The sequence below is a fragment of the Rhinolophus sinicus genome, linkage group LG04 (assembly GCF_036562045.2).
Source record: "Rhinolophus sinicus isolate RSC01 linkage group LG04, ASM3656204v1, whole genome shotgun sequence".
NCBI lineage: Eukaryota > Metazoa > Chordata > Mammalia > Chiroptera > Rhinolophidae > Rhinolophus > Rhinolophus sinicus.
Window position 1 is genome coordinate 53,518,689 of NC_133754.1, and position 72,089 is coordinate 53,590,777.

General features: G+C 39.7%; 1 protein-coding gene across 2 annotated transcripts; it reads right to left on the bottom strand.

Moving 5' to 3' along the window:
- Positions 1-6,642: 6,642 nt before the first annotated feature.
- ANKRD10 (ankyrin repeat domain 10) lies at positions 6,643-39,539 on the bottom strand. 2 transcript variants are annotated; one of them, XM_074329522.1, is made up of 7 exons: positions 39,082-39,539; positions 35,137-35,289; positions 30,579-30,670; positions 29,298-29,333; positions 19,456-19,691; positions 11,489-11,584; positions 6,643-8,275 (listed from the first exon to the last, which is right to left on the bottom strand). In XM_074329522.1, the coding sequence occupies exons 1-7, from the start codon at positions 39,289-39,291 to the stop codon at positions 7,800-7,802; spliced, it is 1,299 nt and encodes a 432-aa protein (XP_074185623.1). In that variant the 5' UTR covers positions 39,292-39,539; the 3' UTR covers positions 6,643-7,799. The 2 variants fall into 2 exon arrangements, with proteins under 2 accessions (XP_074185623.1, XP_074185624.1); XM_074329523.1 differs by lacking the exon at positions 29,298-29,333 and having other exon boundaries at positions 39,082-39,534.
- Positions 39,540-72,089: the final 32,550 nt, after the last annotated feature.

The following is a 72,089-nucleotide window of genomic DNA, read 5'->3' on the forward strand; positions in this document are numbered from 1 at the left end:
AACTGCATCAGAATCTGAAAGTTGAGGGAGGTGCCAGAGGAGCAGAGTTCTAGAAAGCTGGCAGGGATTTAGATAAGCCAAGCAGAGTTGTTCTAATCCGATCTTTCTTATTTTGTCCTTAAAGTGTTTTTATTTAAATGTATTTGTTCCGTATCTTCCTTAAAAAAAAATAACATGAAAAATTCAATGTCTCCTTTGTCTCCTTACCCCACCCACTGCCCTCCCTCCCTGAGGTAACCTGCCCTGAAGGTGGACGTCTATGGGGAGAAGGATTTTTTTTTTTTTTTAAAGATTTTATTGGGGAAGGTGAACAGGACTTTTATTGGGGGAACTGTGTGTTCTTCCAGGACTTTTTTTTCCAAGTCAATTGTTGTCCTTTCAATCTTAGTTGTGGAGGGCGCAGCTCAGCTCCAGGCTCAGTTGCCGTTGCTAGTTGCAGGGGGCACAGCCCACCATCCCTTGAGGAGTCGAATCGGCAACCTCGTGGTTGAGAGGACGCGCTCCAACCACCTGAGCCTTCTGGGAGCTCAGCGGCAGCTCAACTCAAGGTGCCGTGTTCAATCTTAGTTGCAGGGGGCGGGGCCCACCATCCCTTGCGGGACTTGAGGAATTGAACCAGCAACCTTGTGGTTGAGAGCCCACTGGCCCATGTGGGAATCGAACCAGCAACCTTCAGAGTTAGGAGCCTGAGCTACCCGGCCGGCCTAAGAAGGAATTTTTTCCTTTTTCCCTTCCATGTTCTTCAGCTGGCCTAATAATTAAATTGACATAAGACAGATTAACAGGAGAAAAACAAATTTAATTTCATACATATGGAACTCAAAGGAATATGAAACTCAAAGAGGTGACCAAAGCAGGCAGCTTTTATACCTTTTAAAAAAAGAAACAATTATTTGTGAAAAATTGACAAAGGGGTTTGGGCTTGCGGTAGCAAATCAGTGAAGAAGTAACAAAATTTGTTTATACAGACTTTTTGGTCCTGAATTCCCTATCTCTGGTGACAAAGCTGCTTTTTACCCTCCAGGTGCAGGAAGACGACGCTTCCCATGGGGAATTTCCTGCTTTCAGGGAGACAGAGGAAGGTCAGTGTCCTTCTTGTACTTGGCTGTTTCTAAAGTAACTTTAATTCAAAATAATCAATATGCCAAAGTGGCTGGAAAAATTTGGGGTGGCCTGTCTTGAACCCCATCACATCACTCCCATCTATATGGTTCTATACTTTTACGACATCTGCATATGTATCCACAAACCATATAGAGTATTGTTAATTTTTTTGAAAATTTGCATACACAGACTAGACCTGTGCTGTAATACCATTCTGCAGTTTGTTTCTTTTAACTCAACATCCTGTTTAGACCATCATCCCTGATCATTTGTGAAAACCTAGTTCCTGTCTATGGCCTAATATTAATCTGACAATTAAGTTCATGAACTCGTCCTAGAAAAAGTGCTACATGCCTCATTGCTGAATATCACTACAGTCACGTTCAAAGTACTCCCCTCGGGAAGCTGTGCACCAACACCAGTGCCTAGTCCACCCTTCAGAGCAATTTTGGAACTCTTTTTCTGGAATGGCCATCAGAGCTGTCATCGTATTACCCTTGATGTCCTGAATGTCATCCAAATGTCTTCCTTTCAATATTTCCTTTATCTTCGGGTAAAGAAAGAAGTCATTGGGGGTCAGATCAGGTGAGTAGGGAGGGTGTTTCAATACAGTTATTTGTTTACTGGCTAAAAACTCCCTCACAGACAGTACTGTGTGAGCTGGTGCATTGTCGTGATACAAGAGTCATGAATTGTTGGTTGAATTGAGTCATGAATTGAAAAGTTCAGGTTGTCTAACTTTTTCCACGCAGCCTTTTCAGAATTCCAAATAGTAAACTTGGTTAACTATTTGTCCAGTTGGTACAAATTCATAATGAATAATCCCTCTAATATCAAAAAAGGTTAGCAACATCGTGGAAACCAGTTTGCGAACTTAATTGTCAGACCTCTTTTTAACTGCTGTCTAGTATTACATTTATGATCACACGATAATTTATGAATCCAGCCCTACTGGTTGGACATCTATGCTGTGTCTGATTCTTTGCTCTTACGATGAACACCCTTGTATGTGCCTGTGGGAGGCAGTCTCTGAGGTGGCCCAATGAACCAACGCCCACGTTCACACTCTTACGTAACCCCTCCCACTTCAGTATGGATGTATTGACTCACTTCTAGTGAAAAACAGGCAGCAGGGGTGAGGAGATGTCACTTCTGAGACTAGGTTATGAAAACTGTGGCTTCAGACATGGGAGTCCCCTCTCACTTTCTCCTTTGCCCATTTAGAGGGAAGCCTGAGTCAAATTCATTTGTGAATTTGAGGGGAAGCAGTTTGTCACCCCAAAAATGCCTTTTTGGTGATTATTTGAAGCTGGGTGTTTTTAAGACACAAAAGACACAGGAGGAAACTTTGACCTCTCCCCTAAATGCCTAAGAGAATTTAGAGAATATGCTACAGGAAGGGAGCCACCGTTATAGACAGCCACACTTTAACATGAACTGGGCGTGATAGACGAGGAAGCGAGCAAGGCCTGTTGGATCGAAGTCCTGTGTCCCATGTTAAGATGGCCCAGCAAACATTTACCAAACATTTGCTTTCATAGGAATTGCCTTCCTCCCCTTTGAAGTCCCAAACCACAACACCCATCCCTCCCCTTCTCTTTAGCTTAAGATGGCATATAAGCCTTAACTGGGTTTGTCCTGGGGTCTCATATTCTTAGGGAACCCCTGTATGCACATAAGTAATAAACTTGGTTATTTTCTCCTGTTAATCTGGCTCATGTCGATTTGATTATTAGGCCAGACAGCAGAATTCAGAAGGGTGGAAAGAAAATTATTTTTCCTCCTTTACAGATTATTTTGTTGCTTAATAGACTGGTCATTTTGGTGCATCGTCAAGAGGAAGTCTGGCAAACACGCATCTTTAAGATTTAAACATTTTTTTCCAGTTCTTCCCAATGATCTACCTTCCCCTTCGATTCCAATTCCAATCCCACTCACCTCTCCAAGACCCTGCCTGCCCTCATCTCCACTGGGCCCCCTGCAATGCTGACCAGACAGTAGCAAAACCCCATCTGCTCTAGTCTCATCAAGCGTCGTCCTTCCTCTCCTGGAGGCCGCTTTCCCCAGGGTGGGAGCTCTCTCAAGCCGCCAGAGGTGCCTAGGTTCTCTCACACCAGCCCAGAGAAGGCAGCAGTGCCCTCTTGGTCCCTATATTGCTTCTAGACTAGTCTCAGTCCCTTGCCTCCCTGGGTCCCTCTGCTCCCCTTGAGGGTTTTTGCGCCTGGCTCACTCTTGCTCTATATGTCACCCAGGTCCTAACTTGGGGCTTTCTCACTGCTCACAAAGTGACTCAGTTCCTTGGCCCCTCCACTCTAATGTCTTGTCCTCTCATTCCCTTGGCTGCGTTGCCTTGACTAGCCACACACTCATGAGCCTCACTATAAACATGTACCAGCCCTCGGCCCCCACTTTGCAGCCACAAACTCTCCCATCAACATTCAATATCCAGAACCACAAGAACCACTGTCTGCGGAACCCACCAGCCTTCTGTTCCCTCCAAACCACTTGGACTCCCCTCCTCAGCCAGCTTTAATCTGTGCCCTATCCTAGTCACCCTAACAACCCTCTGTACTTGGTTGTCTTTGCTTCGCTGAACCACAATTCAGATTAAGTTCATGTCAACTACCAATGCTTCCCTCTAGTATCCCTTTTATGCCATTACTAACATTAAGTGATGCTAGTATCTCCCGGAAACCACACGACGTGTCCAGTCCATTTATTCTCACTGTCCAAGACCACCTTCCCAGAGTCCCTCACACACCAATTCCTTGTCCCATCTGCCCCCTAAGCTGGTGACCTCCAGTTCCCCTGGGGAAATAGAAGTGATCTGGAGAGGACTTTCACATGCTCCCTCTCCACCAGCACTCCACCCCTCATGGCAGGGGACCACCCTTCTCCTCTCCTGATGACATGTCCGCTTTCTTCTTATTGCATATTTCTGGCTCCCCCTTTCAGGAAAACTCTTCAAAAAGTTTTCTGTTTCTGTCTCCAATTAATTTTCTATTTGTTGTTGTCATTAAAAAAAAAATCAATCTAGAGAAAAGCTGAAAGAGTAATTCAATGAACCCTCTAGAGTTCCAAAATTTATCAGTTAGTCACTGAGATATTATTGCTTCAAACACTAAAGTTATTCAAATAGTTCTCAACTGTGATCTGCAGACCCTGGGGAACTCAGGGCCATTTCAGGGGACCCCAAGTCACAACTGGATTTACCAAGATGTGATCGACACTTGCACTGATGGTTAAAAGCAGTGGTAAAAGCCTTAGCAACAATTGTCCTGGTTACCATTATATTCCTCAATGCTGTGCACTCAATTTAAAAAAAAAAAAAAAAAGCCAATCTCACTTAAGAATGTCCTTGATGCAGTGAAAATAATTTTATTAAATCTCAACCACTGAGTACATATTCTGTGTGATGAAGTGGAAAGATGCATAAAGGACTTCTGTTGCATACCGAAGTGCAATAGTTGTCTCCAGGAAAAGCACTTGTCTGGCTGGCTGCTTGCCTTACAACGTAGTTTGTTTTTTCTTTTTTCTGGAAACATTTTTATTTGAAAGAATGATTGACAAACTATGGTTAAGACAAACTATGGTTAAGACTGCTTGGCAGTCATGATTTAAAAAAAATTAAACAAGTGAGCCTGTCATTTCAGGGAAAACAACTAGCAGTATTTGTGGCCACTGATAAAATGTGAGCTTTCAAGCAAAAATTAGAATGCTGCAAAACTTGTATCCACTACCATGTGCTTGACCGCTTCCGATTTTTATGAGGTTGTTAGCGATATGTAATTTTTAAATATTAAATAATGAAATGTTTCAACATTTGGAAGATCTGCAGAACTTAAAGAATATTTTCCAACTACGTAATGTGTGGTATAAATCATGCATGGGTTAGAGGTCCATTCGCAGTGCAAGATAAACGGATTTAATGTAACTGAGGAAAAGAAATTTATGGATACATGTTTCTGATTCAACATTGCAATTAACCTTTGAGAAACTGCCACTGTAGTTTTGGTGTTATATATCAAATACCAACAATTAACTTCAAAGGCTATTCAAAATATCCCTCCCTTTCTCAACTACTTATCTGTATGAGGCACATTTTCTTTATGTACCTCAACCAAAACATTTATTTAGGCCTTCTTTCGCTCAGCAATGTTTTCCAGTTTTCGGTAGTGGTCTTGGACACCTTTTAAGATACAGTCCTACATATTTTATGGTTTGGGTATTACTGTAAATGGACTTATTTTATTTTCCAATTGTTTGCCACTAGTATTTAAGAATACAAGCACCTAAAAGGGTCTTCAGACCAAAAAACAATCAGTGAACTATTAATAGCTTAGTATGAACTTAATTTTGGTGAGTTAAGCAGAGCAAAATACAAACCTATTCTTAATGTTAACATGATGTCCACACTATTTGAAAGTATAGAACATTTTTTCTTCTTCAAGTCCTAATTTTTCCTCCCAAAATACAAAGTAGACAGAATATGAACCTTCACGTATCTACGTCAGCTCACGCCCAATGTTGTCTGAGCTTTGTCCCCTCGCTTTCCTTTATTATTCTGAAGCAAATTCCAGGCATGATACAATGCCATCGTACCAAGTTCCTTATGGATCTCTAAATAAGAACTTGATGTATTAGTGTAATGATTCTGAACTGCAGTGTGACAAGCTTTGTTATCAGTCCCCCACCGAAGTGTGGATGTTGCTTTACTACAGATTCTATGCACTATTTTCACCCCCAAGCAGCAGTCATATTCTGTCCAATTCCCAAGACTGACCACATATTCTGATCTTTAGTGTATCTTAAGAAATTTACTTAATGCTTTTTCAGTAAATATTAACTCCCCAAGAAGTCTCTGAAAGACCTGGAAAAAACAGTCCTAGCAGGGACTAGACGGCATTAGGCTTTATCTCTCTTGCAAACTCAGAACAGTTTGGGGGGGTTTGCAGATCAGTCTGTTAAAAAGGTTTCCAAGGCCACCTGTGTGTGGAGCTTGATTACTGATACCTGTCATGAGCATAGGATAAGGTGGCGGTGACACAAGCAAGCAGGTTCTTCTGTCCTCACAAGTCATTTCTGTGACACTTCCACAGCCTAATGCTCCCTCATTTTGGTCTATTAAGTTTTACAATCTGCATAAAGTAATGAGTGTTTTAAATAACATACATAAGCATGCCAGGATGGCCATTTACTAACTATAATTTATATTTTGAAAAGGTTTATATTCATTAATATGTGCTGGCCCAAATTAGTTCTGTAAATTATGGTTGATGTCACTTATGAAAATAAGCATGCAGGGATAGCGTTAGCTGATAGTAATTTATTACCCACCCCTACCCAGATCCAGCAAGGCAAAGTGTCCATAAAACTAGAGTATATGAACAAATCAAGTGATAAAAAGTAGTACACAGGGAGAATCAGAAGAGTCACGCAAAATGAAAGGCAATACTAAATGGTACCTTCCCTTCCCATTTCTTCCACCGACACCCCCAATCCTCATGGCCCAGAAAGAAACCACACCCTAGGAACAAATCGTGTGTAAGCGTTTTTTATTTAATTTGTAAAGGACAGTTTAAAAACAAAATGTTAGTAACACTCTTAGAACATTGGTTTGTTCATTTGACATTTTCTCTGTATTCACCAATTTTTATTACAAAAATCAGAAAAGTAAAAATTTATTACAATATTTGCACAGTGTAACCACTAGTCAGTCACCTAAACAAAAGCTAATTTCTATAAAACCATAAACTTAATGCAGTTTTATTAAGAGAGATTCAAAATTCTCTCAGTTAACTGGATATACATAGTGGTATATATTTTAAAGCAGAAAACCCCCCAAAAACAAAAACAAAGAAAAAAGAAAATATAAGTCAGAATAGTCAGTTAGTATTTTGACCTGACAGTTCCTACAAATAGTAACTTCTGCTACTGCTACATATAAAGAAAACCGTTACCTGTGGTAAAAATTCTAGAGACAAAGTAAGAAATGTGTAATAAAACCAATCAGAATTCAGTCCTAGGCTGCACATGTTTTCAATGAAATCCAGGGGGTGAGTCACATCATTAAAGAAGAGACCACTTATGCCCCAAGCCACTGTGTGTCTACAAGTAAAACCTTCACCACACGGCAAGTTGCAAAGTTTCAATGAAAAGACTTTGAAAAAGATAAATGTTCTTTTCTTCATAAATATCACTGCAAGTCATCTTTATAAGGCTGGACCTTGCATAGGGAGATAGCTGTCTGTCAAAAACTCTACAGGAATGAGTAAAAGCAAGCTTTTCAGAATGATGTCCATGTGCAGAGTTAAATTAGCAGGTACCTCACTTACTGCCTCTAATTTATCTTCATCAGATATAATTTGACAAAAGGAAAAATGGCAACTTATGGTGTGACAGGATTCAAAACATTGAGACTGGCAGCAGAAAAATTAAGTTCCAAAAGTGCATCGTGTAAGAGGCCCACTATCCTGTGCAAGAAACACCTATGCACTAAGTAAGCCCTACTCGAGCATTCACTAGGACTCACGAGGAACTTGTCAAATACAAGTTCATTTTTTTCAGAAAGCTAAAGTATATATAAAAAAATAATAGGACAAGTTGTGGCATTCCTTTAAGTTGATGTTACATTAGCATTCTGAGTTGGTTACCAGGAAGGATTAATGCGTCGACAGAGCCCGGCCACTTATCTTTTAAGAGCCGTGGTAAAGGTGCATGGTGCCCAGGATGGCACTGTCATATCTTTCTTCCACCTTCACAGAATTGGAATGCTCTATTACACTATTAAGCTCAGGGATGCTTTCAGCAGTGTCCCCAAACCCGTGGTAATGTCCATAGTGCAAATTTCCCCCAATATCTTCCACCCAGGAAGGTCTGTTAGCTATGCAGCTACTTGGACTTCCATTCAGGTGCAGAGAACCGCACATCTCAGGGTTAACACTCATCGTCTTTTCTGGCTCCTCAGTTCCATTAACACACAGAGAACCCTGGCTACTCGGAAATGGTGGTCCTGGAACTAATCCATTGCTAATTCCATTAGATCCTGTTAAGTACTGGTCATTCCTGCTTTCCATCCCATTGAGCTGTGTCGTGGAAGGGAAGTCCAAATGTCCATTGATGACACATCCATTTGTCAATGTATTCGATACGGAGCTACTGTTTTTCATATCTGCATTAAGAAATACACCTGTCACCAAAATTCAGAACCAGAGGGGAGGAGAAACTATACAATGCTTCATGGCTGCTACAATTTAAAGAATTCACTTAGTTTCTTTTCTTTTGTGCTTTTCTTTTAAACAAACCAGTTCCTTTTCCAAAGTAAAAACTGTGCATAGGAGGATTTAAAGATAAAATACAACAGTAGCATCTGACTAGTAAAATAGGAAACATTTATAAATTTCAGTAGTGCTGGGGAACCAAATTTAAAAACTTTAGCTGACAAATATACTGCATGAAAAAGACAAATAGTACCGAAAAGCCGTCAAAAAAACAACAAAAAAACTTCTCATTTTAAGACTACTCTCAGAGCGGTTTTAAAATCACCCCTGAAAAAGTCCAGCAGAACTGAATGTAAGGATTCTCACATAAGGGTTAAAATAGAACACAAACTTCTCCAGCTCTTAACACCAAAAGGAAAATGGTTGATGAAGCAGGTGAATTAAGGCAGCCCCTCGGACTAGGCGAGGCAGTGAGTGTCACATTCCACAAGTCAGGGAAGCATACTCAGGACTATGAACAGGAACCGTTTTTTCTTACACTCATGTCTACCCAGTACTTCTGCAAAATGCCACAGAGCAGCACTGCAGAGAGCAGAGTGCAGTGACTCCAGGAAGGAACTAGGGCTACTAATGGTTCTGAGGCACACGGTCCTGGGCCACCGGCAGTTCTGAAGAGTTTCTTCTGAGTCCAGCAATTAAGGTGAGTATGATATCCAAGGCTCCACTTTATTAGGCTATTTTCAGAAACCACTTACATTGGAAAAATGTTGATAGCTTAAATATGCATATACAGACATCCATGAAGAGGAGATGTCTTACAAAAAAAAATGTCAATCACAAAACATTTGGGCACATGGGACTAGGCAATTACAAGATTATTTTTCGGTATAATGAAACTAGAGTTAATAGTCATGTTCACAGGAGTTCACAGAACAGTATAGAGAATGATCTAATATTGTGTCTTGTTTGATAATACTAAACTTTATCCCAAGCTGCTGTGCTATTAAAAGCAAGGTGTGATGTTAAACACAGAAGCACTGAGTTCTGTTTTGTACATCGCGCATCCTAACATGTCTCCCACCGCGTGACGAGCCCCAGAAAGGGCTCACTTTCCGGTTCAGCATCTGACTTGCACACGGGCACAGGCTTCTGTGTGTCCTCCACATGTCCCTGCCATCAGCTTGTTTAGTGAACAAGAACATCGTCTAAACATTCCTGTAATCATCAGTTTTCTGGCAATTTAAGTGACAATTGTAGTTTAATAACTGCTATAAATTCTTCAGAGGATTATGAATTTTTTAAAAATTAAATGACAGTTTTCTAGTTAGTTAAAACTCAGGCCGAGAGAACAAATGTTTCAAGAACTAAACATGACGTAAAATAAAAAGAAATAGAACGAGTTGTTCCCAGGGAAATGTTTATATTAATGCTTTTTCTCAAAAATAAAGTATAAACAACAATTTCTAGGTGATAAAACTCATGGATATGATGGCAACCTTGATAGTTATTAAGACAAATAACTGATATATTACTAACAAATATTAAAATTATATTTCCAGGTGATTGGGTCTGCAAAAGTAAATAAACTCTGCCTCAGAAATCTGAGTTAACAAGACTCACTTTTTCATCTCAAAACCAAGGTTAATTGATAACTTCACATCGTTATGGAAAATCTGACAAAACCGAGCAGGAAGATAGCAGGCATGTTAGAGACTAAGACATATCCCAGCATGGCTGGGACACGCATCCCACTGGCCATGTCCAATATGCTCTTTACTCTATTCCAAACCGCCTTTTGGGACTCACACTTCCCTCTCACCCCTTTGCCTATCTACTGCAAGAAATCCCTAGCGATCTGAAACTGTTTATTCAGTCAGATAGTGTTATAAATGAAATGACGGAACGTATGGGGAATGCTTACTGGGCATGTTATATGGGATGAGCTGAGCTTGAAAAAAGGATGGCCTTTTCAATGTTACAAGTTTGGCATTAAATTTAACTTGAAAACCCAGGGAATTAATGTTTGAAGATTAAAGAGTGATTACTTCTGCCTTTTTAAAAGCATGTAGCAATGGCATTTTTTTAAAAAGTTGGCTTTGAGTTTTGTTATTTATCTTTAGGTGAGGTCTTTAAATGTACTATCCAATGAGAATTTCGAGAATATCCCTTGGAAAATCTACTCATTTCATTTAATTATTTGGCAAAAAGGTGACTCCACCCATAACAATTCTATAGCTTCTAGAAAGATGAAAAGAAAATGTGTACATGTTTTTTCATGTTAATCTGGGAAACAAAATACGTAATCTTTTATCCCCAGTGAAGAATTGAGCATAAAGACATAATAGTAAAACTTTTTAAAAACCAGTATCTATTTCTAAATATATTAACATTACGAAAATGGCTAAAATGTTTTCACGATCACCTAAATAAAAGAACGGTAGAAAAAAAGCACTAAATGGATAGACCTTTATTCTATAATAAATGCTAAAAGAAACAGAGCCTTTGCATTTTAAAATTGAGAATGACTATTGATACTAAATTTTTAATATACTAAAAATTTTAGCATGTAAAATGTGTTTTGTGAGACACATTGTTCAGCATTTTACTAGACCTAGTGTGAACGCCACAGAAACCAGAGCAATCAAGGGTGTCAAGTGAAAAATTCCCCATTGGTGTGACTGATTACGAGTCAAAACCACAACATTTACTAGTTCTCAATGTTTATAGTGAGTCACTCTTTTTGCTGTATATCTCTTTGAAATTACTAGCAATAGATGTTCACCCAAAAATAAAAAATGCAAAACCTCATTAAAATTAAACAAGGCACATTAAGCAAAAGCTTAAAATCAAAAGAGGATGATTGCACTTATATTTTTCACATCCATAGAATGCACCAAAAACACTTATCCTTGTATCTACAAACTTGCCCAAGATATGCAAATTATAACATTCTTTAAAATGCTGGACAACAAAGTGCAAAACTCATTTGAGAGAAACTTGTTAGAAATAATATGCATACTGATTCTTGCAACGACAAGGGGTCTGCATTGCTGAAACAGTATATATTTCTATTTCTTTTGGTCCAACAGAACCACCCTCCTGCTGTTTGGTGTCTTCGACCATTGGACTGTTGCCGCAGCTAACGGGAAATTGTCCACTCCCACCTGTTACAACAGCAAACTCTCTATCGACGTGCATTTTGTCAGCATCATCTTCCGGCTCGCCGTTCACTAGTGGCATGGAGTAATCCAAGCTTTGAGCTGCACGGAAGACAAAGGCAATTTTAGATCCTCTGTACATAAAGACTGTAAGACAAATGTTTCTCATTCATTTTTGTCAGAGCATTCCAAAATTGTCATATAATTTCATAATTACAGATTATTAATGAACTTAGTATAATACCAAGAGACTTTTCCACAATAAATATTTCCTAAAGTGTGTAGTTTCAATTAAAAGTCATGGAAATTCAGATACCTATTCTGGAGTTGCTTGAAGGCATAAATTATTGTTTAAGGGTGTTATTCGGCCAAGAGAAAGCAGTTATTCAACCCAGACATTTATAAATATTTTTTAAAAATTCAGCATACTCTGTATTATGCCCCCAAAAGTTCTTTCAGTTCTTTTTTATAAAGAAATACTGGGACAACTCTTGAATAACATAAAAAACCATTAAAATGATCCTCAAATGTACAAAAATCACTAATTTCAGTAATAGAAAATAAGGCAATAGCCAAGACTCAAGACAGGCTTGTCAATACTGTCCCAGTGTGGTACTAGCTCTGTTTCAAGATACATAAAAATTGGAAACAAACGTTTTTTAAGTCTTAGTTCTAAGATATTTGGAGTTGAAGCTATATATGTACATTTCTTATAATCATTCTGTATCTGGGAGAAAAGCTAATGTGCACACTTAACCACTTGTCCTCCAAGTATTACATACTCCGTGCAGAAACTTCTCCCTGCAAGCACTAGAAATTCGCACTTCTCAGGAGTAGCCATTCTCATTTGATGTATGGCTTTCTAGTCTCAAGCATGCATTTTTCTCAAAACCAGATCCTAAAAATCACTTTTATGCCTTCCTTTTATTCATTGACCATGGCATGAATGTATCACATCAACTAAGTTCAAAAGAATATACAAAATTGAATAATAATCCATTGTAGGGCTGTATTATAATTCACCCACCACCAAATTCCCCACTGCTGTCTGGGTTGCATCAGTTTTCTTTCCTATCATGAATACCACAATTGACATCTTATAAAGGTACCTTTGTGTGCATTTCTGGTTCTTTACTCACATAAATACCCAGAATTATTTTGGGGTCAAAGGATACAACAAATAACAACTTTCAGTGCTAAATGATTCTTTCAAGTAAGCATTTAAAAGCAATCGTGAACTTTCCATCTTTAGTTTGCTTCTAATTTACTTTACTTTTAATTACTTCTAATTTTAGAGGAATACAAATCATTTTCAATATAGAAATGAGCATACCAGACCCAGATTATTCCAACTGTTAAAACCAAAGATAACAGTCCTAAGAGAAGCAAAAATTCTGAATTAGCATGTGAGAAATTGAAACTGATTTGTGTACTTGGGGAAAAACAAGCCTACATTAAACATGGCGCCAAAAGCATTCTAGAGGTGTCTTTTCCACTCAAAGCTTTTCTTAATCCACCACAGAACCCAAACCAGTGATTTTTTTCTTCATTATGAAACAAGGTACTTTCAAGAAATCAGTGGTAAATAGGCCATCTTAAAGTGTGTGGCGGGGGTGCTGGGGAAGGAAGGGTGTTCCTGGCACCAGTTGACAAAATCCTCACCACCTTCGAGTTCCCAGCCAGTCTTTTGAGATGTGGAAGCTGCAGTCAGCACGGGGTCTGGTTTCCCCTTTCCAGTCTCCAATGCCCGATAAGCCAAATCAGGTAGTTTACTGAGAACTAGTGCAGGTTATCACGGCAAAACCACAAACGTCCTGGTAAGAAAGACTTCACTTGGGGATACAATGCAGCTTTAAGTATCCATACTCTTAACGTTTGGCTGTTTTGAAATTCAGGTGCCAATGTTCCCTGGGGAAAGTGGCAACTGGGTTTTATCTGTAATTTTAGATATCTGAAACGCCGGTTAAAAAAACCTGGCAGATAAGACATGAAGTCCCTCCCCCAACCCTTCATAATAAAAACAGCGCTATTTGTCAATTCACTGAGCCCAGTGACTAGAATAGTGCTCGCATCAACTAAGTCCGCTTTCTAGCCAGAAAAGGCACAAACACACAAAGGAAGCGAAAAATATTTAGAGTAACCACTAATAAAAACCGAAAGATACAAAGTGGAAGTGGGACATGAAGGCAGACCGGCCACTAGGGGGCCAGAAGAGTTGATTGTAACGGGTTTGGGGACATTCAAAATAGGAATGTGTGAAGATGAGCCATGCATAATACCCTTTTAAAGGAAAAATCAATCCCTTAACTAGAGACCTATGCAATGCACTAGGAATTCTACTCTGAAACTTTCCCATTTAGCAGATGTCTTTTGTTAACGCAGGTAGTTTATTAAGAGCAGACTAAAGGCTTTCATTTTTTGGCAAACTCTTTCATGTGGGAAGCTTATGCTAATAGAGCCAGCCTAGAATTTCTCTGTAGATACACAACCTTTGTAGTGAGAGGTTCCCATACATTATTTAACTTGGCTGACAATCTAGCTGCCCCAACCTTGGGGAATGTATTTTATACTCATGCCTTCACTTTATTCCTAGCATCTGTAAATAGGTGCTCAATTAGCTGGATGGGGTTGCACTTGCTTTTTAAAATTGTATTTCATAAGCCGTGACATTAAAATTGGCCTTAGAATTTTAAGTACATTGGATCTGTACTTTCACCCACAACCACAGATCACGTCACCTGTGGCATTTTCTCCCACATACCTATTGCCATTGCTAAAGGAACAATTTCAATATTGCATGTTACATCTGGAAAGTGGCCTGTAGACATTTCAGAAAAGTCTTCCGAAGTTGTAAATTTTTATTCTATTTAAGTTTTGGAAAAGCACCTTTCCTATAGACTGCCTGTTAAAAGGAAAAATTACAGGACATTTTATAGTGTCCTTACCTTTCGACCGCTAAAGCCGGTACATGTTGCGATTCTATTTCCATCAGATAATGCACATCTGATGGAAAACCAGTTAGGATTGGCTCCCAATAAACCCCAGTGGAGTCAAGACTAAGTGTGACCACTGCCCAAGCTCTCCCATCCTTGACCTGTCAGGGGCGAGGAGACGTCCCACTTGGGAAGATGCCCAGGACAATGCACAAGCCTTCATTTGTATTTTCATCTAATGCTCCGAGTTGAAAACCCCTGAAGCCAGTCCTCAGGGAGAACAGTTTATCATAAACTATGATAAAGCAGTTAGAATTGTAAGAAAGGCCGTACTTATTTCCTGGACACACCCCATACAAGATACTGACATGTGAAAAAACTGCCAAGTAGTTTCATGTAGTGGATTTGTGAAGCTTGGGGTTATAAGATAGTGATCTACCTTCATTTGTGCATCTTACGGTGTGAGTGGGAAATCCCTCCCAGGTGCTGACCAGTGGCCAAGGGCCCAGGACCCTGCACACTTCTGTGGTCTTTCCACTGGACTGGGGAACTCGGACCTCAGGGCCCCATAAAAGGAGCCAGGAAATACTTCCTTGGTGGTTTCCCACCAGCCATTACTAATTAGAACTATTTTCTGTTCTATTATTGAGCACATTTTACCCAAATAAATGCCTTTTTAAAGAAAGGTCCTGTTAAATCAATAGTATCTAATGCCCATGCAAAGGTGGTTCTATTGTAACATGACCTTTCGTGAGACTTTCACAGCCCCAACTGTAACAGATCTGGGGTGCGGAGATAGATGCCGAGGACACGGAGCAGCAGTGACAGTTCTGTGAACACTGAGGAGGGATTTGGGATCTTGTTGAAACACAGAATGAAAGGTGCACGTGAAACAGGTGGTCCTGAAGCTGCGCCAGGACTGGCAGTCCTGGAGGATTCCACCACAGGAGCACACCGCTAGGAACAACTGAGGAACATGAGGGGAGCTGAATTCAAGATTACAGTGGAAATTACAGCAATCGCTTGATTTTAAGGTAATCAATTCAGATCATATTTATAAAATGCTGTGTTTAGGGATTAAGACAAAACAAGCATTTGTTATTCAAACACAATTAGGAGTGTTCTCTCTCTGGTCAAATTTTAAAACAGTTATTTACTGCCAAGTATGAGACCACTAAGGACACCAAAAATTAAGCATTATGTAAGATATGTAATAAGCATTATGTAATATTATATTATGTATAATATTCAGTTAAGCATTCCACCTTTTTATATGACTTGTTTTTGGAGTCCTTAGTGTTTTCAAATATATTATGTATCATATATGGAATTAGAAAAAACTACACTAAAAATGATTTATCGAATCTGTTTTAAGTAATTAGTTAACATAATTTAACAAACATGTGAAGTCACACCCACCCTCCTTCCCCCTCTTTACTAATCATTAAGGATGACACCAGATCAACATGAACAACTCACATTAAGTGAAACTCTTTAAATGTTAAATTCATCCTGGAAAGTGTGCTGAGAAACTTCTCACTGCTAATTTTAAACTGAATCTTATGTTAAAGATATTTTTCCTCAAAGGTGTTTTTATATTAAATACCTACATGTTATGTATGAAATGCTAAAATCAGCTATATCTATTTGATTAAAACAAAACTGTGGAGTTAACATCTGAATCTGGTCATCACCACAGTGTATATCTTAGGCAATTGTTTCCCATAAATAAAACTGTAGGTTACTGGATCAATTGGTAACTTACACTGCCTCTCCGTACTCAAGACTGGAACTATATCCACAATTACTGGATAAAAACAAGGTGGAGGTTTCTCTCATGGATGGAAACGGCATTCTTTTCTAACCAGGGCCATTGATAATTTTGACAAATTTTATATATATATATATATAAAAAACTATATTAAAAAATGTATTCCTTAAGATTAACTAGGAATGTTACCAAAACTAAACTAATTTTACAAAGCAGCTGCAGCTCAAGTCCTGAAGTCCATCTATTCTACTGTGAGCAAATGGTTGACAAATGAGGGTAAAAAAAACCAAACCTAATTTATAGATACTTCCTTGTACCATCATAAACAAACAAATCCCCTATTAAGGAAAATATTACCCGAAGATACTTTTGATCAAAATCAACTGCTCAAATAACTTTGGATTTTATTATTTCACCCGTCAGAGTTTATGGCCACCTCTATCATGTCTGTGATCCGACTAAAGTGCATTTTATACCGGTGTGAATGACTGTATGACAGTTATTTTAAGGTACAAATTTTTGTAGTACAACTTGCTTCCAAAGGACACTTTATATTCGAGCAGCACAAAAAGGCCACGGCATTATTACTTTTTCAAGTTCTTTTACATCAATGTAGTTTCCAAGGAAAACATCACTCCAATTAATTACCTTGTATTTGAAAATAGAATAGAATTAAACAGTGAATTTTACAGGGCACTTTAAGAGTTGGTTCAAGCTATGCATTTATGTTGCCAAGATATTCCATGTGCCCGTAAGAAAAAGCCCCACTTGTACTTAAAAAAAAAAGATTTTTTTAACACTTCTAAATACTTTATATGCAATTTACTCAAAGTAGTACATTCTATAAGTGTATGTTACATGAAGAAAAAAAAACTTTTACTTTGGCACAAGAACCAAAATCTCGGCTACAAAATGAGTAATTCAGAATGAGCAAAAACATAAGCTCACACATTTAAATAGCAAATCAAAACATGAAATAAATGAAAACGAACTAAGGCAACCTATCTTGAATTGCACTTAAGAAAAACTGGTCAAAGAATGGAAATAACTATATGGCCATTGAAGCCAAGAACAACTTCATTTAGAACATTCAGGTAGTTGGGGGGAAATCTTGTTTTAGTAATTGAGAATTACTGCCTCAATACCCCACTCATAGTGAGTATATAATAGTAAAATGAAAGAAAAATCCCCTCTTCCTTTCCCATAGAGAAAAGAGAGCAGTGGCAGGTGTGGGGATAGGTGTGAGATGAAGACACCTCTTTGCTTACAAATATAAATTTACACACACACACTCTTAAGTGACATATAGGACAATCTCAGGATACCACTACCTCCAGGACTGGAGTATTGGAAAGTTTAGAGAGTAAATAATTGAAACAATGCTCGGTAGACAAATGAATACTGGAAGAGGAGGTGTGAAAAGGAAGGTGCATCTGGTGTCAAGCAGACTTGTCCTGTGGTGGTGACCGGATACTGTCGCTTCGTGTACCTGTGGAGCAGTGCTCAACTTTAGGTTTGCATATCACCTGCCAACTTAAACGAATGCCAGGCTCCAACCACACTTTCTTCTGAATTGACATCCTCGGGCTGAACTTTAGGAATGATGCTTCAAAGCAAATTTGTGTAGTAACAGAGTCTAAGAAACTTAAATTCAAGTTTCAGGAATCCTTGGAAAGGCTTTCAGGACAGAAAACGAGATATTGGCCATTTCAGTTGATCAGAAAATCTTCAGAAACTAGTTTTAAAAATTCTTTAGGTACATTTTTGAGTCTTATTAGGATATTACGTTTACAAAAATTAGAGAATATAAGATTTATCCTATAAGCTTATATATATGGACATGGATACATACACAGTTCTTGCCTGAGGGCACAATGAAGCCAACAATATCATTCCAGAACATTAACCAGGCATTACATAAATAAAGCAGAATATTTTTTAAAAGTGGATGCTCTTAAGGGACTTTTAAAATGCACTAGAAAAAATGTATTGAAACATGTTACAAATAAGTGACAATATTGAGCAATACTTCACCATTAAAAACACCACTTTTGGAGTTCAGACATACCTCCATGCAGTGCTGATTATTACAGCACCTTTCTAGATTAGGCCGGTGACTTGTAAGAGCTGTGAATTTTATAAACTATTACTTTTAAGTTTATACATTCATTTCTACAAAATGTCACACATTCACAAATTTTTAGTGACCGAGATTTTAAAAGTTGTGAAGTAGGCAATTTTTATCAACGTCATAGGAAAAAACTTTTTGTGTTTGGATATACTCCAGTTAAAGTAGAGACAGTGTACTGGGAAAGATAATGTTGACCGATGTCAAATTTAAAGTCAACTACAGCCTCTAGCCAGTCAGGGTTTTCTCATACTATACTTGGATGGTTGATTTGTTTTTTTTTAAAGCCAAAGGGCACAGCTTTGTATTTATTTTCAGCAAATCTTAGATCTGAGTGCATAATCTCAGTGATTACTTTTCACTGTTATCTCTAAATTTCTTTCTGTATAAGTTCGCTAAATATTCCTGCCAAGCTATTAATTTTTCTTGATTATTATACACACACATACACTTCTTCCTAGATAAAAGGGAGGTTTTTTTCCAAGTGACTAGCTGATTCTGATTATTTGTAAACTCCAAAACTAAAAGTAAAATGGTGGAAGAATACTTGAAACTTAAATAACTTACCTTAGAGATTTAAGTCCCCAGTGTCAAAGTGACACACCAGATCTGTGACACACACACACACACACATTACTACCCTACAGGGCATGGACGTCAGCTGAGGCCAAATCACAGCGCAAGTGGAACAGTACAGCAACCACCTACCTTCCCAGATGTGAAACTATGTTTTACTACCAGACCAACAATTGTTGTAAGCTCAGAAACATTTACAAGAAAAAAAAAAAAAAAATCAGGCACAGTGGCAGATTTTTTTTTTAATAGTTGTATTTCAAACAGGTACAACGAATGAGAAAAATCTTTCTAATTCACGGCAGGCAAACCTGGGTGTGCAGAAAAGTGACAGACACACATTTATGTCTGAGCTGTCAACCCTGCCCTTATATTCTCCCTTTTGTTAAATGGCCAATCTTCAAAGTGGCAATACAGGAAAAACTCCACCATCCCTGCACCAGAGTTCTCCGGGCACAGTACCACCTTAGTGAAGGTCTCATCTTGAAGGTGCTTTCAGCCATAAAGAAGAAAACATGTTAAAGAAAGGAAACAAATTTGCTCTTTCCCACCCACGAAGTAGTCTCACCTTCAGTTCTAGCTTTCTTCACTCCAAAGGGTTCCAAATCTTCCAAGCATCTCTTGCGATTTGTTCCCACACTAACATGATTAGGAAATATATTCTGATGGCCCCCATTTAAGGTGCCATTATTATAGAAACGGTTCAGATGACAATTCTGGAGGTTCAAGAGAAACTGGGCACATTCTTGGAAACCCTGGGTTTGAGCAATGTCTGCTGCTGTCAGGCCACTGGCATTTCTCAGGCTGTACGATACAAAAACACTGAATTACATCCCATTAGCATTTTCATCTGGTCTCTGCTGCTGAACTGACTAACTATCTGAAGGTGTTATGAAAGAGTATACAGATTTACAGCAAGTCTTCATTAAAGAAGGAGTTACTCATCCTAGCTCTGTAACTAACTTCTCTCTTATGTACATTTGATTACGAAGCAAGATTTGGGAGATAGTAATTTAAAACTCAATATACTAAAATTAAAAAAAAAAGGCATCTTCCTATTTAGCTTCTCAAAATCATTTTTGTTAGTCTGAAGAACCTAAATTTATGCTAACTTCAGACTTAACCTGAATTCTATATTATCTGCACTTAATTTTAATAATCCATTCCTTTAGCTTGAGTAAAATCATAACAAACAAACATGTACTGAAATTGTCCATGGCATTCATTAACAATCGGCTTCCTAAAAACAAAAGTAATTGGCTTAATGACAAGCCAGATGCTAACATGTGACACTATAAGTGGAAGTTTGGAAGGATATTAAAATAATTTAATTTGTCATTAGACTGGAGATCTGAAAAGCTGAGTTTTTTTTTTTTTTTTTTTGGCCTTGCCTAGGAAAACTAATAGGGATGTTACATTTCAGCATTCTAGAGCATTTGAGTGGCTGTTTCCTGTGAAAGCCTTCTAATACCATTATAGGAACTCGTGCCCTAGGCCTGAAAAGAATCAACATCTTATGTGGCTAATAACACTGATGAGTAAAGGTCCAATGTTTCTACAGTAGCTTAGAGTCAAATTAAAGGAGGAAGTGGTGGCAGAACATAAGTGAAGGATCTGAATTAAGATGAACATGACAGAATCAGTTGAGCTTGTAAACCTTAAGAAACAATGAAAATTTAGGAACAAAAGCAAGTCCATGTTGAAGTACCCCTGAAACACAAGAAAATACTCTGCTCTGTGAAATAAATCTGTAAAAAAAGCAAAACAGATTGTTAGCTACTTGGTAAACTGAAATTGGAGAAGTACTAAACAGCAAAGACACCTCCCATACCTACTCAGCAAGCTATGCCTTTGGACAGAGCAAAGGTATGATCAAATGCACACCTTATTTTGTGTAAGTAAAATAACCAATGCAGAATGTTTGAGACTTGTTTCCCAGGTTAATATTAATGCAAAAAAAAAAGGGGGGGGCGGAACTTTCAGAGTGAAAATGACAAGAAGCAGGGACAAATAGGAGTTTTTCATTTTAAAGACAATAATAAGCCTTGAGTTCACATTTCCTGCCGTCATACTCATAAAGCTCCAACCTCAGAAATGAAAAATATATGTATTTTTGGACAACCACTAAAGATATCTTCACTTCTCAAAGCATGAGATAAAGAAATGTGTTATACATTTCAAAGAAGAACAAAAGCCCAAACTCAATTTGATTAGATACAAGACAGACACGACTTGAGAATCCCAGAAACCAACATTTCTTTAAATATATAAGGCAGTTGTGTGTAGTACCACTGGGGACTAAAGTTGACATTTTAATTTTACCGCATGGCTGTGAATTCTGATGAATATTATTTTAGAATTTCTTAGTATTTTTATTTTCATATATGAATTAGATGAAAAGGAAACACCGAAGTTTGGGCAGAACAAATTATGAGTATACAAAATGATCATATATTTGATTTTTAATTATAAACATGTTCAAGTGAGTGTATAGATGGAAGATTTTTAAATGGTGTTATTTCATTTTCAGAAGCTATCACAAGTGAAGATGGTCCAAAAAGGTCTCTGTCAAAAATGTGAACAAAAAAATAAAAATTGCCATATGAAAATTAAAACAAAACCTAAGTCTTTAAAATTTGAAAAGATGAAAACCCAGAACATAAGCAAAATTTATAAAATGATCATTTCTACAGGTAAATATCAAAGAATATAGAAATGAGAAGCTGCTGCTTAAAATAAGGAGAAATAAAGTTGACAGTAAAGATTACTCCTTAGTGGATCAGAGAACAAAAGGAATGGCAATAGACTTTTTACATGGCACTCACCACCATGAATGCCAGTTCACCAAGGAAAACTGAGATGCGTAAGGAGCATACCAACATTCTGAAGTTGCTGAAAAGAATAACATTCAAAATACACTCAATTCCTTTTTTCTGCATTCAGAAACTGAACAGTAGACTGAATTCTGGTTAGAACAGCAAGTTTACTGTTCTTCCAAGGAAATATAGCCTTAAAGAAAAATAAGCAACAAATTAGAGCCAATATCTGGAGACCAGAGGTCGGTAAATGTTAGAGTGGGAGTACATGCCTAGACCTAATACTGCCAACGTCTCCTTGCCCTGCCTCCTCTCCGACCAAAAGGAGTCAAACACTTGCACATCACTCAGCTTACAAAGAGCCAACCATATGTCCAAGTTGTGTAAGATATTATCTTCAAAACTCAAAAAAAGAAATATAGCCAACTCATGCCATGTACTCCCCATGTATGGACTAAGCAAGGAAGACAAAAAAATCACAAGTCAAACTGAACTTCTACTGATTCCTCACATAACTTTGGGGGACCAGTAGTTAGAATGACCCAGAAGAGAGATCTAAACATTCTAGAAAATATCAGATATCAGAATCTCGGACATATGACTGTGGAAGAATTGGGAGATTATAATTTTGGCATTATCGCTATAGTATTATCGGAACTAGAGACATAAAGTATCTCTTCTCTGTTTCTAATGAGATATAGAAGATTTCAACTACGTTATTTTTCATGTTACTAAGGACTGAATGTATACAATATATAGTTTACTTTAATAGCACTTTTATAGTCCTCTCAAGCAAAAGATCTGTTAATACCTGATTCTGGTACACAACAACCAAGCCACCATTTCCCTCTCCTGCCTCCAAAGGTTCTCCTTTTCATCTCATCTCCTACCTACCTATATTCACGCTTCCATTCCCTACCCCTGTGAAATGTTTGACTCCTAATTCTGCTGTGCTCACATTTAAAAACTTGCAAGTGGCTGCTCAATCGTAGAGTACTTATTATAGAAGTTGGCCAGAAAGGAATGTCAGGGATCATCTAATCCAGGGGTAGGCACCTTTTCTGTAAAGGGCTAGAAAGTATCTTAGGTCTTACAGACCACAGTCTCAATCACAACTAATCTACTCTGTCGTTGTAGTCTGCAAGCAGCCTCAGACAATATGTAAACAATTAAGCTTGGCTATGTACTAACAAATCTTTATTTATGAGCATTGAAACTAGGATTTCATATACTTTTGTGTCATGAAATATTCTTTTGATTTTTGTTCAACCATTTAAAATTGTAAAAATCATTCTTAGCTTATGGGCCAGTCAAAAGCCAGCAGCAGGCTGGAGACATTGAGTAACAGTCAACCAACAGGCGATACCAGTAACTAGTCCTCTACTCTTAGTAACAGATGTCTAAGGGTTCCTGAAAAAGTCTTTCTAGTAATTTTATGCACTACTAAATTCAAACAAAAAAAATAACTTTCAAAAAGTTGCCAAATCTGTTAAATCACAAAATGTTAAATACTAAGAAAAATATCTAACGGTAAACTTTAGAGAATGTAAAATGAAAGACCTTGAGGGAACACGTAGAATACAATCATTCCTATTTCATTTGAGTGCTTTCTGTTAAGTTCTAAGAGTCTTACAATTGAATAAGCCAACGTGTTTAATATGAACAAGGTGAAAACTATCTTTATAGATATTCATTTCTCAGACCACTTTTTAATATTTAGTAAGTAGAGAGGACTTTCAAATGTATTAGAGAGGTTGAAAATCACGTGGGTTTCCAAGTAAAACCTAGAATAATCGTTAAATGGTACCATTCTCAAAACACTAATTTTTAACAAAAGAGGCTCAGGTCTTTAAATTATTTTTTCATATAAGCTTTTCTATTTGTTAGGCATGTTTCAATTTTGATTTTTTAAATTTTAATTTTGTTTTAATTAAGAGTTGAAACAGTAATTCTGGTTAAAATGTTATGATCAATTTATTAAACCTTCAAACTCTATTTGGTGTTCCACATTTAAGTAGTTATTAAACCTAAGCTACCTCCATTATTTTCCTAAAATTCAATGGGAGCTGGGCCCATGAATGTGACTTAGGATTTAGTTTCTATGGTAACATCACATTCAAATGTGGTACTTTATAGTGCCTGGAATAAAATGTTCAAAATTACTCTCAATAACAATATTTTGCATGAAAATTAGGGTAGTAATCAAAGTGCAGACTACTTTTAGACTAAATCTTTTAAAAACATAAACTTTTGAATTTAGCATCTTCAGTTTGATGCACTTGGGTGAACACTGACTACACCTGATGTTAAATTTTCCTTTGTCCATTTCTGAAAACAAGAGAAGTCCCATGTCGGACTAGGTCATCCTAAAGCTTTTTAGTTCACCCTGGCTGGTCCTTTCTAATATCCACTTTAAAAAGCTTTGAAAATGGGCAGAGATTTAAAAAAATTAGACATTAGTCAACTTGGTGTTCAAATGGGGTCTAGTTTAAGTTTTAAAACGGATTTTCTCTAAAAGAAAGTTGGTATGATCATATTTTTAGGTTGGTAAGATCAATTTGCTACCATTTCTTACAGACGCTATGATGACTGTGCTTATATCTGTAGGTTCTAGTTCCTGCAACAGTCATCAAGAACCTGAAAAGCCATCATTGGGCAGGCCCCCATTTTCTCCCAATAGTCCCTAGTATCCTTTCAAAATTGGAGTATGAAAACATGGGAAGGCATAGAAGAATCTTTACTATGAATTATTTGTTCTGCTGAATAACTGACAAAATAAATCAAACTTGTATTTTTAACTTTACTAAAGTTAATGCTTATGTATTTTCTGTAATGAAATTCTAAATAGAATATTAAAATTTATTGTACCTAAGAATGTCTCCCCAAAGAACTTTAAAAATCCACACTGTTGCCAGCCAATCCCCCATCTATTTTCCACTTACAGTGTCACATAATACATGAGAAGCCATTCTAATAAGGACAGTTTTTTGTTTTTGTTTTTTTTCCAATTTGAAAAACCACGGATCAGGAAATACTTGAAATATAATTTTTAGAATCTGAGTTGTCACATCACTTTCAGGATGTTTTATTTTTGTTAATGCCATGTGACAATAAAAGATAACCACAATTTTATATAAATGATATTTCTGTTAAAATTCTGATCTCAACTTAACTATTGTTAGTTTACAAATAAAAAGGTAGATATCATAAATTAGGGTAAGCAAAGCATGCAAATCTAAAGAATCTATATCTGAATTCCTAGATTAGCATTAAAACCAATCACCGCAACAAATACCTCAACAGTATGCCTCGTGTGGAGAAAGGAAGCCATACTGAACATTCAATGCCACAACTGTAAGGTTTTCGGAGAAGCACCTGTGGCAGTTTCAGCAGTTTCTATATGGAATGCTCCCCCTTTCTAGGATTACTTGAAAAAATCAAGTCAATTCGAATTACGTAGCTGTAAAACATTGACATGTGTAGTTTTTACAGATTCAGAATCTTCTGTGTGATTTAAAACGGGCAATGGTTCATAAAACAGGAAACTTAAATAATAAGGGATCACATATTTGCAGGCAACATTTGGATTAAAAATACATATACATACATGAGGTGCAGAAGCACATTTATTGAGCGTAAGCCATTGTCATGTGACCTCCTTGACCAAGAGCTATTGCTCTAAAACACTGCCTTCTCAATCACTTCTAGTAATTTTTAGCATGAAGCCAATTTAATTATGTCAATATTTCAACAAAATTTAACAGTATGGACTAAAAACCATTAACTCACGATTCTGGTTACTTTAAAATTTGGTATGCTGTATCTCAAATACATTAGTAACTATTCCTAGATGGAAATAAGCAAATACATGGAATCATTAAAAAAAAAAAAAGATAGAAAACATTACTAAATGTCCATTTGTACAAACAAAACATTAGCAAACATCTAAATTTTCTTTAGTAAAAGAAAAACGTGTATTTTTAACCCTTTGGTATCCAAACTCTTAAATAATTATGAAGATTTTCTTATATATATTCATTAGGTAACAATAGGAAGAAACTATTTTTTAAAGTTTCTACCTGTATAAATTTGGTGCCAAGTTCTCATTTCAAGTTCAACATTAGTGAGGATAGTTTTATGCTGCAATTGAACCCCAATTATGTTTGCATACATTAAAATATAAGTGCATCATTCAAATAGTCTTATGAAATACTTAACATGCTCCCACTATAATTTAGCAAAGGAAAAAATGTGGATCTAGAAAGCACTGGTTTTTGGGGCGGCCAGATGGCTTGAGTTGGTTAGAACGCAAGCTCTCAACAACAAGGCTGCTGGTTCAATTTCTGCATGGGATGGTGGGCTGCGCCCCCTGCAACTAAGATTGAAAATGGCGACTGGACTTGGAGCTGAGCTGCGCCCTCCACAACTAAGATTGGAGGACAGTGACTTGGAGCTGATGGGCCCTGGAGAAACACACTGCTCCCTAATATTCCCCAATAAAATACAAAAATAAAAAATCACTGGTTTTATTTGAAAGTACTATTTATAAAAACAGTAGTTACACAAATATTAAAACCTATATATTATTCAAGCATAAAAAATAATCAAAATTCTAAACTAAATTTGTCAACAACTCTGGAATATTATCAGTCCACCATCTGCTCCTGCCCAGCAGGCAGAAGTTTAACAACTATTTCATGAAGCAATTCCTCTACCTTGCTTTAACACTTTAATAAAAAGGAAAAAACGAGTCAGGAAATAGCCAGATCAGACAAGTCTGCCATCGTGACAATCAGGTAAGGGAGGCGACACTAGGAGATAAGGACTGGAAAGCAGAGGATCCCAATCAGAAACTGCTAATTCAGTTACAATTCTAATAAATTTCACAGTTGGACTATTATTCTGAAGGGCAAAAAAGTGAACAAATGCAAAGAAACTATAAATTTCAAACATGAATGAATGGCTAATAAAGTAAAACTGGGTTACATTTTGCCAAGGGCAAAAGCTGCAAACAAACGTCTTGAACTAGTATCAAAAACACAGTCATCACATGGTTTTCCCGAATGGAAATCCCACTTCCAGATAGGGCTCTATGAGTAAACAATGATGGGTTATAAACATGGCCACCAATTAGGAACCAAACTAAACCAAATCCATTTCAGTGAAAAATTCCTAAAAGTTCAGCAATATATTTTTGCAACATTAAAGTCTATTCAGATCACATTTTAGACTTTTGTTATTACAGCCAACTGCGCCTGTTTTCTAAATTAGGCAAGAAAGATAGCTTTAGAGTGAGTCACTGAACTTGTTTATATAAGGCTATAGATGCTTCTCTAGCTATTTGATGATCATATGTAGTTAAGTTCTTGAATTAAAAATAATTAAGTTAAAATACATACCATTTAAATATCTGGTTACAAGAGAATTAATGGCTTCTACAGGAATGCTCTCCTATAGAAAGCCGAGACTTTGTCATAACCTAATTAAACACAGGCACCTGTATAATGTGGTATTAAAATGGCCTAGCAAATTTGCCTGAGATACAAGTATTAATAATTCTGGTTTCACTCTAAGTCTAAATCCCTTTATTTTTACTGAGGCATAAAAAAAGCTACTTTACTATTTGGTTGATATGGAAACATTCTCTACTTTAATCTCTCAAGAAAATAAATACAAAGTAACCAAAATGAATTGGTGCCAAAATACGACAAGTAAAGATAATCCAAGGCTCAAAATCTGCACTTTACAATGTTAGTAGTAAAAATATCTTAATTATCAGCAGATAGCAAATTTTCAAAAGCCTCTTTCTGAAATCACATTAAAACAATCTTATATTATTACCAAAAGAAAAATGAGGCAACAACTTTTCTGTTAGTAAATACCTTTCTTCCAATCAAATACCCTAAGTGTGAAGCAAGCAGCATTCGAATGTTGGTTGCAATAAAAAACTGAACTTCCATACAAGAAAATTAAGGATGATGACAATTTAAAGTAACAAAAACTCCACACCTGACACACTTGAGAAAAAATGAGAATGAGAAGCATCTGTAGAAGTTTAGTTCATTTAAAGTATACAAACATTTATTCTGGTCAGAGAACTGACAATTAATCTCGTGTATTTTTATTTTTAGATGTAAATAATGGCAAATAATAAAATGACCATCATGTAAGTAGAAATAAAACCTCACATGAAAAAGAAAACTTGGCACCAAAATTCAAGACATAAAGTAAGAGGAAAAAAAAAAAAAACTCCATCAATATACTCACGTGTGGTGCTAGAAAATGTAATACGATGCCCAGCAGCTGACATGCGTTATCTTACAGATGCAGCCTACATTGACAAGTTAGTTATATAACAAACCATTCTACCCACAGATGTGTGGGACACGTGCCCTCACCATTATCTACCCAACGACCAAAAAGCAGCAACTTAAGACTTTGGCCACTTTATGCAGCAGATAAATAAAAGTCAAAATAGGAATTAATAACAAAATTATTAAATACCACCAAGTGTGATAAAATACTGATATGAGACAGTTTTTAATCTATTCATGGGAAAAGGAAAAATTTATATTATCTCCTAAGTATTAGAGCATGTAATATGTAGAATTACTAATTTGGCCCATTCTGAACTGGAAAAAAATAAGTAACTTTAAGTAAATTATGTGCCCCCGATACTCGTAAAAAAAAAAAGAAAAGTATTTGTTTGCTAGGACTACACTTTCCCATATGAACAGCATTATAGGAAACAAGTAAAATAGATCTAAGTATCATAATTTGGGGGACTCAAACTGTTGGGTACACTGAAACTGTTAAACACAGATATCAAAAAGCAATTTACAATTTAGCTTACTGGCAAAACTGACATTTTATCTTGATGTTAAAACTAAATAAATAACACAATATACAATTGCAATAAATAATGAATACTTGTGCTCCATCTCCAGGCCAAAGACTTATAATTTTAAGTCGCTTTTGGCTAGGTGGCTCAGGCTAAATACTTCTACAAAATATCTCAAAGTTCAGTCAAGGGAAATCACCATAATGCAGGGTCTCGAGGGAGTGGCTCTTATACTGAGAAGGAAAAACAGACTGGCCCTCGAGGCCATGCTCAGTCACACTTGGTGGAAAAGAGACACTGGAGGGTCCTGTAACCAAGGACAGAATTGTAAATAAAATGATCTCATATTTTAAAAAGACACCTATTAAAAGGACATAGCAATAGATATTTACTAGCTTAAAGGATTAAGCTATCCATTAAAATGAATAAAACTCACATCTTAGTAATAAAATGTTCAGGACCAATTAACAGTATTGTTTAAATATTATTGAAAAAAGAGTCATTAAAAAGATCAACTTCTAATTATTATTTCAATAAATGGCAATTAGGTGATTTAATCAATTATTTTATATGACTCTGTATTTTATAATCAAAGCTTCTGTTATTAAAGATTTGAGTTTTTAACCTAAATACAGTTAAGAAAACTGCATATACATATATATGTATATATAACTTTGCTTTAAAGCAATCCATTGAGAATCATCTCAATGCTTTTAACATTGTATAATACATATTCAATTGTTTTTACATTACCTTAAGTCATAACTACAAACGAAGTCACATGGTTCCCTGCAATGTAATAATCAGGTCAGGTCATATTTATAATACTAAATTGCTACATAAGTAAATGATCCAAGCCGGAACTAATGACTAATCTTAACAATAATACTTAATAAAACAGAAGCTAAGATACTAAGAGCCTAATGACAGCCCCTGGTATTAGATAGACCTTGCATTAACATATATGGTTTTGCTGTCCAGGATCTATTTTCAGTATTTATTATATACAGAGTCAAAACAATGAAGTGGAAACCAAAGGGTTAAACTAAATTAGTTCTGTGGGTTTTATTTCTCCCAAAGTCTAAAATTTCACATTTCCAATTAAAGTGATTTGTAATTAATGTTTATGAAATACTCAAGACACTCAAGGTAAAACAAAAAAGTTGATATTATCATAGTTATTTTGGTTATTCCAGCTCTATAGCTTACACTCAACATTTAAGGGTGAAAACCGCATCCATTTTGTTAATGCTGTGAACTGCAGAAGAAAAATTTTTATAATATAAATCTTTAAGAGAAAGTTAATACAAATGAAATTAATACCTAAAATAAATGTACAATGGCATGGCTAACTAATGATTTGTATACAAAATAACATGTTTTAATTAATACACTTAAATATCAATACTGTTCTACCAAACTATAAATAAGCTAGTTGATGTAAACTGGACTGAAACAAGGATATGCTAAAATAATGCTATCAGTATCAAAAGCTCAGAAAGAGTTTTAAAGTATTTAATGTATATATTTACATTTCACAAGGAGTTATAAATCATTAACTCATAATAGGCTTTAAAACATAATATTCTCACATCTGCTAAAAGATGAGGAGATAAAAATTTAGAAAAGCTAACTGCAAATTTTTTTTTTGAGCCAGAGAGGCCTGAAAAAATATTCTAATCCAATCAAAGGCCCTTGTTTCCAAATTGCAACTTGGCAAAGAAAAGTTTGAAGACTTGCCCATGGTGATGCAACTAGTTAGTGGCAAAGTCAATGATGCCAGGTTCCAAATTTAATTCGTTAACTGTTCTTTCCATCCTACTATCCTCTCTCTCATGGCAAGAATTCTAATAGTGCTGTGAAATTAAAGCCCTTTCTCCTAGTGGTCAATTTAACCCACACAACAGTTTTGCTCACTAACACTAGCTGATCTAAAAAGCAAAATCATATTACTAATATTAAAAACAAAGTTCTAAATGCTGTCTCTACACCCTGACTACATCTCGGCTGGGAAAAATAAAGGAAGACACTTACTGGATGTGAGCCCCGTTAGCCACCAGGGCACTGATGCAGTCCAGGCTCCCAGAGCGAGCGGCCTTGTGAACGGGCGTCTCGCCCTCACAGTCCTGAAGCAACAGAAAGCAGCACGCAAATATTCAGATCCAACAAGACCTCCACATTTTAAAGTAAATCATTAGTACAGACCATGCACCACCGCATTCATCTTTGAAGTAAAACAGTAGGGTGAGCCAAATTTGAAGCAGAACATGAAGAAATGTAGGTGTGAAGAGAAAACAAAAAGCAGCCCAGGGAAGGGGCACATTCGCCTGAATTCTTAGGTCAAGAACAAAAAGGTCATGGGGCATCTCCGGCAATGACAGCATGTGCATCCCAGGTGGCTAAGAGGCAGAAGCAGTCAGCAGATTCAGGGAAAGGACTTTGAAGACTAATGCACTCATCCAAAAAAAGATGAATTAATTTACCTGTCTGTGTGAATGGAAAAAAATCTGAAATACAGTGTCATTCACAAGCTCTCAGGTAAGTAAGAGGTAAAGAAAGAAAAAGCAATCAAGAGAAGGAAGTCATTTCTGCTAGAAAATTGATTTAGGACCTTTTGCTGGGATATTCCTGAGTGGCTAAGCAGCAACAGTTCCTGAATTAATCACTCTTCAACGTCACTGGAAGCTGAACTTGGCAGAAGAAAACTACCACATAATTACAGGATAAAGATATAAAGCAGGAGCGGGGCAACTGCTCAAAGTGTGTGGTACTTAGGAAAACAGTTCATAAATTCCAGCAATATTTGAGGTCCTTCACCAATGTGTATGAACTCACAGGGGGGGAAACTGAGGTGAGAGCTAAAACAAAAGTAGTAGTAGATTACTTTATAGAAAAGTATGAAAGACTTGACTGCTTGGTGAAAGTAAAAGTGTGTACATTTATTTAAAAATATGCTCAGAAGTGATGTAAAGTTCTAAACAGAATAATCCAATTTTTAAAGACAGACACAGAAAACCATGTGGCTATACAGGGAACTATCTAGAGAATTCAGATTTTTAAAAAACAAAAACCTCCCCCCAAATGGGGGGGAGACAGAGGAGGTACATAATAAAGACAAATAAAAATTACGTATGACTATTGCCAGGAAAAACTGAGATTTAGATAAGGTTTCTCAAAAAAAAAAAAAAACCCCCAAAAACAAAACCCTCAAGAAGAAAAGAGGTTTTCTAAAGTGATCTTTGGAAAGAAGGGTTTTCGCTACTGTTTCAAAAAGATGGTGGGACCGTAACAGGTGACAGAGGAAAAGCAGAACTACGCGGCTTTGTGTTACACAAGAACATCTTCAGGCTGGGAAGGGACGAATAAACACTATTAAAAGGAAACTGAAGCCAAGAGAGTAAGAGGAAAGAGCCATTTTACGGTTACTCACATCTCGAGCTCAAACCAGTCACATTTTAACAATACCACATAGTTTGTAGTATAATTCTAGAAATATTGTTGGCAAACTGAATAATAAAGTGGGAGAGGTTACCAGAAATTTGAAGACAGACAAGTCACCCTGAATTTTAAGAAAAATCTTATTTCTAATGTAGTTACAAGAAACTATAAAGACAACGTCAAGTGCCAGGAAAATTCTGGAAGGGATATTAAAGAGATGACTTGCAAACACAAAAAGTAATGCCCATGGGTAGTCACTATAACAAAAATTAATCACTTGAAAACTAACTTCACTTCCTCTTTGTGTAAATTTAGACACTGAGCTTCTAAGTTTCCAAAACCCCTTATGCCAACATTAGAGATGGCAGAGAAAGTGTCTATTAAGCTTGAGGAAAACAAACTTAGAACAATTATTAGGTTGGTGCAAAAGTAACTGCGGTTTAAAAGGTTAAAAAAAATTGCAAAAACCACAATTACTTTTGCATCAACCTAACAGTCACTAAAATGCCAAAGACTAAAACTAGAAGGTGGGTTAAAACTAACAAAATGTTATTAAGAAATGTTATGCTAGGTTCAAAAAAATTACATTCACACAAAAAAGCACAAGAGAAACCTAGATCTGGTTTCCTAACAGTGCATCTGGGAAATGAGAAAAACTGTCTACCTCAAGATGAGTCCACAGCATGTTGAAAAGCCAACAGAAGGGCTACTGGGCCTCAGGGGTCACTGGGTGCCTGTCACAGCAGCCCACTCATTACCTCACAGCAAGATGACGAGATTCAGACCGAAGCTCATGAGACCACAGCCGACCGCGATCCTTCCAGGAGCAATGCCAGGATGCTTAAGAAACCCAGGCCACACCCTCTTACATGAGAGGACTTGGGGTATTGAGCCAGGTGGTCAGTTAAAACACAGGGAGGGCTGCGGAGAGAGGGACCTGGCAAGCCTTGCCCTGGGAGCAGAGTTCAGGAGAGATTTCCACACAGTGCTACCTACCTAGAGCAGCTCAGAGGAAGGGAGGGGCAAACCTTTTATCTGTGGAAAATACTGAGCTGCTGAAACTGTTGTAAGAAAAAGGGGCTGCTAGATTTTAAAAGGTCTGAAAAGAAGCATTAGACTATTTCTTTAGCTGTCAATTAGATGCTATGCAACCATTTAGTGAAAACTAACATACAAAATATTCTGTACTTAAATTCCATATTAATACTAAATACTAATTACTGCCATTCATGCATGACCTAAACTTTATTGATAAGGAGATTGAGAGCTATAGACCAAATAAATGACTCGCCCAAGGCCAGAGAGCCGAGAAAGCAGTGTGGAATCAAGCCCCAGTGCCTTCTACTGGGAGCTAGGAGGAGAAGAGGAAAATGCAGGACTAGGAATGACACAAATGGAGAGACAGGCAATACCTATGCAATAATGGCACACAGTTGCCAATTCATGACTCCTGAAGAGGTGGATAAAAGTAACAAAGCTATAGAAGTCTGTATCCATAAAGGCATCCATACGTGGGGAAGAGAAAGGAGTAGCACAAGCTTAAATATTGTGTCAATTCCTGAGTTCCAGTTTAGTAACAGAAACAGATCCAAAATCCAGGGCTCTCCCTTTACCACCTCTCTACTAAGTCTATTATGGAGAAAAATTACCCTTCTATTGCTTGCTCCACTTTCCCACTTAAATCACTGCTAACAGGGGCCAGCCTAGTGGCTCAGGTGGTTGGAGCTCCGTGCTCCTAACTCCAAAGGCTGCTGGTTTGATTCCCATATGGGCCAGTGGGCTCTCAACCACAAGGTTGCCAGTTCCATTCCTTGAGTCCCACAAGGGATGGTGGGCTCTGCCCCCTGCAACTAAGATTGAACACGGCACCTGGAGCTGAGCTGCCGCTGAGCTCCCAGAAGGCTCAGTTGGTTGGAGCGCATCCTCTCAACCACAAGGTTGCCGGTTCGACTCCCACAAGAGATGGTGGGCAGCGCCCCCTGCAACTAGCAACGACAACTGGACCTGGAGCTGAGCTGCGCCCTCCACAACTAATATGGAATAACTAAGACTGAATGAACAACAACTTGACTTGGAAAAAGTCCTGGAAGTACACACTGTTCCCCAATAAAATCTTAAAAAAAAAAAAAAAAAATCCCTGCTAAAACATCTTTCCACGATTACTTGCTTAGTAGGTGGAGTAGCTGACTTTAGGAGAGGGGCTCGCAACTACTTTATACCTGTTCTCATCAAGGGTTAAATCTTAGGGCAAAAAGCAGAAAGGAGGAATGTTCCTACTATGTTCCTTGGCACATAGTAGGCCCTTCATTATTAGTAGAAAAAGCATATAAAAATAGGAAAAAGGGAAAAGAGAAAAGTAGACAGACATAAAGAGTAGCTACAAAGCTTGTGGCAACAAGTCCCTTAGCCAACTCTATCCTCGGGCAGGGTGCTAAGTCTGGGGACGCTCCAGTCAGACTATTCGTGGGGTGTCTTACAACCAAACGCCTGTCCATGCAAGCAAGTTCCCACTAAGCTAAGCACTCTTTGTGTGTGTGTGCGTGTGTGTGTGTCCACTTAAGTGAAAAGAGTACTGAAAACCCATGAAAAAACCGGCCCTCTCATGTTCATGTTTGTATGCTTAAATACAAAATCTTTGCATCTGGTGTCCAGGAGCCACTCGCTACATGACACTTGGCTACTTACCTGCATCTAGTCATCACCCCCAACTTGTATCTGAAGCAATATTAATTCATATTGGTCAATCTGCTAAGGCTAACTTAACCACAGATGATTTAAAAGCCATTCTTTTGCTGGCATGGGTGTTTTCACAGTTATGGGTGGAAATGAAGCTAAGGCAGCTGTGAGCAGGGGAGCCAGGAAACCCAGGCTGGAGGCCAGGTTTCAGTTACCAGCTGTCTGTAACCTTGGGCAAATCACCTTGGCTAACTGTGGATCACCTTAAGTCACTACTAGGTGAGAGTACTCTGTAAACAGGAAGCATTGCTATGTAAAGGCCCTATTGTCCACAAGTTAATTCAATAAATATAAATTACAGTTAGCCCACAGGTAAAAATATCAAACTTTAAGGCCTCAATTTAAAACTCAACACCATGTAATTATAACTGGAAAAGGAAAACCAAACAACCCAAGTCAATCACTGGCACACGCTTACCGGTTTGTTAATGCTGGCTCCTGCTTGAATCAACCAGATGAGGCACTGAGGATGTCCCCCGAAAGCGGCAATGTGGGCTGGGGTCTGCGCATAACGCGTAGTGCAGACATCAAGTGTGGCTCCAGCTCTGACCAACTGTATTAAGCACTCCAACTTCGAAAACAGCAGGAGGGGGGATGAAACATGCATAAATATTGGTATACTACTAAATATTACACAAATAATCTAAATTCTATAATGGAGGTAAGTGGTATTCTTTGTTACTAATTTTCTGTTTAAAGGAACAAAGTAAGTCATTCCTTCCCAACACCATACAAATTTTAAAAGGCATCTGAAAAAAAATTTTTCTTTATAAAAAAGTTGGCACACAGAAATATATAGTCAAAAAGATCGACATTACAGAAATTTAAATATTTTGTTTTTCCTACCGTTGAAAAAGAAAATAAAGACTAGATTGTATTCAGACTTCTGTCAAAACTAGGTTTTGCCACTTTCACAAACTATTCTAAAGAATAAAAATGTTAAAGTGGTTGGTAGGTTAAAAAAAGTTTGTGCAGTTACAGTAAACTGTTCACAGTCAAAGACTATTTCCTGTAGTCTGCACAACTGTACAGCTTTATACAACGCATTTGATGAATACCCAATTGAGGCCCACCCTCCAGATTATTTTCTTAGGGAAAAGAAAATAAGTTGAGTAAGTGAGAGGGCAGGACTTAGATTTTTTAAATCGTACAGGAATGCAAAAAGAAAAAAGGCCTAGAGCATAGCTGAGCTCTGCACGTAGCAGGTGTCTAAAAGGAAGACAGGAGAGTCAAGACATGACTTTATAGCCAGGTACTGATATCATACTAGCCTCTGGGTAAAAGAATTCATTACACTGAACAAACATTTAGCAAGTGCCTACCATATGTCAAGCACTGTTCAAGAAGGCCTGCTGTTCTCAAAGACTTACAAGGTTCAACCGGGTGTGTCCTCAGATCCTGGATCCCAAACTGCGTTTCCCCTCGCAAAGCGCAATGCAGTTAGTGAAAGAGCTCTAACTGCCAACAATCTTTCTCTTCCAGAGGACATACCTCAAATGACGAACAAATAGCTATACACCCATCTCAATCAGAGGTCTCTTATCCTCTTTCAGCAACTTAAACTTGTCCTTGCAAAGACCAGATCACTGCAATCAACACTTTTGTGAGACAAACGCTCACAGTTGGGAGTACACTGATTTAAAACCTGATCTCTGTCTTCAAGGAACTGGAATCTGGGAGTGACGGCTGATTAAGAGACAACTTTGATATATTTTTATATATAACCTGTATTAATGTACTGAGTGAAAAATCAAAGTGCCAATATTAGTGTTAAGATGAACAAGTGTCAAATCCAACAAAAATGAAACAAGGATGAAAACCAACTGGCATGCCAAAAGCCGTCAATCTTAAAATCAAATTGAGAGACCCCTGGACTTAAATCGGTTAACTATTGGTTATGTATATAAAGGAAGGGAAGCTGTTTGCAAGGGGCAGGGGGCTGCGTTGGGAATCTGTAGCCCTGAAACCTGGCCTAATTTCTGCACTAACGGCTTTTTCTCACAGACTGAATGATGCTTTCTATGGCCCTTTCCATACCTAAGACTATGCAAGCATAATTATTAATGACAGCTGAAAATACTGAAGTAAATACCTCTAGTTACAACATTTGGCCTCTGACGTTCATCTACTACTCATGCTCTATAAAAGCAGAGATTTTCAAAAAGTTGGTGTTATTTTTAATCATCATAAAATACACATGAAATTTACCATATTAAGCATTGTAAAGCAGTTATGACCATTATTAATTCCTAGAGCTAACTGAAGGCACCCTTGGGTTGGTAAATATGTATTTTAAATGACCACTTGTAATGAGGTTTAAGCAGTCTACAGAATGTACTCAACTGTCATACAATAAATACTCAACCAGAGCAGGGAGGATTTGAGTCAACACTGAAGCCTTTTCAAAAAAGCTGTCCTTACCTGTTACAAGGGTGTCTTTCCCCAAAATACATAGGGACGAAAATGTTGAGAATCAATGCTTTGAGAGTTACCTACAGTTTAAACAACAACAACAAAACAGAACAAGATGCCTCAGGAGGGAAATAATGCCTCAGATTACTGATTGCCTTGGGAAATCTACATTCAAGGCTAAAGGGAGAAGGTCAGGAAAGAGGGTTCTAACTTTTGTTTGTTAAGAGACTGACTTTCCATGGAGACTCATTTTCAACGTCTATAGTAGCACAACTTTAGACACTGCTGCCATGGGATCTCACAGCCCATGGGTAATTAACTTACTTGCCACACCTCCACTGTCATAACTCCCTTTCATTTCTTTCAGTAAAATAAACCTCTGATTTAATTTTATGAGGGGAATCAGAAACTTTCCTAAAAGATACAACCATACTGTGAATGCAGCACCAATAAAAGCAAAATAAAGCAATTTCATCAGCTGGTAATAAGAATATTAGTATGTTCAGGTCTTCTTGAAACGATATTTCTTTTACGTTACCCTGCATATATTTCTGCAAAAGCATTTCTCTATTTCAACCTAATCTCACCATTTCAGAAGGAAAACATGTTTAAATGTCCCTAAGTTTTGGTATATACATCTTAATCATTAGTCATTTCTGAAATGCGCCATGAATCTCACTTTATGATTACTTCCCTGATAAAATAACTCCCATTTACTGCACAAATGAGGAAAATGTTATCTAACCTTTTAAAATTTTAAAGCAGTACTCTGTTCTTTTTAAAATGATACGGAGAAAGGTAATCCAGACGATATCTAACCTTTTAAAATTTTAAAGCAGTACTCTGCTCTTTTAAAAATGATACGGAGAAAGGTAATCCAGACGATAATTCTACCTAACACCTTTACAGTGATTTAGATGCAAGACAGTACAACCCTTACTGATTTTACTATATCTGAGCAAGCTAAGAGTCTGAAAAGCATACAGACAACATTCTACACAAAACCGCCTAAAAGCAGTTTTTTAAAAGTGTGACTACTATTCATCTTACACAACGGTCTAATGACTTCACAGTTCAATCAGATTATTCCCACCATCGAAATCATCTGAAATACCTAACAGTGTAGCTGGCCCCGGAAAATTCGTGTAGACGCTCGGTCAAATGGGACCAGGGCGCAGACAGGGGCCGCGGAGGAGCGGAGAGGGTAGGAGCCGGCGCCTCGGGAGAGGCAAGAAGGCAGGGGTTCCCACGGCCGCAGACGCGCAGAACCCCTCGGGATCCCGCAACCCTCGGCATTTAGGGAGGTTGACCCCACCCACCCCATCATCCGCATTTCGCGTGGTTTCGCTCGGTGCCTGTAATCCTCCAACGGGTGTCTGCTGTCAGAGAGGGAGCGATCGAAGTCCTCCTAGGGCCACCAGTCACACAGTCCCCGCAATTGCACAGGGCCCCCGCGAGCCCGTCGCCTTGCGGCTTTCCCGAGCCACCGGGACTCGGGCAGCGCGCGCGCCCTGAAGGCCTCATCTCCTCCCCATCACCCAAGTCGGCCGGCCGCTGGAGGCCCGGGCCCTCAGCATAGGCGACCAAGGGTGGGCGCGAACCTCCCGCCCAACCGTAGACGCTAATCCTCACTCGGCCAGGGGCGGAGTCTCGGGGAAACCGGTGCCTCTGGGAGGCCACCCATTTGAAACTCAGGCCGCCGCACATGCGCCCCAAGCCCCTCGGGGCGCCGCTGGGCCCGCTTCCGCCCCGCGCTCGTGGCACCCCCCCCCCCCGGGTTCCTCTCGCGGCCCCGACCGCCTGTGCCGCGGTACGTGCGCGCCGAAACCTTCGGGGCACAATCGCTGCCAACCCCAATTCCGCCCCGCGCCCCCTGCGCCTCAGCCCCCATTTTCCCCGACCCCCCAGAGAAAAGCGGCGGAAAATGGCGCCTTAAAGTGCCCGAGCCCACCTTGCCGAAGTGCGCGGCCCAGTGCACCGGTGTCCAGCCATAGAAGGAGTCCTCCGCGGCAAGGTGGGCGCGCGGCGTCTGCTGCAGCAGCGAGCAGAGCGCGGCCAGGTCCCCGTCGCGGCAGGCGCGGTGCAGCGGGAAGCGGAGCGACAGCAGCTCCTCGCTGGAGAAGCCGGCTTCCACGCCCGGGCCCACTCCCGCCGCCGACATGGCCCGTCACCTAAGAGCGCGAACTGGCGAGCAGAGAGAACGCGCGGCTGAGGACACGAGAGGCCGCGATCGCCAGAGCACAAAGGAGCTAGAGCAGCGCCGCTACCGCCGCCGCCGCCGCGTCCCGCCGGCTGCCGAGCGGTGCGCGCACAGGAGGCGGTACTGCGGGGCGGGGCCTGCTGCGGCCGGGCCTAAAGACCAGGCGGGGGCGGGGCGGGGCCTATGGCAGCCTGGCCTGAGGCTGGCGCCGGGAGACCTCGGGTCTGGAGGGAGGCCTGGAGCGGTGAGGGCGGGGCCTGGCGGGGCCGGAGTTGCGGCAGTCTCCTGGAGCGGCGGGGGCTGAGGGCGTGCGGGGGGCGGGGGATGAAGCCGAGAGCTGGAGGCAGTGCTGAGGCGGCCGGGGTGGGGCCTGCAGCTGGGGATGGGGCCCGGGAGTAGGGTGCAGGGCCTGGTGAGGCCGGGTATGGGGCAGACGCCTGGGGCGGCTGGGCTGAAAAGGCGGGACCTGGAGCCGGGGGTCCTTGCGAGGCGCTTGCCTGGGCCGGCGGAACCAGTGGGCTCTCGGCTGCGATCCTGCCCAGACCCGTCGTGTCCTGACCATTCCGCGGGGACGGTCCAGAGGCGGTGAACTCCGGGGAGAAGCCCCTAACCCTTAATTAAAAGCGCCCGGAGCCTCAGGTTTGGGGTTTTGTGATCTACCCCCACGCGGGATGCCAGGTGCCCCGGCGGTTTCGGCCACGTGCCTGTAATTCAAGTTCATCCTATGGGGGAGACGGCTGCTTCTTAAAATCTGAGGCCCCAGTCCCGCCGCTTTGCGGAGCGAGGATCGGTTCCCACTTTCTGCCCTAATTTGGGTGCCTGATAGTTGGGGAGGTGGGCTGCACATTTGCCAGAACAGACAACTAAAATACTGAGAAAGAAACATCGCTGTATGCAAGGAAATAAATACTAAATTCTCCTTTAATGACCAAGAATCATTTTTTTAAAAAATACATCTTTTCTGATTATAAGTAATATATGAAAATCATAAACATTTTCACTATGGAGGAATAACCACTATTAACGCTTGTCACCCTAAGAAACGTCCAAACCTGTGGAGAATTTTTACAAGACTTTGAACCAAATTGCTGACATGTGCCAGGGAGCAAGATCTCAAAGGCTCCTCATAATAACAGTTTTGCGGTTTCCTTTATGCATTTGAAACTAAGGAGGGAACATAAGGAAGATTACATGGAGGTGGGAAAAATAAGTCAGGGGATTGGATTACAAATTATGTGCCTTCTTGAGGGTTAATATCCCCTTCCAGGGGTATTACTTGTGGCACTTCAAAGGGATGTTAACCTAGATGCACAAAAAGGATGGACAGGGCTGGCTTAAAACCTTTCACTAACGAAGTTATAAGCCGGGAGCAGGACTATCCACCATGACCTGCCCAGTTAGGAATTTGTGATCAGATCACCCTGTGGGGTTACTTTCCATAGAACCCCCCTTTTTTTGTCCACATGTTTATGGATATTTACTTATAGTACTTTTTAAACCATATACTTTGATTTGTATATATTCTTTTCCTTGTGTATGTTGCTTTATTTTCTTTTACAAAATTTTAAATCAGTAAATCAACTGTAAGTAGATAACCAGACGTCTAGGAAACTATGCATAACATCGCACACTGCAGCATTAGTTAATTTGAGTAAAACAAATTAAAAACCTAATGCCTCACAAAAGGAAATTAACTTACGGTATAAACATAACACAGTCGTCTTCATGCAGCAAGCATGTTGGGTACAATGGTGGATGAAACACGTTGGGACATGCTCTAGATAATAGAAAAAGTAGCAAGTACTTAAGTTAATTCAGTGAGCAATTATTAATGAATGGGAAATATGAATGATATTTAGAATATGTCTTCTCTCCAGGAGTTTATTAGATGAGACCAAAAAAAAAATTTCAATAGTTCAAGCAATACTTTTCTGTTTGGACCAAAAAGGTAGAAATATGCTATAAACTAATTTCAAGCTTGGTCCACTGCAGAATGCAATCATTTTTCTTTGTATAAACCTTGCTAATTTTAATTATCTATTTAAGATATTACTCCCTGGTAATGACTTCCACCTTTCCTAGGAAAGTGGCATCCCATTTTGCCAAAGGACAAAAGCATGCCTTCTGAGCCATAATGAGAGGGAAGGATTACTCTTCCTTACCCTGCATTCTGCAAATGATGAAACAGAACAGATAAGCTAAGGAACTTGCCCAAGGACAAACTGCATGCCTGTGGCAGAGCTGAGAATAATATCCAGACCTAGTTTCCAACCCACTGCTAAATTTTTTTTAACCCTGGAATTTATTTTGCACAGTTTTAAGGCCTAGGAAAATAAAGTAGGTTATAGTGATAGAATTTTTAGAGTGCATCCTTCTTCAATTAATATGACTTTCTGTTTTTTTTAGGGTTACTTGGACTATATACATATTTAAGTAGCTATACAGAAATAGACCAACATATATATGATGATGGATCCCTAAAATATGTTTCATGATAATTGTGGGTATAAGAATTATCAGGGGGCATCTACTGAGTGCTTCCAAATGCCAGTGTTTCGATTGGTTGGTCCCAACTTTTGCCCAACTCTTATTAATAGCTTCAGATTTTCTGGAGAAGTTCTGGAGAAAAAAAGTTCTGGAGAAAATGAAAAAAAAAAGATTCATAGCTCACATCCTTTGATTTTATTTGACAAAGCAACCGTAAATAAGTGACAAAGATTCTCTCCTTGACCAAACTCTATGTGGCTCCCCTGAATTTCAACTAGGCCTCGATTTATGGACGTGGGCATTCATCTCTGCACTGTCCAGTTTTAACAAGAATCCTGCTAAGTTGGTTTAGCTTGAATTTCCCATCCACCATATTTGACCACCCTTGATATCTAATCAAGTTCCACATCCCCCACATCCCTCAGGTGATGTCTGCTCACCTTGGCTGCCTTCAGCAAGAATCCTGTCAGGTCGGTTTAGCCAGAATCCCTGATGTTTAGCTGATGTTTTTTATTTTGATTGATTTTAATGATTTTCCATCCATGGACACCCACCTTGCTCCGTGGCTATACATTCCAACTTGCCCATGCTGTATTCAGAATTGAGTTCGATCTCTCTACTACAAAAAAATGGGATCTTATCCATTGCAGTGGTCCCTACACCCATCGTGATGGCTTCCCTTGAATAAAATTGGCCTTACCATGCCTTAACAAGTGTCACTGAATAATTTTCTTCAATTGTTTGAATTATAATTTTTCGCTTTAACCTAGCAAACTTGGGCATTTGAAGATATGATTCATACACATGAAAGAAAACAGGAAGACTCAAAACTCAATATATCAAAACAAAACAAAAAAACCCTGTGTTTAGGACTGGCATTGTGTTTTTCCAGGAAAGGACTGTGTTGTGTGAGGAATTGCTCAAATGGGGCAGGGTTCAGTTGAAGGAATGTCCCAATCAGAAATGCACAGAAGTGTCCACACTCTTGGTAGACATTGATGGGCCTCTTCTGAGTGCTGTTATTACACTTGGGACACAGTGAACAGCGTGTTGTGGGAGATGAAATCGGAGAGAAAGGCAGGGCCCCAGGTTATGCTTGTACACCTTAGTAAGGAGCTGTCCTTAATTCCTGAAAGTAGGACCAGTGAGGGGCTTTGCTGTGCTGCCAGGTAAGGGGAGGGTGTGATATTTGGAGGGAGAACTGGATTCAACTCACTGCTGATTCTGGGTTTGGGAAAGCCCACTCTGATGGTGCCCTCACCCTGCCATAAAAGTGGGGCAAGAGTCTTGCTGTTTTTGTCCCTTCTCCCTTCCCATCCATCTCTCACCATACTGCCAGATCCATCTTTTAAGAAGGCAAATCTGCTTAAAATTGGACATAAGAAGAATGTTTTGGTCTATTCAGGCAGCCATAACAAAGTACCACAGAGTGGTTAGCTTAAACAACAGAAATGTAATTCTCAGAGCCCTGGAGGCTGGAAGTCCGAGATCAGGGTCGCTTCATCAGGAGAGTCGGGTTCTGGTGCGAACCCTTTTCCATGGTTGCCTTCTTTCTGTGTCCTCACTTGGTGGAGGGAGTGTGATCTCTCTCGTCTTTTCTTATAAGGGCACTAATGCCATCATGGGGGTCCCACCCACATGACCTCATCTAACCCTAATCACCTCTATAAGGCCCCACCTCCAAATAGCATCATATTGGTATGAATTTGGGGAAGACACAAACCTTCAGTGCATAGCAAACAATTTCTGAAACTTTGATCATTCAGATACCATCTCCATGTGGATTTTTACCACATCAATCTGGAGTTTTATATCCATGTAGGATCCTTGCTATTAATATTTTTCTTAAAATAGTTCAGTTTTAAAAACCTACCAACTTATTCACGCCCTCTTCATTGACAAAAAATCCATGAATTTGTGGTGCTAGTTACATTTTCTCCCTACCCATTTAAACAAATACATGACAAACTAAAGTTTGTTCAAGTGCTTTCCAAATTTGCTCCCACCGTTAGTGGTACTTACACCTTGCTTTGGAAATTGTGCCCTGGGCAATAAAATCTGTACCTATAGCTGGGGCCTGCCCACCTCTCTGGACTTGTCACAAAGCTGTCCACTCAGTTCTTGAAACCAAGGGTGCTTCTGCCAGAGGATTCTCCCACCCCACCCATGGCACATATTCCCTCTGTTTTAGGTTGAGTTGTGTCCCCCCAAAATTCATGTGTTGAAGTTCTAACCCCCAGTACCTCAGAATGTGACCTTATTTGGAAATGGGGTCATTGCAGATGTAATTAGTTAAGATGAGGTCACAGTGGAGCAGGATGGGCTTCTAACCCAATGTGACTGGTGTCCTTAAAAAAAGGGGAAATTTGGACACAGATGCACACACACGGGGAGAGCGCAATGGGAAGATGAAGTCAGAAATTGTGGTGATGGAGCAAAAGCCAAAGAATGCCAAGGAGCACCAGCAACCGCCAGAAGCTGCAGAGAGGCCTTGGGAGGAACCAATCTGCCGGCACCTTCATCTTGGACTTCTGGTCTCTAGACTGGGAGAGGATAACTTCCTGTCGTTCAAGCTCCCTATTTGTGGTACTTGTTAAGGCGCCAGGACAGCGACACCCCACCCCTGTCCTGGTTCAATCTGTAGACACTCACGGCTGGGGAGGCTCCCTTAGCACCCCACTCAGACCCATTCGAATGTACCTGACTCTTCGGACTTCTTTCAAAAGCCATGACTGTGGTAACCACAGGAGCTTTCTTCCCTTTGAGACTTTTAGGAGGAGAGTTTCCAGATGTCTAGAATTTTAGTTTCCTGACACTCCCAAATGAAAAAACCTGGCAATTAAATGCTACTCATTTTTAATCATGAAAGAAAGAAAGATAAAAATCTTGCTCGTGAGGAAGCATGTCCTGAGACAGCCTCTTCACATTTGTAGCTCTCTTGATGATTTCAAACATGCCGGAAGCTTGCTTCCCGTGGCTCTAAGTATGACATAGTTGTCTTCAGAGGTTGCCTCTCTCTGCTCTGACTGCCAAGCAGGTCGAAGAGCTTTCTTTGAAAATACTGTGCTTCCCACTTAGTGTCGGGTGTTCTATTGAATAAATTAAGGGATGGATGTCTCTCCATCTGTCTCTGTCTCTCTCCCTCTTTCTGCATCATTGTCTCTCTCTGTCTCCATCTCTCTCCCTCTCTCCATCTCTGTGTCTCTCTCCCTCTCTCCCTTTCTATCTTTCTCTCTGACTCTGTCTCTTTCTCTCCCTCTCTTGCCCTCTCTGTGTATCTGTCTGTCTCTCTGTCCTTCATGTTTCTTCATCTCTGTCTCTCTCTATCTCTCCCTCGCTCTCTCTGTGTCTCTTTGTGTTTCTCCCTCTCTTTTTCTACCTGTCTTTTCTCTCTCTCTCTCTCTCTCTCTCTCTCTCTCTCTCTCTCTCTCTCTCCCTCTCCCTCTCCCTCTCTCTCTCTCTCCCCATTGTTACTGTATCCCTTGCACCAGGACAATGCCCCATCCATATTAAGCCCTTAATACAAATTTGTTGACTGACATGAAACCGCAGGCTGAAACTGAGAGCACTTGGCAGCTCCTTTTCAAAAGGGGAGACCTGCTATAGACCAGGAATCTTGGTTATAAAGAACACCTAGATTCTGGAATCTTATGGATTGTCATTGTCCTGTGTCTTACTTATATACTTTGTTAAAAAGTGATTAGCACTATAATGGAAAAAAATCTCAGATTATTTTCCTTCCTTTGTAGGGAAAAACTCAGTTCTTCCCTACTGTGTGTTTCTTCCCTGTATGTCTCCTTTACCCTAACAGAGAACATTCACTTCTGACACTTCTGGTCACCAAATATGTGGAGGTTTAGCATAACAGATGCTCTTATCACTTAGGAAATTACAAGGGTTTTAGGAGGTCTGCCGGGAACTGGGGGCAGAGACCAATATATATATTTCTTATTATTTCATCAGTACAAATGCCCTTAAAATAAAATAAAAGCAAAGGACTTGTGTTCCACTCAGAAGCAAATTTGTGATAGCAGCATATTTGGGGATGGAAGGGTTGAAGTCCTGAAGAAGAAAAAGGAAACCGCAGCAGGCTGGTCTGGTACCTGCCACCCTGAAGACAGAGGCACCAGGTTGGGGCTGCTCCTAAGGACAGTTCTGCTGGCCCCTGACAATTATCTTCCTGAGATCTCCTGGAGACATGTGATCCCCGGACCCCTTGACCTTTAACTTGGCAAACACGCAGTCCTTTCAAATGTTTCATCGGGTTTCTTAATTTCCCAGTGTTATTACCAGAGAGAAAAGTCCCTAGTGAGTCATCACTATTATTAACGGGTACTTCAGCGGTCCCACGGGGCAGGATTGGGGACCTCCCTCCACGTTGCCTCCTGAAAATCCCCACGTTGCCTCCCTGAGGCCACTTCCCTCCATACAGAGCCAGTCTTCAGGCTCACTGGACCCGACCCACGTACCTGGTAGTATTAAAGTTTATCACATCTTCCTCACCCTTCCTGAAATTCCCACGTTTGAATTTACTCCTTAAGAAACATTCTAGCAACAAGAGCTTTTAGCCTGACAGGACTCTGTTATTGAGGACACCATAATCCTAACCCGCTGATGAAATAACAGGAATTATGAGTAAGCTGTCAAATTAAAAGTCCTCTTGCCCATCACTGTCTAACAGACTAGACCTTAGGTGAGCGGATGCAGGAGCACTGAGGCTGTGTGGAGAGGCTGTGCAGGTCAGGAACATAGAGACAACTAGGGGGTGATGTGGGAGCGAAAAGGTCTTGTCACTTGGGTCCTAAGATGGTCTCTGACTGGAAGACAAACGTGTGACCATTTGTCTTTTTATCTCACTCCACTAGAAGCTCACACCCCCTTCCTGGTTCTTTCAAACATGAGAGCAATGTTTGTAGGTGACTGTGGAGCGAGGGCAAGAGCAGCCAGAGCGGGATGGAGAACCCAGTGCATGCGCCATCCTGCAGGGGTGGCCCAGGACTCGGCCGCTGGACACCTCACCCTCTCATTATGCCAATCTTTTCCCCTTTCTCCATGTCTGAGGGCCGGATGATCTATCCTCCAGTGTCTCTCAGCCTCTCTAGCTTAGTCTCCTCATTCATGAAAGGAAAACAAAAATTACCCTCTCTTGGCAAAATGGCGGTTGTCAGGGTCAGGCAAGATTGTGGATGTGAAAAGAATTTGTAGATTGTGAAGACATAGGTTATTAAATGTTCTGCAAAGCACCTTCATTTTTTAGCCTGCCACCAGCAATGAATAACAATTTCAGCTACCAGTTTTTCCTGGTATGAGGTATTGCTGTGAGATGTTTTGTTTCTCTTGAAGGCTAAATTACAGTTGTCAAGGCCTCCGGAGGCATTGTTGTCAGAAAGTGGCACCACTCAGAGTGCATGTTGTATGTATTTACACACACACACACACACACACACACACACACACACACACAATATCTAAGTATAGTTATACATTAATCTACCCACAATTTTCCAGGTAAAACGGAATCATGTTACACACACTGCACCACAGTCATTACTCACTAAAGTTTAGGCAACTTTCCATGCTGGTAACAGAAATCACTACTATTCTTTTAATAGCTATGTAGTATGCCAATGTGTGTCTGTAGCATAATTTTTTTACCCATCCTTTATTGACAAATGAATTTTTTGGAATTATAAACAATGGTGCAATGAATATACTTAAATATAGTTCTTGGCATATTTGCCCAATTTTCTGAGGTAGAATCTCTGGGTCAATTTTATTCACATGTTAATGGTTTTTCATACATTTCCAAGTTACCATTCAGAAAATTTGGGATAATTTACATTCCCATCAACGATGTTAGAGAATGCCCGTTTCCCCACACCCTGGCCAATACTGGGTATTAGTAATATTTTTAAGTTTAGAGAATCTGATATGAAAAATGATTCATTCAACAAGCATTAAGCTCCTACCACATGCCCTTTTTTTTAAATTTTATATTATTGGGGAAGGGGAACAGGGCTTTATTGGGGAACAGTGTGTACTTCCAGGCCTTTTTTTCCAGGTCAAGTTGTTGTTCTTTCAATCTTAGTTGTGGAGGGTGACGTTCAGCTTCAAGTTGTTGTCCTTTCAGTCTTAGTTGTGGAGGGCGCAGCTCAGCTCCAGGTCCAGTTGCCGTTTTCTAGTTGCAGGGGACACAGCCCACCATCCCTTGTGGGAGTTGAACCAGCAACCTTGTGGTTGAGAGGACTCATTCCAACCAACTGAGCCATCCGGGAACTCAGCAACAGCTCAGCTCCAGGTGCCGTGTTCAATCTTAGTTGTAGGGGGTGGAGCCCACCATCCCTTGTGGGACTCGAGTAATTGAACTGGCAACCTTTTGGTTGAGAGCCCACTGGCCCATGTGGGAATCGAACCGACAGCCTTCAGAGTTAGGAGCATGGAGCTCTAACCGCCTGAGCCACCGGGTCGGCCCCCCACACTTAATAATTTTTGATATTAAAGTTCTCCTGTTTAAATTACTGACTGGACCCAGGCTGGTACAATTCCCTTATATTTTCTTTCCATTGTTGTAATGCTTGTATTCTTGATATTTAAATATTTAACTCATCTCAATTTGTTTTCCTGTGTGGTATGTATTAAAGCTCTAATAAAATTTAGTATTTTCCCAGTAGTTGACCCTTTGCCCCTGAACCTCCCATATAGGCCTGAAATGACCCTTTTTTATATACTAAACATCATGACTATCAGAATTTCAGGACACTTTATTCCATTCCACTGATGTTCTGTTTATTCTTGTGTCATACTGTTTTATACCCTGTAGCTTTATAATACACTTCAAAATACAATTGAAACTCCTTTTCATATTTTTTCCAAAAGAAAATTTAAACAATCATATTTAACTCCCTTTGCCCCCAAATATTAAATGATCTATGTCCATAATAAAAATTTTAAATAACAATAGAAAACACTAACCTCTTGGACAATTAAAAATACTAGCTTGTTTCAGAAGCAAAAAGAAAATAACTTGAAATTGCATAGTGGTTAGGATTATCACCTATGAGATATTGAGCATCTTCCAAACAAACTATGCCTCTTGTATTCAGAAGCCAGCACAAAATACATGTCATGATTACATATTTTAATTTGCCAAACTAATGTGTCAATACAGCTCAAACCATAAAACCTGCTAATTCTGATTTAGAATGAGAAGAGTATCTCCCTCCATTCTGTAGAGAACAGGGACGGGGCAAGGTAGCAGAAGCTGTGTCTCTGGAATTCCACATCAGACCTTAAACCATCCTTTGCCTCAAATCTTATCGTCATTCTCTCTTCCTTCACTGATAACTCAGAAGATGGAATGTCTTCACCTTCTTGCCAAGGCTGACCAGTCGTCACTGAGCTCTTGATCTGGAGCCCCCACGTATGTCTGTTCAGGTTATATGCTGGACAAGATCACCTGTCCAAGGACACAACTGGGGCCCGAGACACAGCTCCCACTGCTTGTCCCACCATGCACCGGGCGAGGGGCGGTTACCAGGGGAAGGGTTCCTTTTCAAATTTGCCACATCCAGATTAGAGCCCAAAGAGAAAAAAGGGTGGCAAATGTAGGAAAGAGAATAAGGGTTAACTATTCCATTGAGTTTTCATTGTCTATGCAGAAGTAAAAGTACTGATGTATTTCAGAGTCTAGTAAGAGAGGAATAGTGAAGGCAAGCATTAAAAGAATGTATATCACATGTATTAGACTAATCGGGAAAATTGTTGCATAAATTATATAAATGTCTAACCACTATGCTGTACACCTGAAATTAATATAAAATAATATTGAATGTCAACTGTAACTGAAAAAAATAATTTTAAAAAACAATAGAAACAAATCTCAAGACAAAACAAAAACAAAAGAATATGTAACTACTAGATTTAAGACTTTTCTCAGATGTATAGTTTGCAAATAAAAGAGTAGAGTCAGAAATAAAAACAAAATAACAACACTGAAATATCCATTTATTGATAGAGTGACTCCAGAATGGTTTCGTATAAATAAGATAGGGTTGGGAATCAGAGATTTCTGCGTCTTGTTCCTCTACTGACTTACTTGTTGATTAGTGAGTTGTGTGTCCTCTCTGCCTCGCTTTCCTGGAATTTCAGAGTTGGATGAAAAGCCTCACAAGGCCATTCCAGCACAAATATTCTCTGATTCCAATCCCCCAGTCCTCTAATTAACAGATGACTTGATGATATAAGGGAAAAGGGGGATAGGACTTCTGTGTCTCTTGAGAAGAGTGTACAGCCAGCAATTACAAATAAAATGGTACAGTTTAATTAAATCTCCAACTGCCTTTAAAAATGGTGTTTTAGAAAGAATACCAATCCATCCCTAAGACTGTGTAAAATAAACAGAAGTGCTCTATCCATGGTTGTTTCTAAGATTCATGAACTTCCCCAAACCTGCCTTTCTGGAGAAATGGGCCAATCCTACAGTTTAAAACAAATAACACTTTCCTTCCTCAGTGGGTTGAGCAGAGACAGGGCTTGTCCACAGCCAGAACCAGTTTTGATATGAAAACTTGGAAGAAACCCTGACAGTGACTCAAAGAAAGGTTCTTGTCACCCCCTAAAAAATGATGATGGGTAAGTTCCTTTGCAATGAAAATACTGTTGGTAACAAGGTTCACTCGTACAAGGGCTTAGCCAGCTCCCAAAGCACTTTCCAGTTTCTCTGAGCCATAGCCTACTTCATTTCACTAAATCAGAATTTCTATGCATTGAAAATTACTTGAAATTGGGTCATTTCCAAGGGATTGGAAAACTTTGTTTCTCTGTAGAGATCTTGGTTTAAATCAGCAATGATATTCAAAATATTTAACCACTCTTAAGGTTAAATACCAGCTGTAAATAGCCTGGTCATGCTGAGGTGGGATGGCAGCCCTGGCTTTCCATCTGAGTCAGCAACTTGTGCTCCCTGGAGTGCTGTTTCATCTCCATACCACAGAAACCCAATGTGCATGTGTGGGGACAGAGCCAGGAGTGCAGTTTCCAGGCTCTCGGCCTCACGTGGGAAGGTGCTGGCTCAGGTAGTAAATGGCCATCAACTGTGATTGGATGGCCATCAGCTGTGGCTAGTTGACCGTCAGCTATAACCAGTGAGCCATTGGCCACTAATATAACTGTTGTGGCTACGCTAGCAGCAAATGGGGGCTAGCAAGAAGATGGTGGCTGAGCTAGCAAGTGTGGATTGCAGTTAGCATGGCAGATTGCAGCTATCAAGTGGGGTTGGTTGGTTGATAGAGAAGTGGATGGCAGGTTGCGGATCGTGTGGCTCCTGCTTCCTGTGTCTCCAACCCAGCCACCAGCGAGAGCATAGTGGTATGACTCCCCTATCTATGGCTCCATGGGTGTTCCTTTTTGGTCTCACCATGTCCTGCGTTCTTATGTGGAGAGTGGGACCAGAGACGCTGCATGCCACCCTGCATGACAGCGTGTGTTTGGAGCCTTCATGAGGCAATGAAATTTATTCTGTGTGTGTGCATACATTGTATTTGTGGGTGTGTGAGTGTGTGTACTTTGCTTGTGTCGCAGCAGGAGGAAGGCACAGGCGAGCTGACTATGAGCCTTCGTAGGCTCTGGCTCTTCGTGATAGAATTATTCACAGGATGTGATGGTTACTTTTATGTGTCATTTTGACTGGGCCACGGGGTGCTCTGATACTTGGTCAAACATAATTCAGGGTGTATCTATGAGATTATTTCTGGATAAGATTAACACTGCAATGAGTAGATGAAGCAAAGCAGATTGCCCACCTTGATGTAGGTGGGCCTCATCTGATCAGTTGAAGGCCCCACTAGAACTAAAGGCTGACCATCCCCCAAATAAAAGGGAATTCCTCCTTCCAGAGGGCCTTCCAGCTGGGACACCAATCTTTTCCCGCCTGAGGAGTTGACCTGAAACATTAGCTCTTCCTGGGTCTCAAGCCTGTCAGGCTTCAGATTCGGACAGAAACTATACCATGAACTCCCCTGAGTCTCCAGCTTGCTGACTGCAGAGCTTGGGACTTGTCAGCCTCCATAACCATGTGAGCCAATTCTTTACAATTAATCTCTCTCTATATTTATGTGTACATCTTTTTGGTTCTGTTTCTTTGGAGGATGACTAGACAGGGTCTGAGGTTATGTTTCTTCAAAACTCGTCCTGTTAGACAATAGCAAGCTTTGGACACTCTTATTTTTCAGGCTCAATTATATTTGCATTTCCTTTTTTGTTTGTTTGTTTAAGGAAAAAAAACAACACATTGCCTCTAACTTAATATTTAAATATGTTCATTTTATTTGGCACTCCTTGAATAAAATGATTCTCTGTTACACAGAATGGTTAGTAATTCTGTTTTGTTTTTATTCCTTGGGGTGGGAGAGAGTGGATGGCCCCTCAGGCGGTCTTGGTTTCTCAGTTTAGGCTCTCTTTCCTCTAGTGGTGTTTGGCTCCTTTGAACACACTTTTATGCTTTATTCTTCTTTACATGAGATGCTTCCGTGTTTGGGAAGAAGAGATTTTCGTGAGAAATTCTAGGTGTTCCCACGAGCCTGCATTTCAGATGCTCCTGTGGTTCACCCATATCTGTGATCACTGAGATGAATGATGGGGTAGTGAGAGTGAAGAGTACACCCCAATGGGCCATGCTGTAGGGCAGCGTTGGAATCCCTCCTTTGCTGTCCCTGACTCAAAGCAAATGCATTCTTCTGGTCCCTTCAGGTGTAGTGCTCCCACAGATCCAGGGACAGGTATGGGTGTAGGCACGGTGCTAGGCACTCAGCAAACACCTCTCGTCCCCTGCACCCCAGTGAGGCCGGTGCTCTGCATATCCTGCTTTATAGGTGAAGAAGCTGAGGCTTCGGAGGGGCTTGCTGTCACTTGCCCAAGGTCACCTCAATGTCACACAACTCATTCGTGGCTGGGTAGGGATTTGAACCTAGGTCAGGCCAAATCCTGTACTCTGAGCCACTACTCAGCTCCCATCCACACTGAGTCAGGCCCTTTTGTTCTACATGTAGATGAGAAGCTCAGTGACTGGCAGTCTCCTTCTCAGTTTCCCCAGAGGAGCCAGGTGACTGGAAGGAGATGGAAGAAGAGAGAGTCTTTAGTAGGGGAGAGAGACTGGTCAAGGTCGTTCTAGGTTTAAGGTGCTGGACATCAGAGGGTGCTAAAGATGAAAGATAGAAACCTCAGAATGGTCAGGGTGCACGTGGGTGTTATTTGCATGGATAGAAAAGTGGAAATGTGGGTTTAAGTGAGGTTGGCAGTGAGCAAGGTAGAGAAGAGAGAACTGGCAGGTTCTTGGGGGAACAAGAGGTCCAGGTGGAGGAGGAGCCAGCAAGGAGGTGGGAGGAGCCATGCAGAGGTGGTCACAGGGACAAGAGGACATGGTGGGGGGGAGAGAAATCTGGCCAGCCTGGTTGCAGTCTGTTCTCCCCAGGTAGTCTGTTCCATTTAATGTCTCATTTCCACTTCATTCTGCCTTGAAACCTGCTGGGGTACTCTCTTAGCTTTGCTGGGCTAAGTGGTCTCCTTCTCCTCTCAGAGGAGCCTGCTGGGAAGCCATTCCTGTGATGTCATATTGGGGAGGTCAGGGATTTTTGGTCTTTCCTGTCCAAGGATTGCTCAAGCTCTGTACTGTCCTTCAAGGAGCTTCCATTGCCAGTTCCCTAAACATATAGGTGCTGGGCTACCTTACAGGAATTTCATTAAGTGGAGAGGCCCCTGTCTTTAGACATTTGAGTTACAGGAAAGTTTATTGTTTTCATGTCAGAACACTCAAGTCCAAAGGAACTGGAAATTTGGCAAAGTCTCTCTTGAGATCTGAATCTAAAGCAGCAGAAATTGGCTGGATGACAGCACAGGTTGGTAAATTTGCTGGTTGAGCCACCTCCTTTCTGCCTCTGATCGTGTTGGACTGGTCCTACTGTGGGAGGAGGTGCAGACCATGGGGCCTGGGATTTCAAAGCCCCAGGACTGACTCTGGCTCCACAAAGTCTGAGGTGGGGAAGGTCCCACTTCAGAGCATTTTCTGGCCTGTGCTTGACGACAGCTTGTATAACTGGGAGGTATCTAGTGACATGTCTGTGATTCCATCATTGACAGCATTTAAGCAAAGGACAAGATGGCAGACTTGCCTCATTGAGGATGACCAGGGGTTTGAGGATCAGTGAAAATGAAGAGTCAGGACCCAGGAATTTCCCAACAGGTGGGAACAGTGAGGCCCATCTGACCCTCGCCTAGAATGTGAGCTCCACGAGGGCAGGGCTGTCTGTGTCTATGGTGATGAATCCCGAGAACTTAGAACAGGGCCTGGCACATGGTGGGTACTCAATAAACATTAAAGGTTGAATGAAGGTGACCAGGTTTAAATGTGTAGTCCTGCACTTGGATCTACAAAAAGCCAACGGCATGTGGCATAGAAAAGCCAATTTATCAAGTGTTAGAAGTTTTCATTAATATTAGCTTGAAATGAATGGTGTGATGTGTCCCAGAACCAGTGCAGTCTTAGAGTGTGTGGACAGATGTGTGGTATGTAGAATGCTGGAGGTTGTTGATTAGAATGATTAATGTGACTGTGAAGTCTACCTCAGAAAGGCTGCAAGGACAGAAGGAGGACTGGCCTGGAGAAGAGGCTCAGAAGTGTTCTAGAAAGTTCTGGGGAGAAGCATGGGACCAGGGACAGAAGCCATGAGAGATATGTGTGGACCAACTTCAGTAGTTAGGAAGTCACGTCTGAAAAGGGCCCCCACCAATGTGAGACTCAGCCCTAGGTGGCAGGCCGCCTGCAGTGAGAGGCAGGTCTGATGGGCAGTTTGGGGACCTTCCTGAACATGGTCACAAGGGGCAGGCAATCATCACAACGTGTGTGTATGTGTGTGTGTGTGACAGCAGCCTCAAGTGTCACAGTTATTCCTTGGAGAGAGAAACAGCCCCTCACTGTGTTTGGCTGAGCAGGGAGAAGAGACGCCTATACATGGCCCATGACTCCTCAAGTTTGGACTTGATGAGTCAGGTGTCCCCAAATTGACAAGCACCAGGAAACTCCTGTGGGATTCACAGCTGGTCTACCCAGGGACTGAGTCATCTGCTCTTTCAGAGAGCTGTTCACAGGCACGCATATCCTCAAGTAGACATTTTAGTTTTCTTCATACCATGGGGAAAAAGAAGTCTCAGCACGAGGAGCCTACCTCCACATTTACCTATCACCAAGATGGTCCCAAGTTGCATTTACCTAAAGCTCTTCGAAGACTGTCAATTATTTTTTTACCAGAGCTTCTAGGCTTTTAATTTGATAAATTGTTTCTTTCTCCTCTTCTGTGGGAAAAATTAAGCACAATTTGACCAATGATAGTGGTTTAATTCCAAACTCATGCTTTTCCTTTTAACCAGGTGATCTGGCTCTCAACCCCAAGTTCTTAGCCTCTCCCTTGCACTGTCTACCAAGTTCTCATGGTAGACTTTCATCCCCCTCCCCATCAGTACAAAAAGGTACTGGAAGCATCAGCTGGATTTCCTTTGTCAACACATACTCTGTCTATTCAAGTTCACAACAGGCCACATATGTGCCTCTTTTTCCTTTATCTTTCACCCCATGTCATGAGACATCCATTAGAGTATGACAGGTATCACTAAGACTATGCTAAAAAAAAGATCAAACATTGGGAAAAGGAAAAATTCCACTGTAAGTTCTATCATGCTTTTTACTAAAGAGGATGATTCTAGGTCAGGAAATGGAGTGAGTGAGTTCTCATGAGGTCTCCTACTCAGCAAAACAAGAATAGTAATGAGCTTTCTCAAACTGATAAATTGCCTCTATGAGAAACCTACAGCTAAGATCATACTTAATGACAAAAGACTGAATTGTTTCCTACTGAGGTCTGGAAGAAGCCAAGGATGCTTACTTTTACTATTTAGATCTTACTGCAGGACCTGGCCAGTGCAATAAGGCAAGAAAAAGTAACAACAGGCGTCAATGTCAAAAAGGAAGAAGTAAAATCGTCCTTATTTGTCAATATGATTGTTTACACATAAAAATCTCAGGGAACCTATAAAACAACTTCTATAGTATTAGTGTAGAGTCCTGAGCCTAATAAAATACTCAGTTCATTTTCTCGAGGTAGAGGGTTTTAATTCTCTAACTCCTCCAACAGCAGCAGATCTTTGCCTGATTCCTGAGAGTGTGAGCATTTGCTATTCTTCTCTCTGAGGAAGAGGATTTTGCTTCTTCCCTCTCCCAGAATAAACAAGTAAACCAAGAGAGAAGAAGTTACAGCTCTTCTGTAGGGTAGAATTCCAACTAATAAATGTTGAAAGAATGATGGAAATAGAACATCACATTTTGGCAACTACTACAGTCAATTTTTGAAGGTGAAAAGCAATGGAAGCAAATTAGTAGGTGAAAATATGATGAGAAATAAGATATTTTCATAGTCTGAAAGTTACAAGATACTAATTATTTACAAATGAAAAAATATATATACTTGATTATAGAGAAACCTAGTAGGCACCACTTTGAAGTGAACAGATCAAGGTAAACAGATGAAGGTAATGAGATGTGTCTACGTCAAGCCCATCCTCATGGATAAGGCCTTTTTTAACATTCTTGCCAAAAATACTGTATAACCTGAACATAGTCATTCAGACAAACTCAAATTGAAAGAGATTCTACAAAGTAATCAGCCAGTACTCTTCAAGGTCATGAGAGATAAAGACACATTAGGGAACACCCCCCAGGTTGGAGGAGACTAAAGTGACATGACAGGTAAATGCAAAGTGGAATCCTAGATGGATCCCAGAACCAAAAAAAAAAAAAAAAGCATTAGTAAGATAGTTGGCAAAATTTGAATTAGGTGTGTAGGCCATATGACAGTATTGCGTCACTGTGAATGTGCTGGTTTTAGTAATTGTACGTGAGTCATGTAACATGTCAACACCGGGGAGTGCTAGGTAAAGGGAACACAGGAAACTGTACTGCTTTCTGCAGATTTTAGTAAGTCTAAAATGATTTCAGAGTGGAAACGGTTTTAAATGCTCACATTGTCCTTTTGTGGGGACAGAGCAAGGAGTGCAGTTTCCAGGCTCTCGGCCTCACGTGGAAAGGTGCAGGCTCAGGTAGTAAATGGCCATCAACTGTGATTGCATGGCCATCAGCTGTGGTTAGTTGGCTGTCAGCTGTAACCAGTGAGCCATTGGCCACTAATATAACTGTTGTGGCTACGCTAGCAGCAAATGGGGGCTAGCAAGAGGATGGTGGCTGAGCCAGCAAGAGTGGATTGCAGTTACCACGGCAGAGTGCAGCTAGCAAGTGAGGTTGGTTGGCAGAGAGAAGTGGATGGCAGGTAGCGGGTCGTGTGGCTCCTGCTTCCTGTGTCTCCAACCCAGCCGCCAGCAAGACTATAGTGGTATGACTCCCCTATCTATGGCTCTGTGGGTGTTCCTTTTTGGCCTCACCATGTCCTGCGTTCTTATGTGGAGAGTGGGACCAGAGACGCTGCATGCCACCCTGCATGACAGCGTGTGTTTGGAGCCATCTATTTCCACAACATCACCTGGAAGCTTGTTAGAAATGCAGAGACCCGGCTCAGATCTTTTGAACGAGAATTTGTATTTTCACCACATCCCCAGGAAATAAATGTGCATGATAAAGTTTGGGAAGCGCTGGGCTGCAGGGCTTCTGTTCTAGTGATTACTCTGGCTCTTGTAAGGGAGGAAAAAGGTTTTATCCACCCTGTTATAGCCCTTAGCTGGATCTGAATATTAAACTGACAAAGACAGATCAACGGGAGGAAAGCTTACAAATTTACTTAAGATCAATTTTACGTGAAACAGAAACCTTCATAAGGAAATGAAGATTGGAAAATAAAACCAGACCTGAGTATTTTAATGCTAGGTTTGATGGAGAATGGACAGTCATGGAAGAGTCCGAAAGGTCAAGGGGTATGAGGTAAGTGTAGTAAACTTGGGGAAACTTAGTAAGACCTTTTTTATTAGGATTCTTCTTGGCGTCCTTTTGTCTTCAGGGATCCAAGCCAAGCTCTCAGGACATAAAACAGGATGGAACGAGAATCTTATCCGTTGTTTTTGTTGGTGACTCACAGCAAAGTTTATCCAAATGGCTGCTGGTCTGGTGAGAACTGTGCAGGGAGGCTGCCTGCAACCACAGGCATATAGGACCTGGCCTGTGTTCCTCCCTATGATTCTCTCTTTTATGACAAATGACACAAAGGTCAGAGACAAAGGAAAACAACGGCTACCCCTGGAAGGGAAAAGATCAATAACAAGAGTACTCAAACCCAATATCGTAAGATTCATAATAGTCAAAGAACTATTTATTATACTGTGTGCCTCTCCTCCTCCAAATTTGGGAAGGAAAAGACAGGAGTGGCTCTGTCCTGACGCTGAGCAGAAATCCCGGAGGCTGACTTGGTAGGAATTCTTACCTTGCTGGCTTTTTCAGATGTGCCAAGACCTCAGCTACAGCCTCAGGAGTGAGTGGCAAGTCCCAGCCCAGCCCAGCCTTGTTGCTAAAACTGTTGGGGAGGAAAAACTTTTCCTCAACCCCCTTTGGGTCCAGAGATCTACAAATTAAACTATCAAAAGACAGATTAACAGAAGAAAAGACATGCAATTTTTATCAACATTTGCATGATGGAATTCGACAGAAGAGAAGTGACACTCAAAGAAGTAATTTGACTCAGGGGCTTTCCTGTCATTTTAACAAAGGAAAAGGGGTTTGGACTTCAAGGGATGACAAACTGTGAGGAAGCGACTAGGAAATACATGGGGGAACTAATGGAAGAAAAGGGGTATTTTAATAAGGTATGTTTATGCAAACTCTCAGTATTGACTTTCCATCTCCAGTGGTAAGAGCGCTTCCTTTTTCTGGTATGGGGAAGGGAGTCATCTTCACAAAGGGACATTTATGCCCTGCTCTTAGGTGGTTAAGGAGAGGGCACAGAGTTCTTCCTGCATCTATTATTCTTGATTGCCTTCAGCTCAAAGCAATCCTATCTAAGTGGCATATTTTTTTGGTGACATTCTGCTACTCTTCGACCATTAGATAGTATGTCTGTATGTCACCAAATTCACCATTTAAAGGTCATTTTAAAAGCACATTTATAGTTATTTTCACTTATGAAAATAGCATGTGGACCCATAATTTGGCAATGTACATCATATAACCAGTTGTTTTAAAAACAGAAGTGAGCTGGCTATTATAATGTAAACTGTTTTCTGAATAAAAGAATTAAAGGAATGTAATTAGAGAAGTATGCAAACAGTGGTTGATATGCTGCTTCTTGTAAAGACATATTACAACTTATAATCTTCCCTTGTGGTGTGTGTTGTCAGTGTTCAATCAGGCGTGTGAAAGTTTTCAGGTGTTGAACGTTCTATTAGCTGGGACGTTGCACTATTATTTGCTGAGCTGTTTATGTTATATTGTTGTTGGCTCTCTAAGCTTCTCTTTTCTCTTGCTCCTCTTTCTCTGGTCTCTGCAATCTGTATAATTGTCTTCTTACTTTTGTCTTCAGAAAGCTTTAAATAGCGTTACTGGGAACAATTCATTGTGTCAGAATCACAAAGTTCTAGTGCTTTTTTTTTGCTGTTGTTATTTTGTAGTAGCTAATACTTACTGAGGGCTTTCTACATGCCAGTGACTTTTGTAAGTGCTTCAAATGTATAACTCCCTTAATTTTTCATAATAACTCTATGTGGTAAGTACTATTATCATCCCCATTTAACATATAAGTGAAATAACTTACCCAAAGCCACACAACAGTAAGTGGTAGAGCTGGGGTTCAAATCCAAGAGGCCTCTTAACTATGCTATGCAAGAACATTATATTTCTTTGGTTTCAGTTAAGTCTTCAGGCTTACAGAGGTCATGTTTTCTAATATATGGGAAAGTATCTAGGCCTCCTGACAGAAAATAAATCATTAGAGCCCCAAAACTCCTTGGGAAGAATACCACATGATAGTCTAGAACAGGTCTGCTAACTTTTTGTCAAGGGCCAGATGGTAAATATTTTAGGCCTTGTGGGCTATATAGCCTCTGTCACAACCACTCAATTCTGCCGGTATAGTGCAAAAGCAGCTATGGACAGACAATATGTAAACCAAATGGGCATGTGTGTGCTCCAGACAAACTTTATTTATAGAGACACGCAGTGGGCCAAATTGGACTCAAATGCTGTGCTTTTCTGACTACTGATCCAGAGTATTGGTTTTTTGTTGTTGTTGTTGTTTTTTAATTTACTGGGGTGACAATAGTTAGTAAAATTACATAGATTTCAAGTGTAGAATTCTATAATATATCACCTATATATCACATTGTGTGTTCACCACTCAGAATCAGTTCTCCCTCCATCACCATATATTTGATCCCTTTTACCCTCATCTACCAACCCTCTCCCCGCTTACTCTCTGGTAACCACTCAACTATTGTCTGTATCTATGAGGTTTTGTTTCATTGTCTTGTTCCTTTGTTGCTTTCAGTTTTATATCCCACACATGAGTGAAATCATATGGTTCTCGACTTTTTCTGTCTGACTTATTTTGCTTAGTATAATAATCTCAAGATCCATACCTGTTGTCGCAAATGGCACTATTTCATCTTTTCTTACGGCAGAATAGTATTCCATTGTATATATATGTCACATCTTCTTTATCCAATCATATATAGAAGGACACTTTGGTTGTTTCCATGTCTTGGCTACAACAAATAATGCTGCAATGAACATCATAGTACATATATCTTTACAGATACGTTTTCAGATTTTTTGCATAGATACCCAGAGAGGGATTGCTGGGCCATATGGTAATTCTATTCTCAATTTTTTGAGGAAGCTCCACACTGCCTTCCATAGCAGCTACACCAATCTAAAGTACTGGTGCTTTACAGATTAATTGCAAGGACTTGTTATGCTGATGCTTTAAAAAGCAGGAAGGGACCTAAGTCTAGCATGGAGGTCACCATGCAGTTGTGGCCAGTGGCCCTTCTTACCCACCCTTGGGGACACCTACTTTTTTTGTTGTTGTTGAAGACAAGCAGTACAGCTTTGTTTTTTGGGTTTGGTTCTTAATTTCACCCATCCCTTCTCCCCCACTCCCCTTCGGCAATCATCAGCTTGTTCTCTGTATCTATGGGTCTGCTTCTGTTGTTGTTGTTGTTTATTCATTTGTTTTGGTTTTTTTAGATTCAACATATAAATGAAATTATACTGTATTTGTCTGACTTAATTTGCTTAGTATTACACCCTTTAGGTCCATCCATGTCTTTGCAAATTGCAAGATTTCAATCTTTTTTATTGCTGAGTAATAGCTCATTGTGTGTGTGTGTGTGTGTATGTGTGTGTGTGTTGGTGTGTGTGTGTGTGTGTGTGTGTGTGCGCGCGTTGGTGTGTGTGTACACACTACATCTTTATCTACCCAGTCACTGTGCTTAAGTAGAGCCTGGTGGTTCTCAATCTGCGTGTCCCTTTGATCGCTCTTGGGAGCCTGTGGGAGCTTTAATGTGGACTGTGATGAGTGCAGGAGGATTCCCAAAGCCCACGGGTGTGATATGCGACAAACCTCTGATCTCCTGCAGTGCCAACCAGACTCGAGTGGGACATCTGCAGTTTGTCTGGAAGATTGAGGGTGAGGAAAAGGAGAAGAATTTGGTATGTTCCCTTATTCCACACCCGCTCTGCATACCAAACCTCACCTTCAAATATTCACACTCCTCACACTGCAATATCACAGACTCTGAGAAATTCTGTAGTACAGAACTCTAATCTTACTCTATCCAGTGTTTTCCAAACTTAACATCAAATTGGTAACATATGTGCATTTTTATTAATACATGAAATAATAAGAATTAATAGCTATTTCAAGGTAGAATTTTATTGGTGACAAAGTCACAGTAACTGGTTTGTTATTTGCTTTTATAATAAAAAGAAATGCTACATTTCAGATAGAGGATAATGCAAATAAAAGTGTAATTACCTTCCTTCCAAGTTCACAGACCCCTCTGCATTTTGTGCCATGGACCCCAAGTTAAGAACCCCCCAATTAGAGCAAAACCTACAAGAAAGGTCAAACTGGTCCTGACACCATGGAATAGAGCTAGTTTTCTGTAGTTATCAGAAAATGTGAACGTCCAGCTCTAGTTTTCCTGCCTCAGAATTGGTGGAATACAGGTCAGATGTGGGACTGGGAACCATCTCTGCCCTTGTCTGCCCTTGGCGGGGTTCTTGGACCTTCTTTCTCTGTGACCCAGCCTTGCTCCTCAGTAACTTTCCTGCTTTAGGCTGTCTTTGCTGATGGCTGCTCAGAGCTCACTTTAGGTGTAAAGTAGCTTTGTTGTTATTGTCCTTCCAGGAAGCTCTTTCAAATGCCCAAGTTCACCTGTTTCCCCAAAAGCTTTTCTCTGCCTCTCCTGCTGCTGAGTGTACTCAGAGTCCTGCCTTAGCTGCCTCTGGGCTTAGCTGATTTGCAGCCCAAGGATGAGTTTTTGCTCCTTTTATCTGAAACAAAAGCTCCCAGGTGGCCTCTGAGCTTTGCTCTTTCTGGAAAGGCATCATTAAAATCTGCCGTTGGCCCCCCGGTTACTGTTTAACTTTTAACTGTCAAAAAGATATGATCCCTTAGCCCAGTGGTGCCCAACTGGTGTGCAACCAACCAGGGACTGGTGTCCAACTTTTATTTTGTTTATCTGTATCATGAAATGCAAAGGCAGGTGAAAATAGAGTGCTATAAGAACTTACAGATATCCTGAACGATTGTGTAGAAAGTATTTTCAATGTTTTGGGGGAAAGTTTCTAATTATTTTTAGAAGGAAAAACAATATTACATAAGAAAACCATATTTTCTCTCATTTGTTACTAAAATATCTAGAGAAGCCGTATCTTTATGTGTTGTTGTTGTTGGTGGTGGTGGTGGCGGTGTGTGTGTGTGTAACAGAGCTTCTGATCCTATAAACTGATTGAAGTAAACAAATCATGCCTGTTGTGGGTGAGAATGAGTTAGCTCAGCATTAAGTAGAGGAGAGGGTGGAAGAGGCTTTAGAATAAACTTGCCAGAGCTATAAAGGATTGGGGCACAGAAGATGGGGAAAGTTAAAATGAGGCACTATTGCTTTCAAATTCAAAAATTTTCAGGCTTGCTTCAGATGTTTACTTAAATGCTCTAATAATGCCCTGAAAATCTCCATCCTTGAATTGGAAGGTCAGCAAACTAGAGATAATTCAGGGACTGCTTTTGGGAATATCTATCTCTGTGGATCCATTCAGCAGTTTTATTAATTTGTTCCTTTTATACGTTGGCTGAGAATCATTGAAATTTAAAAGTTTACCTTATAAATATTTTACTGTTTTGGTACTTTTACGTCCCACACTAAAGTATTATTATTTATCAGTTTACCTGATTATTTCCCTTTTCACCCATTCCTCTGGTCCGGAGCCATTGGAGCTTCTCTAGGTGTGGAGCTCTTGGTATTTGCCTGTGGGATTGACAGGTTGAAGTTGGGGTCTTTCATGGCCTGTATTAATGGATCTGGTTCTTAGAAACTAAGTTGATTGCTAATAAAATTACCCTCTTCATTTTGTTTATAGTAGGGAGGCCTTGGCATTTGTCCAACAGTTAATGAGAAATCATGGTACAATTATGTTTTATTTTTTCCCTCGGTTCTTTCTGTGTTTGACATAATGGTGAAAATGAAAGAATCTTGAGTGGAAAATGCATCAATAAAATAAAAGCATATTGCAATTATATTCTGACCTTGATTTGTACTCTATGACTATATATTTTTTACGGGATTAATTAAATTCTAAGATGTACCCATTCTTCTCGGTGTTTGCTACTCAATGTTTGCTGGTGAAGTAATTGCATGCTACTTCGCCCTCAGATGAAGTGATGCTTTCATAACTTCTAAAGAAGACAGAATTGTCTGAGGTTTCTTTTTTATCTTTTAAAAATTAAATTTTCTTATTGTTCATAGTGGTAAAAATGTGGCTGCACTCCAACTACCAGGATAAATTAGTGTGTTGTCTAGAAACTAGCTCTTCTGTTTAAGTGAAGAGCAGATGAAAATGGTACATGCAATTAATCTAATCTGTTCAGTGGCAAATTATAGAACAATGAGGCTTAGCATGGTGGTTGAATAACCTTTCAGAGTATTCGTGCTGCATTTTATAAAATGTTTTGGTTTCTATCAGAAATCATTTAATTATATGCTAAAATGATGATAACCTCATTTTAGTAGATTTGTTTGTTCCTCAAAGCAGTTGTTAGTTATAGATTTAAGAATTAAATGCAAACCAAAGAAGTCACCATTTAAAAAAATAGCCTCAATTTATAATTTAATCATTTTAAATGCTCTCCAAAGATTAGACATGTTAATTAAAAATAAATATAGAAATCTCTTCCCTGTGGTCATAACGTTTTGACATTTATTTCTGCATCCTTATAAAGGAGATTGACTGGATTAATTCCCCAACCTAAGATGGCTTCTTCCCACTCTCTCCATGTTTTCTCCACCCTGTTCACTTTATTACCAGTAGTGCTAAGTGCATCTATTATGTCTTTATTTGTTTATGTGCTGTCTCTCTTCTCACTCAATAGAAGCCTCCCAGGATAGGAACTGTTTCTGAATTGTTTACTGCTGTATCTCACTGAGGGTACAGAACAATATAGGCATTAGGTAAGTTATTTGTTGAATGAATGAGTGACTTCCTGTTTGGAATTGGGTTCCCCTATGGATTAATTTAGCTTTCACACTACCCATCACCTCATCTGGTTGCCATGATTCATGCATTTACTGCATGTCCTAAGAGCTCCTTGAGAGTAAGTTCTGTGTTAGATAAGTTTGTTATTCTTCTGGCCCCCAACTCTGGGCCTTGACTATAGAAGGCACTTAAACATTATTGAATGGATGAGTTTATCTATTCAAGTCCTGTTTCCTACAGAATATTTTAGTAATTTTAATAGATTTGTTTAACTATTTGTTTGGTTATAGATAGGTGCCAGTGTTCTCTTGTGAAGGTTTGTTCACGTATAGCATATTTTAGTAAAATCAAGTCTTGACATGCTGAGTGTTAGTTCATGAGCAAGATCTTTGCTGCCATGTTGCCCTAAACACCTGTCCTATTGTCCCAAACATGGAGGACATTGCACTGCTGTCTTGCTTTTTTTCTCATCTTTGTCTCGTGCTTCTCCAGTCAGGTTCTGCATCTCTGGCACTTCGATTATTTTAGGCTAAAGGGAAAAGATGAAAGAGATACATTCCCCCTCGCCCCTTGTAAGGTGTTTTCTGTTTTAATGATGGTGTCTTAGAGATGGGACCTTAAGAATTGTCTTTCTGTGGGGAGTGCTGGAATGATAACTTTTGGATTTACATCAACTAAGAGCAAAGAGTGATGCTTTGAACTGTCCTAGGGAGTAATGGGGAAAGCGAAGTCTTCCAGCATTCCTCAACTCATTACTACAAACGGTTTGCTTGCTGAACAGATACATAACGGAATTAAGTGGTTGTACGCAAAACAAATTTTGATAAATTTGATTAGTATTTTATGTCACAGGTTGTTTTCTAGGATGGGTATGCGAAGATGTCTGTTTTACTATAATGCTAATAAAGTCCTATAGGATGACATGCTGTGTAGCTAAGTGTGGTGTGTTTATGGTCCCATGTTACCATCCTAGATTTCCAGGAAGTCATTTTAAATGTAGGGTGATCACAATATTGACCTCTATACCAGCCACTAATTTTATGTTAACTTGTTTTTCTCTTCACTCTCATATCATGTAGACAGTGTTAGATAGTTACAGAGAAATGAACAAGAGGCCAAAAAAAAAAGAAACAAAAAAACTGAAAGACTATTTTTGGAGTCACATTTTAATGAAACTTTAAAGTTAAACATAGAAAACAAAGAGACTACTAGATCTATTTGGAGTCAATTTCCTGTTACTTCTAAGATCACTGAGTTGGTGATCCAACTTAGATAGGATGACGTGCTAAAAGTGCCTTAGATGAAAGAGCGAGTCTACTGAATATCAGAAAACGATACCTAAATTTTGTATGAAGTTTCAGCTACAAGAGTTGCTAAAGAGACGCCTGGGTAGATGGACTCCTGATATTTTAAAGTTAAGGTTTGTTACTCCATTCCTAAACAATTTAAATCCACGTCATCACTGTTTTGATCTCAATGTCTTTGTAATTGAAGCTTCCTTTAAAATATTAGATTCCTTCAATATTTACCCTTGGAAATAGATTTGTGTGAAAGAAAAAAAAAATTTGTACTTGGCTGCGCTTGGCTTATTCATTTCAATACTGAGAAAATCATGTTAATTAAAAAAAGCTTTACTGGTACTGTGAGTTCAATTATTGGTGCTTCACTCACTTGATTTAAAATAACTTTTCCTCCTGATTTGAAGATACTGTGCATTTTGGAAATTTTAGAATGTCAGAGAAATACAGAAGAAAAAATTTAAATTTACCAACAGTCCCATCATGTCACAGATAATCTCCGCTGGTATTTTCGTATGCCCTTCTTTTTACTGGGTCTATAACATTTTTCAGGAAATAAGATCATACTGTGCAGAGTAGATAGATCTGTACTGTTTTCTAATCTGTACTACTTTTAAACTGAAGTAGTTAAAGAAGATGATTTCATGCCGTTAAATGTTATCCTTCTGCATCAAGGCATCTCAGCATGTGGTCTATAAACCTGGAAGGAGGTGAGAGAGCTGCGCTCTGCCTCCCCGTTAGGATGGTGACTGCAGTCTGACATGCCCAAGGACATTGGGACCCTAACTAAGTGCTGGTGTAGAGCATGTATCCATTTTTTATGTTCTTAATTGGTTCACCAGTCAGGGCTTTATCATTCAGTACTCTTTCATAACTTGTATGAAAGATGAAAAGTGTAACAATGAGTTTTATATTCAAAATGAAAAGAATAGGATGTTTTAACATTCGTTGCTTTGCTGTTTTCCTTATTCGTGTAGAACTTAAGAGCCGAAAGGAAAAATCTACCGGTTAGTTCTTTTAAATAAAATTCATTGGTTGCTAACTTGTATTTGTATAAATGGACGACTCTTCCTGATATGGGTTCCATTAGGTGGGTAAACTCTAGGGTTCTTGGAGCAGTTCCCATCATCCAGGACACTTGCCATGGTGGGTGTTTAGGAAAGACTTGATTTGGAAGGAAAGAAAACCCCAAAAGAGTTTACAGTGAGGTGGGGGGATATGTTTTGTGGATGATCCCTTTCTGAAATGACTATTTCATTCTTTTGTTTCTTTTTAGGGGATTGTACACCAGAGGACGGTGCAGGTCCCACACCTGAAGCTTTCATTTCCTAGCCTCTTAGGGAGCTGCAAATGCTATAAATTGCATTACTTGATATAAACATTCACATTTAAATTCTCAAGGTAACTGGCATGCTGTTTTATCCACTATTGTTGCCCATAAATATATCAGTGTTTCAATGGCGTGACATCTAGTAGAATCAAAGTCATGTTTTTACACATTGGAGTTGAAAATATTTGTGATAGCACTAAGTTAAACAGGCTGGTTTGCAGTATTCACATTTATTTTGTAAAGTCTTCATGTTTAAAAGATAACACATACCTTCCTGAGGCTTAGTTCTAAAACTTTCCATGATGTAATTTATATTTTCCACTTAAAAAAAAAATCAGTTTTTTTGTTTTTTAGCAAAAACTAGGGCAATGGTATATTCTTAAGTTAAGGTGGTGATGTCATCACTATTTTTTAGCACTCTTCAGAAGCCTTTTTGGTAATACCAATTAAGTTGGAATACATAGAAAAATAGAGAGCATTTTATTATTTTGGTATTCAGGGTGATAAAAAGTTTACCAGCGTGAAAATTTTTGTAACTTAATGCATTATGTTACATAGTTCATTCTTTTCTCTCTTCTTTCCAGGTTTACACTTTCACAATCAGAATTTAATAAAATTAGAATTTTAGGAAAAGCAGGAGTGATGTAGAACACTAACATCCTTAAATTTAGATTTTTTGAAACTGTTAGCTGAAGCAGTGCGTAAATATAAATGACTAGAAAGTTAATGAAGTATTTTATTTTCAAAATCTGATGAACATTAGAAAGAAATGGACTTGGGTATTCAAGATTTCCTTTTTCCTTGCCTAATTTTTCATTGTAAATATTTATATATTGCTAGTCAGATATTGGAGGAAAATGTTTTTGTAACAATGTCATGTCAAGTCACATAGTCTGCTTTTATTATGTTGCTTAAATGAGAACTTAGAAAATTAGAAGTAATTATTTTTCACATGTATTGGTTGTTTCTTGAATAATCTGTGGAGACATAGTTAACTTGCCAGATTTGTGGGCAGGGGTTGACAGAGTTTGATTTAACGTGTTTCAGTATATGAATTATTTTATCAGTGAAACCAAGAAATTAGACCGTGTGCAACTTTCAGTGTAGCGGGAATACCACCACTCAGTGCTTGCACAACCTGTTCTTTTAGTTATCTGCTATCCACATCTGATTTCTTTGTGCGTGGAGTCCCTTTAAAATACAAAGGGATATCAGGAGCCCTGGCTATGCTGAAAGGAATGCATGGTGAAGGTCAGAACTTCTTAGAATATAAATTTAATTTTAGTTTAAAAATTCATGAAATCAGAAATTTGAACCAGTTTTATCTATGCAGACTTCCTAGGAATGATGGTATAATGTGCATCTCCAAGAGAAATTATCCGAAGTTTTTTGACCTTGGAGCCTGCTTTGATTTTATTTGAAGTTTTCTCCAGAGATTAACCCTCAGTAGAAACCACTCTAGAAAATTGTACTTTGGGGACTAAAACTCCATCTGAACTTAGGAGCCATCAAGTGATTAGGCCAGATTTGTGGGTTATGGAGGAGCTTCTGAGAAGGGGGACCCTCTATGGAGCCAGGACAGTCCTGACAGGGCCAGGCAGCAGGTTTCACCTCCGAATAGAGGAGTGGGGCTGGAAGACGGAGACGTGGACCACAGAGGGTCAGGGCAGCCTGGGGGTGGTGGGGAGATGACACCTTGGAAGAACTTATTTCAGACCCCTTTAACAAAGCAAGATCTCATCAACCAGAATCAGCAAAGCTTTGATTGAGTGGGGGGCGGGGGGCACACTGGGTGGTTGAGATGGGAGAGTCTGCCACAGGATACAAATCATCTCTGGTGGCAGATACCCCTGGCATGGCCCTAGAAAGGTCACTTCTTCATCCAGAAAATGAAGATAATAATGCAGTAGGTGACTCCATAATATTTCCTGGTTGAATGAATAGATGAATTAGCTAGGATGACAATTCATGAGTAGGAATATATGGGTAATTAGCTAGGATGACAAGCCACTCTTTTAAATAGATTCATGAGAAGGAATATAGTCTTTTTCTCTTGTCTCTGATGAATTGAGATTTTTTTAATAGAAAATTTATAACTAAATTTAACTTTTAGACCATTAACTTGGAATAATAAGTGGAATAGTAATTTTAAATAGAGCTATTAAATAGATGATTATATAACATTTGAATGAAAATTGCTTCTTTAAAACTCTACTCCTAGGCTTTAAAAAGCCCTGTAAAGCTATTACTATAGTTTTTTTTTCTTTTTTTTTTAAAGCTGCACTTTGAAGGAAAAGAATTAATACATTTTAAAAGATATATACATTTTTACACATCTTTTAAAATATTAAACTTAGAATTCCTACTTTTATATGCTTTTTAGCCAATCTATTCCACACCGATTAATAATTCTAAACATCTAGTTATATTTGGGAGAAAAAATACAATACTTTAATTCTGCCTTAATCCACTTACGGCCTGCCAGTTGTTTGTAGGAAGAGCAGATGATGGCCATCTTGAGTGACTGGGACCCCAGGGCTCGCCCTCTGCTGTGGGCCTCCACTACAGGTCCTCTGTAGGGGTGTATTCTTCTGAGACTGCGTCCTGTAAGAAGTTGGAAGGAGGAGATGCTTCTCTAGTCCTCACTCTTTCACCCCTCTGCGTGTCTGTGAGAACAGGTGCACAATTAGCTGTGAAGTCATCCCGGCCTGCACAGCTCTGCCCGTCACCTTATTCTCCTTGTTGGCTTCCTGGCTGTGTAAGTGGAGAGTGTTAGGGTGCTAAGTCTCTGAAGTAGCCACTGTCCAGCAAACAGAACTGTCCTTTCTGACCAGGGTCCTGATTTCTATTGCATCTCTGGTCTCTGGTAGTGGTGGAGCGGTGAAAGTTGGCAGCACAGGCTATATTGGCGCAGCAGGAAGAAGCACAACCTGGCAGCCAAAGGCTCAGGCCCTGGAATTTATTTACCATCTTGGTCCCATATCCTTTCTCTTTTCCCCACTGACTGGGAACTTCCTTTTGCCTCACTTTTCCTATCTGTAAAATGATGAAAATTCCTGCCTTGTGGAGCCTTTGGAAGATTTAAGCAAGATGACAGGTGTCAGGTGCCTGGCACAGGATTAACCATCCAGGGTAACTCCTGTTGTACCAAGAAGGCCTGACTTCTGAGTCTCTGAGCCCGTCAGACTCCTGGCCTCACTTTTCTCATCTCTCAGCTGGCCTTTTAGCTTAAGAGCTAGGCTCAAGAGGAGGCGCTGTGAAGATTGCAAAGCTGAGCACACAGGCCAGAACCCAGGTGGGGCCTCTGCTCACACCCCTTTAGGATGCTGAGGTAGACCATTAACCTGCTCTTTCACGAACACGCTCAGTGGCCCTGAAAGATACTCTAAAGGAATTTTAGGACAAATGGTCAACCTCCAAGCCCTGGAGGGTACCCTGAGAACTCTGGGAGCTCATTTGAGGTGGGAGAGACAAAGGAAGGACTGCTTCTGTAGCACCTGTTATGGCCCTCACGTCCATTTAATAAAAGACATGGAGTGAGTCCAGCTTTCAGAAAGCTGTTCCCTGCTTCTCTAGCGCTCTCTCTTTCTCTTATGTCTTAATTCAACTAATATTTATATCTACCATGAACAGACATTATGCTAGATGCTGGGGATACAGTGGTGAGTAAAAGAGAAATTATCTCTGCTCTGTGAGATGCACAGACTTTAAACATGACCCCAATAAAACCAATAAAAACATGATCACAAATTATAAGTGCTAAAAAGAGAAGAAATACAAGTATGAGTGAGGCCCTCAGGCAAACCCTACTGAAGACTGGTTGTTCTGGGAAGCTGTCCTCCAGGATGTGGCATTTAAGCAGAGACCTAAAGGACAGATTAGATTCCTTGGTACATTTCAGATTCTTATAAAACTGTAGGGAGAAATTGTGAAGGATTTTGAAATGGGCAAAAAAAACCCAACCAACCAGGCACTTAAACAAAAACAAAAACAAACTAACAAAAAGCAAAAAAACTACCTTACAACTCTGTAAATTGTAGAAAACTGATAGAAATACAAAAATTTCTTGACCGTAAGTATAAATTGTATCCAGTGTAATGCAGTTGGTTATCACCCTGGGAATAGTGACCAGTACTGTCAGTTTTGCATCTATTTACAAATTTATTGCAGCCTTTTATGGCTATAATATGACAGTAATTTATAGTTAGAAATAACTATAAAATGTGACTAGAGTCATTTTTTAAATCGCTATAGAATTTTGAATTCTTTGTAACTTCTCATGTCTGAATTTATGAGCTCTTTATGTATTTCTAAGATGATTGGTCTGTAACTCAGAAAGGACTTTCCCTCTTTTGGGAGTGTGTAATGTTTTCCTATCTGTGAAGGGTATTAATCAGTCAAATTATGAAGTCTCTTAAATTAAAGGAGCTCTGTCTTACTGGCTTACAGATGTAAGTAAGCACTTACATAAAATGAATAGTCCTAAAATTCTGAGAAAATAAGGAAATTAAACTTAATTGAATTTAAAGCATTCTTTAAATGTGCTATTTTAAAAAAATATTACTCATGTAAAACCTAACTCAGAAATGTTTTAAGAACAAATTAGGCAAATCCTTAGCAAGTGAGACTAATTTAATCTAAAAATAGTTTTTAAAAAAGCTGTTCCTGGTTTATTGATGTTAAGTAAAATGATTCACTACTTCGGTTTGCTTTTCTTAAACTAAAACAGGTTTACCGATCAAGTAAGCTAATGGTGCCCCTCTGTAATGTTTCAGATTATGAAAAATGTAAATTTGTGTTTAAGTAAATTGAGGTATTATTCTGATGAACTTTTTATTTGAACAGTAATTATGTTTTATATAATGATAATACATAATTGAAGATAATTTCCAAGACCTTTAGATAACTT

Excerpts from the sequence above, each read along its gene's own strand:
- ANKRD10 (XM_074329522.1), bottom strand. The coding sequence starts at position 39,291 with ATGTCGGCGGCGGGAGTGGGCCCGGGCGTGGAAGCCGGCTTCTCCAGC. Across the intron at positions 11,585-19,455 it reads GAAGAAAGCTAGAACTGAAG|CTCAAAGCTTGGATTACTCC; the intron begins GTGAGACTACTT and ends TCTTCCGTGCAG. Across the intron at positions 8,276-11,488 it reads AGAGTTTGCTGTTGTAACAG|ATATGAAAAACAGTAGCTCC; the intron begins GTGGGAGTGGAC and ends TTCTTAATGCAG.